This window comes from Arachis stenosperma, chromosome 1 (genome assembly GCF_014773155.1).
Source record: "Arachis stenosperma cultivar V10309 chromosome 1, arast.V10309.gnm1.PFL2, whole genome shotgun sequence".
NCBI lineage: Eukaryota > Viridiplantae > Streptophyta > Magnoliopsida > Fabales > Fabaceae > Arachis > Arachis stenosperma.
Window position 1 is genome coordinate 32,551,717 of NC_080377.1, and position 72,089 is coordinate 32,623,805.

Below are 72,089 nucleotides of genomic sequence, written 5' to 3' on the forward strand. Positions count from 1 at the left end.
CTCCATCCGAACTCTTGGGCGTTTTTAAAGCTTTTGTGTCAGATTTTAGGCGTCTCCCCTTCTGTTTCTCTTTTTTCTTATCTGTTTGTACTGACGAAGCCGGGGTCGGGTGCTGGGAAGGTGTCCTGGGTTTCGTTTAGGGCTAACCAGGGTAGGAAATTTTGCACTTTGTATGATGAGTCGTTTCACGATTTCAAAAACTATTACTTCAAAGTCCGGGCTGTTGGAGATGTCCGACCTTTTTTCTTAGATGAGAGTGGGGAGCCTTCGTTTCCTCTTTGTTGGCAAGAGAGTGTGGTGTCGGTTAAGTACACTTTCGAGAGTCTAGATGAGGTGGAACAGGCTTTCGTTGGTGTGTTGAGCAGTCTATGGGGTCGGGCACCTCACTTGGATACGAAGAAAATGTTGGGAGATCCAAGCCTTCTCCGTTCCGAGTTAGGTAGTTCCCGACCTCTTTTTGAGATTTCATTTTCATATTTTGACTTTGTTTTGATCTTTCTGTTTGATAACCTCTTTGTTTCGTTTCTGCAGAGATGTCTTCTCAGGCTGATTCTATGAAGTTTCTCCGTCGAGCGAAGAAATCTGCGGCATCTCGGAATATCGAGGCTGAAGCTTCTCCCCGACCTTCTCCGCAGAAGACTACAATTGGTGTTCAGACTCGGTCGAAGACCATTCCGGTCCCTCAGTTCCGAGCTATAACTCAGGATCCTCCGACCTCCGGACCCGGTCAGCTTTCCCCGACCTCGACCTCGGGTCCTCCCCCCAAGAAACAGAAGACTTCCCGAGAGCCTGCTGGTTTCAATGACAAGGGTTTCGATGCTCTCGGTTGGGTTGAGCAGCACATTCTTCCTCAGACTTTTATTTCTACTGATGATGCGTCCATGGAGCATCACTTTCAGTATATGGCGCGGAGTTGTGTTCGGATGGCTAGCCTTCATGCCGCCATTGCTCGGGAGTTTAAGAAAGCTCCCCTTGGGCGACCAGCTCCCGACTTGAGAAGGCCCGGTCCGAGCTTGATAAGGTTAGTCAGCTGAAGGATGCTAGGATTGCCGAGCTGGAGGAGTCTTTGGAGGAAGAGAAGACTAGGGCTACCGCGGCTGTGGCGGTGGCGAAGACGTCTGAGGAGATGGCGAGGGTGGCGACGGAGAACTATACCAAGCTGTATGCTGAGCTTGTGGAGACGAAGGAGAAGCTGCAATCTGCTCGGGATGACTTTTATGAGCTGGAAGATAATGTGGCCAAGGGTATGGATGCTATGTTTGTGAATTTGAGGGATCAGGTCCGGGTTCTTGCTCCCGAATTGGATCTCAGTTTGTTCAGTATGGATAACATGGTTGTGGAGGGGAAGATTGTTCCTGCCCCTGTTGAGGATGAGGTTCCGATGTCCGACCCCAAGGCTCCGGTGTCCGACCCCGAGGCTCCGGTCGTGAACCCGACTTCACCTTTGGCCGAGGATAGAGTTGGTATGGAGGTTCCAAGCGATGGTGCTGTTCCTGCAGTCCCGATATCCATGTTTCAGCCAGGTGTTGATGCGGAGTCTGGAAAGGGCCTTGATCCTCTGTAATTTTTTGTACTTTTTGTGCTTTTGCCCGACTGTGGGCTTTTTGTTTTTGGATGTTTTCTGCAAACATTTTGGACACCTGTTCTGCTATTTTAGCTACTCTTGTAGCTTTATTATGCCATGCTTTGTGTTTCGATTGTCTCGTTCCGCTTTTATGCTTTTTAGTTGTTCTCGGGTAACAACTTTTTAGCTAGCGTTTTGACTTCTCGCTTTTTGCTTTTTAGTTGTTTTTGGGTAACAACTTTTTAGCTAGCGCCTTGACTTTCTCGCTTTTTGCTTTTTAGTTGTTTTTGGGTAACAACCTTTTAGCTAGCGCCTTGACTTTCTCGCTTTTTGCTTTTTAGTTGTTTTTGGGTAACAACTTTTTAGCTAGCGCCTTGACTTTCTCGCTTTTTGCTTTTAGTTGTTTTTGGGTAACAACTTTTTAGCTAGCGCCTGGACTTTCTCGCTTTTTGCTTTTTAGTTGTTTTTGGGTAACAACTTTTTAGCTAGCGCCTTGACTTTCTCGCTTTTTGCTTTTTAGTTGTTTTTGGGTAACAACTTTTTAGCTAGCGCCTTGACTTTCTCGCTTTTTGCTTTTTAGTTGTTTTTGGGTAACAACTTTTTAGCTAGCGTTTCTCGAAGTCCTGGTTCTTTGCCAGCTTCTTTCTTGGGTCCGAGTTTACTCTCGGACATCGGGATCCTTGAGTACCCTTTGGTCAGGTCCGACTTCGTGTTTGGTCGGCCTTTTTAAGTTATTTTTGTAACTTCTTTTCTATTTGGCTTTTGAGCCATTTCAGAGTTACTTTTATAACTTCTCACATTAATTTGAACCTCGTCGCTTCATCTTTGCCGACCTCGTATGGCCTTTGGCAAATGATTTTTTGCGTTTTGCCGAGCATAAATTAATGCGCCTTGGTGGGGTACTTTTTAGGATATGCTTTATAACGAGAAAGAGAAAATAAAGAAATTTGATTAGTATTAAAAAGAAGAGTATGTACAAAGTGTTTACCCTTTTGACTAGGTCGGGTGTCCTACTTAACCGGGTGTCTCATTAAAAAACCCTCGTGGGGAAAAAGAGTACACCTCGGGTTAAGTTTTTCTAGCTGTAGTATCGTCTTAGGTTACAGGCGTGCCAGGTTCTGGGCAGCTCATTGCCTTCTAGGTCGGATATCTTGTAGTAGCCTGTCCCTAAGACTTCTGTTACTTTGTAGGGCCCTTCCAATTTGCGGCTAGCTTTCCTTCTCCCGATTTTTGTGTTCCGATGTCGTTTCGGATTAAAATCAGGTCGTGAGTGGAGAAGCTTCGTTTTATCACCTTTCGGTTATATCTGAGGGCCGTTCGTCGTTTTAAGACTTCTTCTCTGATTCGGGCTCTTTCTCGGACCTCGGGTAGGAGGTCGAGTTCTTCCCTTTGTGCCTGAGGGTTGCCTCCTTCGTTGTAGAAGATGGTTCTGGGTGATCCTTCGTCTATTTCGACGGGAATCATTGCCTCCATTCCGTAGGCTAGTCGGAATGGGGATTCTCCTGTTGTAGAGTGCGGGGTTGTCCGATATGCCCATAATACCTGGGGGAGTTCATCGGCCCATGCCCCTTTGGCCTCTTGGAGTCTTCGTTTTAACCCGGCCAAGATGACTTTATTTGCGGCCTCTGCTTGTCCATTGGCTTGCGGGTGTTCGATCGATGTGAACTGCTGTTTGATTTTTAGCTCGGCCACCAAGTTCTGAAAACTTGTGTCTGTGAACTGTGTTCCATTGTCTGTTGTGATGGAGTAGGGGACTCCGAACCTCGTGACAATGTTTTTGTATAGGAATTTACGGCTTTTCTGAGCCGTAATAGTGGCTAAGGGTTCAGCCTCGATCCACTTTGTGAAGTAGTCGACCCCTACTATGAGGTACTTGACTTGCCCCGGTCCTTGTGGGAATGGGCCGAGTAGGTCGAGTCCCCACTTTGCGAAGGGCCATGGTGCGGTGATGCTTATGAGGTCTTCGGGCGGTGCTTTGTGAAAATTGGCGTTTTTTTTTTGGCAGGGGGGCATATTTTCACAAACTCTGCCGCGTCTCTTTGCAAGGTCGGCCAGTAGAACCCGGCTCTGACTATTTTCTTGGACAGGGCCGGGCTCCGAGATGGTTCCCACACATGCCTTGTGGACTTCTTCGAGGACGCTCTTTGTTTCTGTGGTCGGGACGCACCTCAGGAGGGGGTTGAGAATCCTCTTCTGTATAATACGTCGTGGATTAACGTGTAGTTCTGGGCGTCTTTTGTAAGCCTTTAGCTTCTTTTCTTTCGGCGGGGAGAGTTCCCGATTTCAGATAGTTGAGTATGGGGGTTATCCATCCTTGTTGTTGCCCGGATATATTTAGTATTTCTTCCTCCCTTAACACGGAGGGGGATTGTAGAGTTTCTTGGAGGAGACTTCTGTTGTTCCCTCCGGGCTGGTGCTAGCAAGTTTTGAGAGGGCGTCTGCCCGGGCATTTTGCTCCCGGGGTATGTGCTGGATTTGTATTTCCGGGAAGTGTCGTAATTGCGCCTGTGTTTGGTCAGGTATTTTTTCATAGTAGGGTCTTTGGCCTGGTAGCTTCCATTTACTTGTGATGTGACGACCTGGGAGTCGCTGAAGATCGTGATCCTCTTTGCTCTGACCTCTTCGGCTAGTTTTAGTCCCGCTAGTAGGGCTTCGTATTCGGCTTGGTTATTTGAGGCCTGGAACTCGAATTTTAGGGATAGCTCAATCCGTGTTCCTTGATCGCTTTCGAGTATAACACCGGCCCCGCTTCCTGTTTTGTTTGAGGATCCGTCGACATACAGATTCCATGAGAGTGGGGTTCCCGGGGTCTCAGTGTATTCTGCGACGAAGTCGGCTAGGTATTGAGATTTTATGGCAGTCCGGGCTTCATAGTGGAGGTCAAACTCGGACAATTCCACCGCCCATTGTAGGATTCGTCCTGCCATGTCTGTCTTTTGTAGGATGTGTCTCATGGGTTGGTTTGTCCGGACTTTGATGGTGTGGGCTTGAAAGTAGGGGCGGAGTCTCCGAGCTGTGAACACTAGTGCATAGGCGAATTTCTCTATTTTCTGATAGTTTAATTCGGCCCCTTGTAGTGCTTTGCTTACGAAGTATATGGGGTGTTGCCCCTCCTCATTTTCTCGTATTAGTGCCGAGGCGACTGCCCGATGTCCGACCGACAGGTATAGTACGAGCTCTTCCCCTTTAGAGGTCGGGTTAAGATTGGTGGCTGCCCGAGGAATTCCTTGAATTCTTGGAAGGCCTTTTCGCATTCCGGGGTCCAAGAGAAGGGTTTCCCTTTCTTTAGGAGTGAGTAGAGAGGGAGTGATCTTATCGCTGATCCTGCCAAGAATCTTGATAGGGCGGCTAGTCTCCCATTTAGTTGTTGTACTTCTTTGACACACGTCGGGCTTTTCATATTGAGTATTGCTTGGCATTTGTCCGGGTTTGCTTCGATGCCTCTCTGAGTCAGCATGAAGCCTAAGAACTTCCCGGCTTCTGCGGCGAAGGTGCACTTTGTCGGGTTAAGTCTCATGTTGTGTTTCCGGAGGGTGTCGAAGATACTGCTGAGGTCGGCGACCAAGTTTCTGTCTTCTTGTGTCTTTACTAGCATGTCGTCGACGTACACCTCTAGCTGTAGCCCGATGTGTTCTGAGAACACTTTGTTCATTAGCCTCTGGTAGGTTGCCCCTGCGTTCTTCAGCCCGAAGGGCATTACTACGTAGCAGTAGTTTGCCCTTGGGGTTATGAACGAGGTCTTTTCTTGGTCGGGTCCATACATCGGGATTTGATTGTATCCCGAGTATGCATCCATGAAGGAGAGGTATCTGTAGCCCGAAGCGGCATCGACTAAGGCGTCGATGTTCGGTAGTGGATATGGATCTTTGGGGCAGGCTTTGTTGAGATCCGTGTAGTCGACGCACATCCTCCATTTTCCATTGGGCTTCTTCACTAGGACCACGTTTGCGAGCCATAGGGGGTACTTTACTTCCCTAATGAACCCTGCATCTAGTAGTGCTTGCACTTGTTCTTCTATTGCTTGCATGCGTTCGGGCCCGAGCTTCCTGCGTCTTTGTTGGACAGGTCGGGATCCCGGGTATACTGATAGCTTATGGCACATCAGGTCGGGGCTTATGCCTGGTATATCGGAGGCTTTCCAGGCGAAGAGGTCGGAATCTCCCTTAAGAGGGTTGTGAGTTCCTCCTTTAGGCCTGCCTCGAGGTTTGCCCCTATGTTTTTACTTTCTCGGGTGTGTTCCCGATCTGGATCTTTTCGGTCTCTCCTTCTGGTTGTGGCCGAAGATCTTCTCGGGCTTGGACTCGCCCGAGTTCTATTGTGTTGACCTCCCTTTTAGGCTCAGGCTTTCGTTGTAGCATCGTCGTGCTAGTTTTGGTCGCCTTTTAGGGTAGCGATTCCCTTTGCGGTAGGGAACTTCATACAGAGGTGTGGGGTCGAGACTATAGCCGCTAGTCTGTTTAGGGTTGGTCGTCCGATGAGGGCATTGTATGCTGAAGTGACGTCGACTACAATGTAGTCGATGCTTAGTGTTTTGGTTTGCTCGCCTTTTCCAGAGGTAGTGTGTAATGAGATGTATCCCAAGGGGCGGATCGGGGTATCTCCTAGTCCAAACAGGTCAGTGGGATAGGCTTTTAGCTCTTTTTCTTCGAGTCCGAGCTTGTCGAAGGCTGCTTTGAACAGGATATCTGCTGAGCTTCCTTGGTCGATCAGGGTTCGATGTAAGTTGGCGTTGGCTAGGATGATGGTGATCACCATAGGGTCGTCGTGTCGGGTATTATTCCAAGAGCATCTTCTCGGGTAAATGAGATAGTAGGTAACTCGGGTAAGGGGCTGTCTTCTCGGACATGGTAGACTTCTTTGAGGTGTCTCTTCCGTGAGGATTTGGATGTCCCTCCCCCTGCGAAACCTCCGTTTATCATGTGTATGTGCCTTTCAGGAGTTCGCGGGGTTCGTGTTTGCTCGGCCCGATCTTCGTTATCTCCCCGTCTTCTCTTTCTGGTTTCTTCTCCTTTCTCAGCTATGTATCTGTCGAGTTTTCCCTCTGGCTAGCTTTTCTATAACATTCTTTAAGTCGTGGCAGTCGTTAGTAGAGTGGCCGTAGAGTCTGTGATATTCGCAGTACTCGGACCGATCTCTTCCTGCTCTCTTGTGCTTCAGAGGTTTGGGTGGTGGGATCTTCTCGGTGTGGCATACTTCTCTGTAGACGTCTACCAGGGAGACTCGGAGGGGAGTGTAGCTGTGGTATTTTCGTGGCTTGTCCGAGTTGGATTCTTCTTTCTTTTTCTGTTCCCGATCTCGATCTCGGGGCGGGTAGGTTGACTCCTTCCTGGAAGAGTCTCTCAGCTGGGAGGTTTCTTCCATGTTGATATACTTTCCTGCCCGTTCTTGTACTTCGTATAAGGAGGTCGGGTATCTTTTGGATAGGGATTGGCTAAACGGTCCTTCTTTTAGGCCGTTTGCTAGTCCCATGATGGCTGCTTCCGTGGGCAAGTGTTGTATGTCCAGGCAGGCCTTGTTGAATCGCTCCATGTACTCTCTGAGAGTTCTTGGTTGCCTTGTTTGATCCCGAGTAGGCTGGGGGCATGTTTTGCCTTGTCCTTTTGAATAGAGAACCTTGTTAAGAATTTTTTGGTCAGGTCTTCAAAGCTGGAGATTGATCCTGGTGGCAGGTTGTCGAACCACTTCATGGCTGACTTAGTGAGAGTGGTGGGGAAGGCTTTGCATCGAATCGCGTCGGAGGCGTCGACTAAGTACATTCTGCTTCTGAAATTGCTGAGGTGATGACTTGGATCGGTGGTGCCGTCGTAGAGGTCCATATCTGGTGGTTTGAAGTTTCGCGGTACCTTCTCTTCATGATCTCTTGTGTGAAGGGATCATGGTTGCTTTCGGGAGTGGTGCCGTGTTCCGTCCGATCTTTTAGGTTGGCCTCTATCTTCCGCAGTTTTTCTTCCAATTCTCTGCGTTTGCGAGCTTCCCTTCTCAGATCCTGTTCAGTTTCCTTCTGCTTCTTTACGTCCTCTTCGAGTTGTCTCAGCCGGCTTTGTTGTGCCCGAACTGTTTCCAGAATCTCCGAACTTTTTTCTCTTTCGGGATTTTGTGGATCTTTGTCTGGGGGTGATGTCTTTGGGCGATTCTGTTTGTTTCCTCCTGGAGTGCGTGGTGATAGAGGGCTGTCCGGCCGTTCTCCGGTGTCAACTTCCTCTTCTTGTTCTGATGTAGCGTGGTTTTGTTGGGAGGGTCGTCCGCCATGGTAAAGGGATGACTTCCAGGTCCCCGGCAACGGCGCCAATGTTCCGAGGGTTACCTGAAACGTGCAGCTCGGTCTTCCGGCAAGGCCCGAGGTGGTGGGTCTGAGACCCGAGCTGGTTGTGCTGAACGGCGGGGGGTTGTACCTGCAATGACACTCCGATGCTTAAGTTAGCATGGGTCCAAGCAGATATCAAGTAGAATTAGAGTATGAGTTATACCTGGGTGCTCCAGTGTATTTATAGTCGTTGGCTGCGATCATCCCTGGATAAGATATTCTTATCTTATCTTATCTTTTGGGAGATTCATCTCTATCTTTGCGGAACCGCCTTTCCCAGGCCCTTTCGGCCTTTAGGTTTTGGGCTTAGTTCCTTCTGATGGGCCTTTCTTTGGCCTGTTTGTCCGAGGTCCGACCTCGAACGTGGGCCTTGGGTCGAGGTCGGGCCTTCTATCAGCTTTACCGAGTTTGGAGAGCTCGGTCAGGGTATGAACAAGAGTTTCCTTGGAAGGAAGCAGTGGCTAGCCACCACGTGCTCCAGGTTGAGTCTCGAAGCTCTTCTGACCCTATGTCGTAAGTGTGGCCAAGCACTGTGAAAGCCCCGGATGAGCTCGCCCCCGTAAATATTCACCAGTGAAGGTGATGGATATAGATCATGATTATAATCAAGTTTATGATGAGTATAACTCGAGTTGGGGATGCGCGACAGAGGGATAGTCCAATGGTTAGCTACCAGGACTTGTCGGGTTGGCTCTATAACCGACAGATGATATCATCAGCCACTAGGGACAGGCATTCATCATATGCATACTATATGAATTGTTTGAGATTGCCTATTTGTCTGCATATTACTTGCTAATTGTCTAAATGCCTTAATTGTTCCTATTTGTATATTTCTTGTTTGATATAACTGTGTTTGCTACATTATACTCCTGATGGTAGTTGGGAGGTTTGAAGGAATTGGAAAGGGAAGTATTAGTTAGACTGAAGGATCTTTAGTCAGATGCCCTTTATGGTTTAGTTTGTTTATAAGCCATGATATTATCTGGAGGAAGTTCTAGGATTGCCTTTGCCTTTCCTCTATTATTATGTATTATATATGTGGAAGCTGTTACCATGCTGGGGACCTCTGGTTCTCACCCATGCGGATTTTGTGGATTTCAGATGCAGGACGTGAGGTTTCCCACTGAGGCATGCTGGAGACTTCTAGATTTGCGAAGATTCCTTGTTCTCGGGACTCTGTTTTGGTTATATGTTATGCTTAGATACTTTTATCTCCATTAAATAATACAAACTGTGATGACTCCTCTTGTGGGAGATTTTGGAGATTAGGTTTCTGTATTTGTGTCCCTTTGGGTTTCCTTTAGGGTTTTTCTTATTTTATCATATGTATATATTGCTATGCTCGGACCGGTTATCTTCGCAGCCGGACTTTGAGTCTTGATATTTCTGTTTTTGACACTCCTTTATATATATATATATATATATATATATATATATATATATATATATATATATATATATATATATATATATATATATATATATATATATATATATAATCTCGCGTTGGTTTATCCTTGTTCATTACGTTATCGATCGGAGTGTTGTGCTTTCGAGTTGCGATTTTTGTTTACCCCTTTTTCTACAAAGGCTCCTAGTTATAATTAATCATTCATACTACTATACGTACTAAATTTTTATTTTAGAGGTCGTAATACCTTGCCATCTCTGAATTATGACTTAAGTATAAGACTCTGTATGGTAGGGTGTTACAATTGCTTTATGATAATTGGAACCCAAAACACTCAATTTGGTTTGTCTGACTAGCTTAATCATTCAATTATTGTTGCTCAATCCGTTAATTCTCGTGGAATTGACACTCATTCACTAGAGTTATTACTTGGTATGACCCGGTGCACTTGCCAGTTAGTTTGTGGTATTCGAAATCCGCACCAAGTTTTTGGCACTGTTGCCAGGATTAACTGTGATTGACAACTACTTTTTATTTGATTACCTAGATTAGATATTTTCTTACTTTAATTTGCTTTTTTTTCTTTTTAATTTTTGAATTGCTTGCTTGAATTTTTCCTTGTTTTATTTATCTTATTTTCTTATTTTCGAAAAGTTTCCCCTTCTTTATTTAGTTTATTTTATTTTATTTCTTTTACTTATTTTACCTCACTAGGAATTCTCTTCACTCTAACATAGAGCTTCCCACTTTTCCTTGTTTTTTTTTGTTTATGAGTAGGAACAGGGATAAGAAACCCTTTTTTTAGTTTGATCCTGAGATTGAAAAGACCATTAGAATATGCCAACAACAGGCTAAAACTTTTAGAGCTACTGAGAGTCTCAAAGACAATTCTAAGGAGGAAACTGAAGAAATCACCATGGAGCCAAACAACGACAGTAATGTTGCTATTCCTAATGCTCCCAGTGCTCCTGAGTAACCTAGAAGAACTCTTGGTTCTTACAATGCTCCAAATTCCAATTTCTATGACAGTAGCATTGTTGTGCCCCCTATGAATGCTAACAACTTTGAGTTTAAGCATCGGCTCATTACCTTGGTGCGATAAAACTGTTAGTTTCATGGACTCCCGTAGGAAGAGCCAAACTTGTTTATCTCTAATTTTCTACAAATTTATGATATAGTGAAGACCGATGGAGTCCATTCTAATGTTTATCGGTTGTTGCTCTTTTCGTTTGCTGTATGGGACTAAGCTAAGCAGTGGCTTGATACACAACACAAGGAGAATCTGGATACATGGTATAATATGGTCAGTAAATTCTTGACTAAATTCTTTCCACCTCAGAGACTGACCAAGCTTAAGACTGATGTTCAGACATTCAGGCAATAAGAGGGTGAGTCCCTCTATGAGGCTTGGGAGACGTACAAAGTGATACTCAGAAAGTGCCCTCTGATAAATCCCATTTGTAGGGTTTATCTTGTATTGATTTTAGGGGATTTTATAACCTTTTACCCACATTTATCTATTGAAATAGCATGGTTTTATAACTTCTCCTTTAATTGCGCTTAAGAGTGAAAACATGCTTTTTAGGTCTTAAAATAGCTAAATCTAATTCTCCTTGATTCCATTAGATGCCTTGATATGTTTGTTAAGTGATTTAAGGTTTAGGAGGCAAAGATTGGATCAAGGAAATGAAGAAAGAAAGCATGAAAAGTTGGAGAACTCATGAAGAAATGAAAGAACCGGAAAGCTGTCAATCCGACCTCTTCGCACTTAAACGACCATAACTTGAGCTACAGAGGTCCAAATGATGCGGTTCTAGCTGGGTTGGAAAGCTAACATCCGGGGCTTCGAAATGATATAAGATTTGTCATAGTTGCTACACGTATGGTGGCGCGCACGCGCATAGTACGCGCACGCGCCGTTGCTGCTACCTGGTTCACTTAAAGCAAAACGTGGCCCGCGAATTCTAAAGCCTTGTGGGCCCAATCCAACTCATTTCTGATGCTATTTAACCCAAGAAATGAAGAGGGAAACACATGTTAGTTACCATTAGTTTATTTCCACACATTAGGATTAGTTTAGGAGTAGTTTCTAGAGAGAGAAGCTCTCACTTCTCTCTAGGATTAGGATTAGGATTAGTTCTTAGGTCTAGGTTTTAATCTTTGCTTTCTTCTACTTCTACCTTTCAATTCTTTGTTGTTACATTCATCTTCCTCTATTCTTTTGTTGTAACTTCCTTTATGTTGTTCTTATACTTTGTTGTAGATCCACTTTTGTTCCTTCCTTTCTCTTTCAATTCAATTCAAGGTAAATCATAATAATTGTGTTCATTTTGATTTGTGTTGTTAATTCCTTTCAATAATTGTTGTTAGATTTTGTTCTTGTTGTTGATTTACTATGTTTTCCTTTTATGCCTTCCAAGTGTTTGATGAAATGCTTGGTTGGATTTTAGAGTAGGATTTTATACTCTTGGCTTGGAAAGGTAACTTAGGACCTCTTGAGTTACTAATGTCCAAGTGATTGATGATTGGGAGCCATTGACTCTAGTTCTCACTAATTGAATTAGTGGAGAGTTAGGACTTATGGATTAGGATTGATATAGCTTATTTGACTTTCCTTTACTACTAGTTAGAGGATGATTTAATGAGATTAATCCTTGCCAATTCTCATATTGTGATTAGTGATTAGGATAGAGATCCTTGACCACCAACCCTTGCCAAGACCTTTTTAGCCATTAGTTTACTTTCTTGCCATTTATCTTTCATACTTCATATCAAAACCCCAAAATAACTCACAACCAATAATAAGACACTTTATTGTAATTCCTAGGGAGAACGACCCGAGGTTTCAATACTTCGGTTTATAAATTTAGGGGGTTTGTTTTAATGACAAACAACTTTTTGTATGAAAAGATTATTGTTTGGTTTAGGAACTATACTTGCAACGAGAATTCATTTGTGAAATTCTAAACCATCAAAAATCCAATCATCACCCTCCTAACATGCTTTCGAACTAGATATAATTACATATTTTTTATGATTGGATTACTCAGGCCTCTAGGACCTCTTTGGATAATTCTAAAGGAAGATCCCTTCATATGAAGAAAACCACTAAAGAGGCTCTAGAGTTGATTGAGATGGTTGCCAACAACCAGTATTTATACTCTTCTGAGAGGACCTCCATGAGGAAGGGAGTCGTGCATCTTGATGCCTTAGACACTATTCTCGCCAAGAATACGACTATATCCCAACAAATAATGCTATTACTCAACACTTGGGTGGACTACAAGTTTTAGATATTAATACCCAAGATGCTCCCTATGACAAGAGTGGTGTATTTTCTCAATGTGATCCTTTCGATTATGGTTAATTTCTCTCTGAACAGGTTAATTATGTGGGTAATTCCTCCAGACCCCCAATAATGATCTTTTTTCCAAGACTTACAATCCACGGTGGAGGAATCACCCAAATTTTGGATAGAAAAATCAACCACAGAGACACTAGAATTTCAATAACAATCAGGGCTATCAGAATAATTTCAATTAGAGTAATTTCAACAACAACAATCCACCATTCAATTGTTAGAAATCTTCTAACTTGGAAGGTTCAGTTGCTAAAAACTATCCTAGAATAATTGATTAAACCAAAGCTTTAATTAGGAAATTGGAGGTTCAGATGGGTCAACTAGTCACAAAAATTGCTGAAATTGATAAGAGGTCCACCAATACCTTTTCTAGTAACACAATTCCAAATCCAAGAGAGGAGTGCAAGGCTATCACCTTGATAAGTGGACAATTGGCAAGTACGGAAGCACAAGTTACTGAGGTGCCAGTTGGAAAAGAAGCTCTGGAGAAGGCACAAGCCAAGGAGAAACACACCTTACAAAGGCACCCGGACAACCCCTTTTTGGTTGAATACATGCCTAAAATGCCATATCCTTAGAAATTTCAAAAGGAGACAAAGGACAAGAAGATTTCAAAGTTCTTGGAAGTCTCCAGAAAGTTACAAATCAATATTCTTTTTGCTGAGATTTTGGAGTAAATGCCTCTTTATATTAAATTCATGAAGGAGTTACTTTCCATGAAGAAGACTTTAAAGAGAGATGAGACAGTGGTCCTAACCAAGGAATGTAGTACCATAATTTAGAGTAACTTGCCAAGGAAAATTCCAGATCCAGAGAGCTTTCAAATTCCATGTACCATTGGAAGTACAACCTTTGAAAAAGCCTTATGTGATCTAGGTGCAAGCATCAATTTAGTATCCATGTCTGTGATGAATCAACTGTAAATAAAAAAAGAGCAACCAACAAGGATAGCACTACAAACGGCAGATAAATCTTTGAAGCATGCACATGGAATAGTGGAGAATATCCCGGTCAAAGTGAAAAAATTCTTCCTCCTAGCAAATTTTGTAATTCTTGACATGCGGGAGGATGAAAATGCCTCTATAATCCTAGGAAGATCATTCCTAACCATTGGGAGAGCTTTGATTGATGTGGAAGAAGGTAAATTGATGCTGAGGGTGCATAAGGAGCATTTTATCTTCAAAGTTTTTAAACCCATACATCTCTCAGGTGAAGAAGGAAATTGCATGAAGACTGATTCACTAATCCAAGTCTCCAAGAACCCCCTGATGATATAAAATGAAGTTTACAGCTCAAGCCTCCTTGGTGGGAATTAATATAATTTCTCCTGACATCAAACCTAAGTTTAGTGTTGGGTGTGTATTATCCACCAAGGAGGAAGTTCCCAAGAAAAAAGTGCCCAGGGGATGGAGAAACAAAAAGATCTTGACTGAAGATTTCTCCCCAGTGTTGAAAATAGTGTTGACTCGTAATCCAGTATTGCCTTATATAGTAAACAGAGTCCTCTTTCTTGAGCATAATGAGCTACTTCATGGGGACACAGAGAGAAAATTCACAGTGAGAGGGGAGGAGTTGAAGCACTATGATCAACCCCCACCTTAACAAGAAATCAACCGTCAAGCAGGTGACGTTAAAGAAGTGCTTGTTGAGAGGTAACCCAATCATCTGTATCCTTCGATTTTATATTTATTTTTATTTTATTTGATTTCTAGTTCTATATAGTTTTCCTTCTTTTCACATGTGTTTTTGGTCATGCAAAGTGTTTAAAACAGGAACAGGTGCAATCAGACGGGAATTAAGCATACTCTAGAGGAGAATTACATTTAGGTGCCCCAATGCTAAATGCCGGAATCTAACGTTTGGCGCCAGGAGGACCGAAATCTAAAAATTGGCTTACTATGGTGAGAGGGAGGACTCACTATAAGAAAAATACCCATTTAGGTACACTTGAAAAGTGTTTCCAAAAGTGAAAAAAAATGATGCCTTAGGCTATGGCTACGCTTTTTGGGCTACGGCTACGCTTTTTGGGGTGATTCCTATTCGGCCGTTGCCTATTCTCAAAGGCTACGCTTTTCTGCACCAAGGGCTACGCTTTTGACATTTGGGAATAGGCTACGCTTTTCAAGTGATGCTGTCCAGGACCAAAGGCTACGCTTTTCAACTTTCATTTTTCCAGAATAGGCTACACTTTTCAACGCTACTGCATCACTTGTAAAGCGTAGCCACATTGTATACCATAGCTACTTTTTATAAGCGTAGCCTTAGGTGTTTTTTTTTTGTATACTATAGCTACTATATATAAGTGTAGCCTTAGGTCTCTTTTTTTTGTATACTATGGCTACTGTATATAAGTGTAGTCTTAGGTCTTATTTTTTTTGTATATATATATAATTATCTAATAATTATTAATACAACATAAAAGTTAATATGATTACATGTATAATAATTCTGCATTTTTATTTAAATGAGTTGAATATTACAAAATAAAAATAAATACATAATTTATACTAAATAATTTCTTTATATAATAAAAATTATCTCTAACCAAAATATATATCTATAATATTGATCCAAAAATACTAGAATGAAGTTAACTGTAAAAATTCATACATCTCAAATATACTCTTCACTATTATTTAAGCAACAGAAAATTCATACATCTCAAATATATTCTTCACTACTTTAGGACAGCGGCGCTAGAGTTAAGCAACAGAAAATTTAAGAACATTAAAGAATTAATGAACAACCTACAACCAGAGCCACAACATGGCATGCACAACCTGGTAGAGTGTATAGACACCAACACCAACAAAGTTGAGACAATGAAACTTACATCATCAGAGAGCTTCATGTTTTTAGTGTGTATACGAAGAACTTCAAGTCGGCCAACTTCATCAGGAACACCAATATCAATTTCCCTATCAAATCTACTGAACCTTCTCAATGCTGGGTCAATGCTGTTTGGGCGATTGGTAGCTCCAATAACGATAACATGAGCACGAGATTTCAATCCATCCATAAGAGTCAAAAGCTGTGAAACAATCCTCCTTTCAACTTCACCATGTGTCTTCTCCCTCTTGGGTGCAATAGAATCAATTTCATCAATGAAGATGATGGATGGTGCATTCTTTTCAGCCTCTTCAAATGCTTTCCTCAGATTGCTTTCACTCTCTCTTGCCAGTTTGGACATAATCTCCGATGCATTTATACAAAAAAAGAAAGCTCCCGTTTCATTAGCAACAGCTCTTGCTATCAGTTTCATTAGCAACAGCTCTTGCTATCAGTGTCTTCCCAAAACCAGGGGATCCATAAAGTAGAATACCTTTGGGTGGTTTCACACCAATCGACTTAAAGAGTTGTGGATGCCTCAAGGGAAGCTCTACCAACTCACGAATTTGTGCCATTTGTTTCCTGACTCCACCCACATCATCATATCCAACTTCATCCAGCCTCTCTTCATCCTCTTTTTTTAATGACCTTAAACTCCACACTTCTCATCCCTCCATGGACAAGAAATAGATCTCCTTTTCTGACAGGACGATAAGTTTCCAAGAAGTAAGCTGCAAAATTTACATTAAAAAGTTATAATATTTTACAAGCATCAAAATAATCATATTCCACATGTAATATCAATGTCGTCCAAGAAACTGAAGATGGTAGATTCTATATATACTACTAAGTCAGTTTGGCATGCATTCAAATCAATTCAATTCAATCAAATATCAAGAAAGGTGACAATCAATCATACGAAGCTTGACAAGCCAAGACTGAGACAAATAATAATAATAATAATAATAATAATAATAATAATAATAATAATAACTTGCTATAATTATAACACAAGCAATATGAATGTAAGGACTTTTAAGAGAGATAAGAAATTTTGCAAAACACGCTAACAATCAGTAACAAAGTCTTATAACATTAATAGAAATACTCAAATTAAAGTACTCATCACTAAGAGCAAGCTCATAAAGCAAGTCAAATTAAGTAGCTATCATTAAATCTGCAACTTAAGAGAAGCTCAAGGTAGAAACTCACGTTTCAAGAAAGCATCAAACAAATTGCCAGTGACACCTTCAATGGTATCATCAATAGGCAGAATGTGCACACGTTTCCCATACTTCAAGACGAACCCGCAAATTCGACCTCACAACTTTGTTCATCCTGATCTTGGGCTCTTCACAGGTGTCATCAGCAAGAGCTATACAAACAGTATCCCTCATTTTCTTGCCCTGCAAACATATACAAATCAAAAATCCCATCTGACTTAGAAGTTGCAACACAAAGAACAAAATCAACAAATATAAGAGATAAATTAATTAAAACTTTAAGACATTATAATAGTTGTACTCCAAACTCGAAATGCTTTCATTAGATACAAATAAATAACATTTTAAATTTAATCCAACTCTATTTGCAACCATGTCAATCAATCATGATATTCTTCTTAGTATACATGGCCTAGTACTCCACAGTATAAAATTCAAAATCTCACAACACCAACCGTTAAGAAAGAACAAAACAAAAACAGCACCCCAGTAAGAGACTCTGAAAAAGAGTACTTTTTTGTGGGGAATCGAATAAATCAATTAAGAGCTAAGACACAGCAAGAGGAAGGTAAGTAAGAAGATAGAGGAGGGTAAGAAAGTGACTTTGATGAGGATAGTTTCGCCATGGAAGAGCTGGAGCTTCTCCATGGTATCAGGGTGCATGGACACGACGGAGTTGTCGTCGTTGACGGCTTCATCCACCACAAGACGGTTCGGCGACTTCTTTCGCTCCAGAATTGCCGTTGAGTAGTCCTTCTTCCCCGATTTCCTGAAAATTCATCCACCACCTTTCTTAAAAAGCTTTCGAAGAAACAACTTGACAAGAAATATGTTGAAAAGCAGGCTGAAATATACAATACTAATTGATTTTTCCTGTTAACACAAGTGATCTAATAAAAAAACAGACTTAGTTTCAAAAGTTTTAAAAACATCAAGTCATTGTAAAAAGTCAAAAAGGATGTTGAAAGGCTTACCCCAAGAAGTATTCCCATATCTAAATAAATAGTAACACAGTCCATAGTCCTTACTTGATCTAGAAGACCCAGAATTGATTACCCAAATATCTCTCTATCTATATCTCTATTCTTTTGCTATATAAACACCTTTGTGGAAGCAGAGAGTAGTAGTAGTACTACACACAAGAACATAAAATAAATTCACTTCATTTCATTCATGTAATGGTAGTGAAATAATTAACAACATGAAATCAGTAAACTACTCTAGAAAAATGAATAATAGTCCCCATTAGTACTTGATTTTTGTTTATTGGAACATTACCATTTACCACTACAAAGTAAACTGTGTTTATTAAGAAAGCAACAATCATTCACATATCCAAGAATCAAACAGCTGACTGGTCAATAAATACATTATGTAGCCTAACTTATTTGAGCATAAGCATACTCAATGGAAAGGTTATTAGATATAAAACTACTTCTGCCATTTAATCAAAGGATAAACACAATAAGTTGCAGCAACCAAAGTTTAGAGAAATTCAAGAGCATGAGATCTAGAAATATAGCTAAGTACAAGATTTAAAATAATATCATAGTGCAGAAACATATTCTAACAAAAATATACCTTTTTAATCCTAAAACTATGAATTTTAATTTTTTGTGTGTGTGTGTGTGTGTGTGTGTGTGTGTGTGTGTGAGAGAGAGAGAGAGAGAGAGAGAGAGAGAGAGAGATCAATCCTCAAAAGCACCTTCAGAAAGGGAACTACACCTGCCCAATTGTCTTATATAATTTTAGCACCCAGTTCCCTCAAATTGTTATCCAGAATCAGTGGATCCTTACTCCTTAGAAACCCCATGGCATAAGCAGTGAAACTTCTAATGTGGAACACATGTATTACATGTAAAGTTAAAGACTCCCATTCTGAAAAAATGAACCTTTTTATGCCTTCCAAGCCAATAAATTTAAAAATGTCTTCATTTTTACTAAGTGTAATTGAAAGACAAAACAAATATACGCAAAATCAGGAACAAACACAATGTTCTGGTCTTCTTTTAAATCAAATTTCTATTATGATTAGAAGAAAGAGACAAAACACACATACCTGAAAGGCTGTAACTGTCTCCAATGCAACAGTGAGGTTGATTGCCTTACTTCGTTTAACAAACTCTAAGACACGATCAATACTCTCTGTCAAAACCTGCGAGTAACAAAAATTCCAAAGATAAAACAATGAAAACAATAATCTTCTGCATTGGAAAGTTTGATTTCTGTTGATCTAGCGTTTCACAGTTCAAGGTTTATTTTATTTGTTAAAAATGGAAGTCCATACCCTGTCTCTTTACAAGAATTTGTTTCTTTAGAAGATTTTATGAGAATACTTGTTTCAGAATCCTTTAAAATCTTTTTGTTTTTTATATAAAAAGAGTAATCATCTCAAACAATTTCCCTACTTGGTTTTCATAATTTATTAGTAGACAAGACAATTTTAACAGAAGAATGGTTTGTGCATAAAAGCAAAAAATATAATAACACAGCTTCTGCTATGAACACTCTGCACATCCAATTCAATCTTTGTTTTAGCAACTTCAATTTAGACAATAAATATTAACAGCTGTAATTATTTTGCACCAAAAATCATACAGAAGCAAACCTCCGTAAGTGGACCTTCAGGAGCAGACAAACCATAAAATGTTAGCAACAAGTCACAGTAAACCCTGCGGTGCAACACTAACAGAATAAAACCCCCAAATTCACTAGTTCTACTGCACCGCAACATTAGCATGCATGTTCATCAATTCACGAGTTCACAGGATTTTGTACCAAACCCCCAAATTGCAACCTTAAAATCGGAATCATACCCTCTCAGATTTTAGAAACCAAATGAAGGTGAATACATACCTTCTTGACAATGGTGAGCGACTGATGAGAGGCTTTCAGTTGAGGCAGAGTCTTCCTGATGTGAGCACGTAGCGAAGAGAAGCAACAATGAAGATGAGTGACGGTGTGGTGAGTGGTGAGTGATGAAGATGAGTGAGTGGTGGCGACGGTGAGGGTTGTGCGCGACAGGGTTGGCGAAGGTGAGAAGCGCAAAGATGACGATGGTGAGGGAGAACAGGAGTGACTTTCTTCTAGTGAGTGGTGATGAGTACGGGTTTCTTCGTGATGCTGTAGTGAGAGGGTTTTTTTGCGATGGTGCAGTGAGAGGGTTTCTGCACGATGGTGGGTGGTCAGTGGCGATTGTGAGTGTGGTGAGAGGGTTTCTTCACGGGTCAGTGCAAGGATGAAGGGGCTTTGGAGGGGAGTGATGACTTAGGAGGGAATTGACAAAATTTTCGCTAAGTGTAGGTTTCCTTTCGCGTAAAAGAGGAAAAAAAGTTACCAAGTGATAAGTATTTTGCTCTGGATACATTAGGCATCACTTTTTAAATGCATCAAAAACTTAAAAAATAGGCTACCCTTTAAAAGCGTCTCCTTTGATACGAAAAATGAACCTATAGATATCAACCTACGGCTACGCTTTATAAGTGATTTCTATAATATCTAAGGCTACGCTTTTTAAATGATGCCGCATTTGTGTATCCTTTTCTCTAATAAAAAGGCAACACGGGGAAAAGCGTAGCCTATTCATAGAATAGGCTACGCTTTTCAAATGTAGCTTAAAAAAAGTGTGGCTGAATGGGTATTTTTCTTGTAGTGACTATAGCCTTTAATACGAGGAGTGTGAGGGATGTCCTCCAAATAACACAGACTGGGGATGACCCTCATTCCTATACTGAGAAGGTCAACAACGACCGGAGGCCAGACCAGATACTTGTAGATATATGCCTCCTGGGAGCTCAGTGGAGGCTTAATTCTAAGGTGCAGCTTTATCAGTTACGACACGATCTGAGGTCTGTAGCTCGGGGGTGGTTGGAGTTTATTCAGCACTCTATCATTTCGATGAGTAACCGTTCTAAGGTTACTATAGACCGGGCAGCGATGATCCACTGTATCATGCTCCGGAATGAGGTGTAGGTGGAGCAAGTGATTCCATAGGAGATATAAAGCATTGCTTCCATTTCCTCCTCCATCCATGCCAAGCTGGCATTCCTGCATATCATCTACCACCTTTGTGATGCCTCTAAAGTGGCCATAGAGCATGAGACTGATCTCCAAGAAGACCATGGAGTATGGTCGAGAATATGCACGAGCCCGGAGAGAGGAGCCAGTTCTACCACCTCAGCAGGAGCACCCTATGATGCCCCAGGAACACTATGCTCTTCTTCAGAAGGTTCTAGCAGAGCAGCAGAGTCAGCGCCAGGAGCTCTCACAGATGAGACTTGACTTTGGGCGACTGAGAGGATTCTCGAGAGATCAGCCAGATGGAGGGGACAACCACCACGATGACTGAGGTGGTTGAGTTTCTTTTATGCTCTTTCCTTTTTTCTGTTTTTATTTGTCATTTTCTATTTTATGTTGCTTATTTTCTATCCTTTGCATGACTTTTAGCATTTTTTGTTCTTCGAGCTTTATTTAGTTGTTTTAGTGTTCTATTTCTATTTTGAAAAGGATGTCTCATGTACCGCTCCCTAAGCTTGAATTCAAAAAAAAAAAAGAAAAAAGTGTTGTAATGCATGAGAACTTGAGTTTATATTCTGAATTGTTTTATTTATTTAGATGTAGTGGTGTTTATCTGTGACTTTGAATGCATGAAAAGAACAATGCATATTTGATTTTGGAGTAAAGGATGTTTAATCATAAGGTACAGGAATTTAGAGAAGTATTTTGAATTCTCTGAATTGAACAAGAAATTAACCCTTGAAGCAAAAAAGAAACAACAAAACAAAAAGAAAATAAAAATCAAGGGCCAAGACTCTGAACATCAATGGCTAGGAAGGTTAAGAATGATTAAAAGCTCAAAAGATTTGTTTTTCTAGCCATATCCTTGTGGTGCGAATGTGTCAAGGAATTCCTGAGACAGAGCATATAGAGTCAAAGCCAAGTACAAATAAAGAGTATGCCAAAGGCTCTGAGTACCACTGACAGAAGAAATTCAATAGAAAAATCAGAACTCAAAGAGTTCCCCGATTAAGTACTTGTGGTGTTTCTGTGTCAAGTAAAGCTTGAGATAAAACATTTAGAATCACGGCTAGGCTCTAGGTGCAAAACACCAAAGAAAAGAAAAGAAAATGTTGTGTTCAAGAATTAATCAGAAGTAAAAGAGAGAGAATTCATAAAATTATCCGGATTCTAGTTCTGAAGGACATTAACATTCCTAAGCTTCAAAGGATAGTGAGGTGTCCAAATAATTCAGGTCACGATGTCATTTACCCCACTCAGAGAATAAACAGGAGCTTAATTGAAAACTCAATACTTAGGCAAACCTACATCTCATGTTCATATTGTTTTCAGTTGCTTGAGGACGAGCAACAATTCAAATTTGGTATTGTGATGCGTGAACATCTTTTCTATATTTTCTTAATAATTTAGATATAGATTTATTGAGCTTTTATAAGATTTTGGTGTTTTAGATTGTTTGGATGCTACTTTGATTTTCACTATTGTTTTGATGGTTTTGGGTAAAGTTCGGGTGAGTTGACAGAGTTCTTGTAGAAGAAAAAAAAGATAATTTTGATTCTATCACCTGGTGCCAAACGCCACGACCCGGCATTTAGCGCCAGGAGCTTCATAATTGTTCCCAGAATGTGCGCTAGTGGCGCTAAATGCCGCTACTTGGCGTTTAGCACCAGGAGGCCAATAAGTCCAGAAATCATCTCTGTTCAGCGCCGCTAAACACCGAGCCTGGCGTTTAGCGCCAGTAGCACGTCTTCAAGTTACACGAAAAGCTTTGTTTTGTCCTAGTTTTTAATTTTTTTAATTAAAATAAAACAAAATATTTTAGGGTTTGTATTTTTATTTTATTTTTATTTTCAAATCAATTAGAATTAAATATAAAAGGAAAAAAGATTCAACATTTCGGGCTCTCTTCTCTTCTTCTTCCTCATTCCACACATTCATACTTTTTACAACCCTAGGTTTTTCTCTAGGGCATGAGCAACTAAACTTCATCTGTTAAGGTTAGGAGCTATGTTATTTTAATGGATTAATATGATTGTCATTCCACTCTTAATCAATGCACTATTTTATGTTCAAGGATTAATTTCACTCTTCATCCTAGGGATTAGAGTATATTGGAAGATAACTCTTTTTCTAATTGAATTCTTATTGAATCTTGAAAAAGTCAAATCACTTGAATAACAACTTGAAATTAATTCCTCACAACTCTCTGATTATCTGGACTTAACGTGATATGTGACATATAATCATCTTATCTTTGGCTACTTAGGGTTTGCATGGCTCATAAACTAGAACTGGACTTAATCCCCTAGTTTAAATTAAGTGACCAAGAAATTGGCAGTTGATTGGGTTAGAGAAGATTAAATTACTAAGGAATTAGGGTTTAATCAATTAAAGTTTGCCATGAATTGAATCTCTGCATGATTAAAGTGAGTGATAAGAACCATTGATCTAGAAATTTAACATCTCGAAAGCCTTAATTGTTTCTCATACTACTTTCACCAACCATTCATTGCTTGCTTTCTTAATTCTCACCTGAGTTATCACTTGGTACGACCCGGTGCACTTGCCGGTTAGTTTGTGGCATTCAAAATCCGCACCAGCTATAATGCAATTTTACCTTTGGAAATTAATTTTAACACCATAAGAGTAATGAGACAAGATGATTTGCCAATTGAAGATTATTAAAATACAATGTTTGATTAATAGAATAACTTAGACAATGAACGCATTTTAGCACTCGATAATCTTATTCGCCAGAAAGAGAGTATAGCTTGTATCTATAATCAACGAGTTAAGGAAAAAGCTTTTGATAATGGCGAGTTAGTTTTAAAAGTTATTTTGCCAATTGATAAAAAATCTAGAGTTTATGAAAAGTGGTCCCCTAATTGGGAGGGGCCTTTTCAAGTGATCAATTTGTGTTCAGGAAACGCATATCGAATTAAACATATTGATACTAGAATCAAAATAAAATTGATAAATGAAAACTATTTGAAATGTTATCAATGTCACAAAGAAAATTAAAACCAAGTGCAAATTCAAAGTAATTTATTTAAAAGAAACTTTAGTTACAAAAGAAACTTGGCATCCCAGCCTTCAATCTTCATAAAATTGCAAGCGTTGATCCAGTTGTTCTTTTATTTTGGTGCGATCATGTGCAAGAGATTAAAGTTCTTGAAGACACTCGTTTTCTGCAGTTTGATGTTGAAGAGTTCAACTGTCCAGATCATCTTTTTCCTTTGATAAAGAAAGGAGTTCTTAGTCAAGCAAATATTTTATACTTTGAAGTTTTCCAAGTGACTTTTGGATAAGGGCTTTGTTTTATCTTATTTCAGCAAGTTTTCTTTCAAGCTCTTATTCCCTAGTAATTAGCTGATTCATTTCGACAAAAGCATCAGTTAGATGAGCTTCGTAATCTAACACCTTCTTTTTCTTGTCAACCAAGGAAACTTCAACTTTGATACTTTGATCTTTAGCTTCTTTTATTTCTTTTCGATGAAGCTCGAGCTCGTTCTAACAAGAGAAGATGTTTTCGGTATGATTAGGACACGAGTGGTTTAACATAGTCAGAGGAATTATGCAGAGAAATGTTAGAGCTCAAAATCTAGTTGAGTACAGCATCCAGACCATCTTGTGAAAAACATGCTTCAACAAGGTTGACAAGTAGAAGTTTTAGCTTTTGAAGAAGTTCAAAAACATCAAAATCAATGGAATTTTTTGTTATAATTTGATCATGTGTGCCTTCAAGAGGATTAGCAATTTACAGATTTCGATCCAGATAAATTGACTTGTTTTCAGAACTTGATAGCTTATTTTCTTTGCCATTAGAGATTTTTAAGATAACTCCAAGAAGCTCACTCACAATATCATCTCCTTGACTAAGATCGATGATCTCTTCCCTTTGGTAATCTAAAACATCATCACCCTAGTTTGGATCAATAGCATCTTTCCTTTAATGATGAACTTATGTGCACCCAGTTTAAAGAAAATGAAAAATTAGGTCTTGTATAAAGGGTGTGAGTTTTGTCTTTGTTAGAAAAAGTATCCACAATAACGTCAGGTGTAGTTGATGGAGCTTCAATGATAACTCTAGTTTGCAACAGATTGGTTTTCAGCATGTGTTGTTTCTTTTGCTCAACATTGATTGGTGGTGTTGAATTGGTACTAGAAGATGTGAAAGTCAAATTGTGAATGGTGGGACTGGTAATAGCTTTCTTTGGAGGAGAAATCACTTCCTACCTATGAATTTTTTGATAAAGGATTTTGTATTATATTTTTACATATAAAAGATAAAAAGATGCAAATACCTTGGTAGCCTCATAATGCACTAAGTTGTAAGAAATAGACAAAATATCTTCAGGATCAGCATTGTTACCTTCAATGTTTGGTGGAGAATTTCTGGTACTTGGGTTTTCCAAGGGGGATTCAACAAACTTGCTGGTGTGTTGTTTAGCCTAAAAAAATAGGAAAACTCTTCAGATAACTAATATTTGAAATGTAAGTATAGAAATAAATTTATAATATTATTTGTTTCAATACATCTGCCAAACTCGATGCTGCAGAAGAGGCTTTTGAGGCTTTTTAGGATTCTACCTTCCTTTTCAAAGTAGCAATAGTGGCAGGCTTTTCACCCATGGTTAGGCAAACGTTCAACACACACTCGAGAATTTCTTCAAGGTTGTAATTGTATTGAGAATAATATTTTTGCCACCAAACGAGGAAAGATTTGACCACATATCGACTCAAAACAAAATCGATAACTTCATACTCATATCGATGACCTTTATTATGTTTCAGTTCTCGAGTTATAAGTGACATTGAAGTGTAGACTCTTTGACCTAATTGACTTGATAATGTTGAATCAAATGGGGTTAGCAAGTCTTGGGAAAATCCCATTTGTCGAGCCACAAGATGTTGAGCATGCAAAGTGTCTCGATATTGGTCTTTTGTATATAAGGATACCAGTAGGAAAAACTTGAATGGCAATGTAACTATCCCAATTTTTGTCAATTACACATTGCACTTTCTCATTATTCTCTTTGGAAATTCTTGGTACTCAACACTAAGTTGGACCACATTTGCGGTAGACAAAAGGTGCAAAATTATGCTCCTCATTCTGAAAAGTTTTTACATGTTAGAATTTGGTGAAATTTGCCCAAAAAAGGTCTCCGATTCTGGGTCCAGGGAAAAATGGTTTTAAGGATGCAAGGCGGATGCCTTAGATAAGGTTTTTAGCTGAAATCGGAACACCGTAAACTTCTGTGAACTTCTCAAAGAATGCATTTAGCCATAATTGGAGAAGTCAGAGTGGTCCACCTGCATTTAGCCATAATTTTCAAGGATTGTTACCATTTGGCCAAGCTCATCATACAAATTACCAAGAAGGAATTTGGAGAGACATAAAGGTAACTTGCTTTCATGAATCAGGACAGCAAGAGGTTAATAAAGCCTTTGCATAGTGACACTTCGAGAACAAAAAATCATAGCATTTAACCAAAAACATAAAAAGGCTTTACCTTCACTCATGTTATTTTTTATGAATTTCCCATAAGAAGAACTCTCCTAATTGATTTTATATTTCTTTTCTGGTTCCATGTTTGAGGTAATATCGACCCCACACATCGAAAAGAGTTACATCGACCATCCTACATGGCAAGTGAAAATTGTTAGTCGACCGACTCCAAAATTACAAGGTAGCTCCAATAATCCAATGGTGAGTGATACGTTGGTATTGGGATAATCAAAGCAAGTCATATATACCATGCCAGATCCAAAAGTCTTTTTTTTCTGGTTCAATCCTTTTGAACCAGGCTATATAGTTCACACTCTTCGAAAAAGTCCTAGGGTTGTTTCGAAATGGTTTTATATGGTCATCAAAGGGAGCCATGTACATGTCTTTTTTTATTAATAGCTCTTGACCAAGGAGAGAAGGAAAAATAGGGAGGACTCAGTCGATTTTAAGGGAGGAAACAAAAGGCTCAGAAAATAGTGCATTTGATCACAACAGCGAAAGGAAAAAGGATTTTTTTTACATTGGCAGCATCAATAAGATCTTCAATAATAACATCATAATCCTAAGCTATAATCCGAAGATTCATACATGAGGTTTCCTCCATGGTCTTTTTTTCTTTTGCGGAAGGAGAGGGTTTGTTGCTAGTAGCCATGGTAATTCTGGAAAATGAACAGTGTTGAGATGAGTAAAATAAGAATACTCCTTTATAAAACAGATATGAAACATACCTTGAAAAGAGAAGTAGATGGAGATGAGCTTTATGAAGAGTGAAGTGTCTATGAAGAAGTTGCGCTTTGCTTTTAGATGTAGAACTTAAAAGATGAAATAATTCTGCACTTGTAAGAAGAAGATGAATTTAAGTCTCACAACAGTAAAAGAATGTAAAAAAGATGTTTCTTGCCTTCAGGTGCAGAATTTGGAAGGTGAAATAATCTTTTGTGATGAAGAAGTTTTTGAAAAAATTTCTAAAAAGTTAATAGTTATATTTATAAGCGAAATCAAAAAAAATTTAGTTGAGGAGAGTTGAAATGGCCGAAATTAATGGAGAAGTGTGCATGATGGGATGCGCATTTAATGAAAATGACAAAGTAGAACGGTTTCCGAAATTTGGTGCCAGTTGGAGATTCCAAACGTTTTGGGTTTAAATTTTGTTTTCATAAATGTTTTAAATAAAACAGAAAAGAGGTTTTATTTAATCGACACATTCTTTGTTTCAAGAAAACCATCGTCAATTCAAGGGGACAATTTGTTGGCTAAAAAATAATTTAAATTTGATTATGAACAAATTGAAGATATTTGTCTGAATTATGTCAAGAAGGTGCTCAAGGTGATCGAAGAGAAATCATCAATGGACAAGCTAGGTTGATCGAAGATGCATATCGAAAATGAGGATCTATGATTGAAGCAATGGGGAGACCAGTAATCGAGGCAGTTGAAGATGGTTATCACACTATTATTATGGCGGGAACAATTATGTTTGTTTTCTTTGTATGTGGAGCACGTGAAAGAATTTTGATTGGTTGAAAATGGATATAAATAGACATAGCTTGGAAGGAATAAAGGTGAGAATTCGTTTTCAAAAAATACTCTTGCATACTTACATCCCATTGACTTTTTGAGTCTGCAAAGAACTTTCTTTTCTATAGGATTCCTTCCATATCTTTTACATTTCTTTTAAACTTCTTGTAATCTTCTCCTTTCCCCAAATTTACTTCTTAGCAAAGTTTGTTTCTGTTTTCTTTTAAGATTTTAGTATTTGTATTTGAATTCAAAGTCCTTTGATATTGTCAAAAGCAGTTTATTGTTTTCTTTAAATTTGAGGTTATTTTCTTTATTTCAGCAATTTCATTTTTTTAAAGTCATTTTCTTTTATATTTCAAATTTTTTCTTTGTCATTCTGATCAAGTGATAGAATCTTTAGTGCACATTTAAAAACTGATACTCATAATAGGAGTAAGTTTCACTCCCAAATCATTAGATATCGAATTAATTTCAAATTTACTAAAAATTGACATAACACCCTTAAATTGAACTAATCCAAAATTTTTGAAAACTACACCAGTAATTAAACTGGTAGAGCTAGACGTTTAATGATTTAAATATTTAATTAATATTTTAAAAGATATAACAAAATAATATATTTATATATAAAATATATTTTTTTGAATATTTTTTATATTTGATTATTTTAAATCGATTAACTGTTCAAAAAAAATAAATTCGATCAATTTTTTTTAATTTTTAATTGGTTTATAAACAATTAATTTTATTCTGAACTGCATTAATTAATAGCGGTTTCTGAAATGCAGGGAAACTGGTCGGTTTGTTCTAGTTCTAAGAATCATGGTTTAATCCCATTGTATTAAGCGCTTATTGTGTTTTCAATTTTTCCATTTAACAAAATAGTCAACCATACCCAAACCTTTCATTGTTAAATCAGTCTTAAAAATAATATAAGTCATTTTCATTTTATTATTACATATTTGCAAACTAATGTTGACATGTTTAGTTAAAGCAAATTGAGTTTAGACCGAGGATTAATAGTTTCTTGTCAACTATGACAGGCTTCTAAATCTCTCTCTCTTAATTATTTTAAAACTAGAAAAGGCTTTGTTCTATGTATTTTATTTATTTTTCTCCATTCTTATCCACTTTGTTCTTTCCTAAAAAATCAAAAGCATTGAAAACTACACATGCTTATAGCAGTTCTCACCAAGTGAGTTGTTTTGTTTACAACTTCGGATGTAAAAAGAATCTACCGAATAACACAACACAAGAAAATGACAAACAGAGCAACTTAGCCAAGAGGGCAATGTAAAATAACTAAGAGTAATTAACACCATGGCACCACAGTAACTTTGATTTCATTTACAAATGAAAACATTAGAATAAATAAAATTATTTTAACGATTTAACTCATTTATACCCTAAAAACACAAATTAAAATTATTATTAGTAAAATATTTTAAATATTTTATTTCAATAAATACATAAAATTTACGTTGAAAACTATAAAACATTTTTCTATAATAACTTTTTTAATTTGTAACTTTAATATTTGTCCTCTAAACCATTTTAAACAATACATTCGCTTTTTTTCTTTTTTCAAATGCACTAAGAAACACATCTTTCGTGAGTCTCGCACCTTATTTGTTATGGCCTGGCCCAAACATCATGCGGGCCGACTCGACCCATAGGCCACCCGACCCAAACGGTCGGGTGCAAGGTGCTCAACCACTGACTCGGACACGCATCCTTGATAGCTCTCTACTACAGCAGTATGAGGAAGCTTCGAGGAAGGTGGGTCTGCTCTTGCGGGACCCACTTCTGACACGATATATAAGGGAAGGATCCTACCCCTTCCCCCAAGGTACGTCACACATATAATTTCTCCCTTTTTCTTGCCTACGCCATGACTGACTAGAGCGTCGGAGTGTCTTTGCAGGTGACACCCCCTCCTCGCGAAGAGCTCGGGACGTCGGCTACTCCATATCCAGCTCGCAACCCGGAACCAGATCGTGCCCCTTCTTATCAATCCGAAGATCCCTCCGAACCGTCTGGGGTGCTACAGTCACCACATCGGGGGCAAAGCGCTAGCAAGAAAGCTCATTAGAGCTGGTTATTACTGGCCATCGATGATGAGAAACTCCTAAGAATTCGTAAGGAAATACGTCAAGTGCCAGGAGAACGCCAATTTCCACAAGGCCCCGGCAACTGAGCTCAGTATATTGACGTCTTCCCGACCCTTCTCGCATTGGGGAGTCGACCTCATGGGACCTTTCCCAGTATAGGTCCATGGCAGGTCAAATATCTCATAGTTGCTGTCGACTACTATACCAAGTGGATAGAGGTCGAGCCACTAGCCAGCATATCCTCATCCCTGAGGTTGTCATCTCTGATAATGGGACGCAGTTCACTGATAAAAAGTTCGTAGAGTTCCTTGCTGGTTTGGGCATAAAGCAAAAATTCTGATCTGTGGAACACTCCCAAACAAATGGCCAAGTCGAGGCTGCAAATAAGGTCATATTGCTAGGCCTCAAAAAGCGGCTTGATAAGAAAAAGGGAGCTTGGGCTGACGAACTCGCCTCCGTCCTCTGGTCCTACCGCACAACCGTACAATCGTCCACACGGGAAACCCATTCCGTCTGACATACGGGGTGGATGCTATGATACCCGTGGAAGTCGACGAGCCGAGTCCACAGTTGCTTCTGGGCGGAGTAGAGGAAGCTGTAGAGAAAAACCTAGTAGATGAGGCTAGAGAAATGGCCCATTTTTCGGAAGCAGCACTGAAGCAAAGAATGGCCCTGCGCTACAATGCCAAAGTACTCAGAAGAGAATTCGAACAAAATGACATGGTCTTGCGATGCAACGACATCGGGGTGCCGACTTATGGGGAAGGTAAGCTGGCGGCTAACTGGGAGGGACTATACAGGGTCAAAGAGGTGATTGGTAAGAGCACCTACAAGTTGGAAAAGCTCGATGTCAAAGAAGTCCCAAGAACATGGAATGCGGGTAACCTGAGAAGGTTTTACTCCTAAGTCCAAACATGCCGAGCAGGCGACCCGGCAAGCTTAGTAAGACAATCTGTGTTAAATACTTACCATTGCCACAGATTTGCCCAACTACCGATTAATATTCTCTTGTTCAAAATTAATATTCTCTTTTCCAAGTTTATTTTTACCCGTTTATACATCCAACGACAACAAATTTCTTATAATATATACTAAACGAGGCAACAACACGGTGCCCTGGGACTGATCACCCCGGGAACCAGTTAAGTCAACGCCATAACAAACGGCCGCAGCGACAATGAAGCCACGACTTGGCTTTGCCAAATTACCAACGCAACGGTAAACAAACGCAAGCAACTAGCCAATACCAACAAAACGGTAATAAAATAGAATGAAAATGCATTACCAAGTTAGTGGGGAAAAACAGTAACCATAAGCCGACCAGGCGGCTACTAAAGCAGTTCAAAGTCACGTGATCCAACATGCCCAACAACAAAGTTCATTGAACTACACAACGAGACCCACAAAAACAAAATTACAAAATCCACTAGTACAGAGATCACTTCTTCGGCATATTGACAATCTTGCCGTCCTTGATGGTTTTAAAGAACCCGATTGCCGACGTGTCGAAATCAGGGGCCACGATCTTCACTTGGGCTTTAAGGGCCTCTTCAGTCATCAAGATGGAGCTCTTCCCGTGTTTCATGGTCTCTTTGTACTTTTTCTTATATTCCTTAGCTTCGGTTTGAGTAGCCTTAGCCAACGAGACGACCCCATTACGTTCCTTCTCCAAGGCAGCCACTCAACCCTGCGCCGCGTTAAGTTGACTCTCAAGGGCCAATTCCCGCTTGGTCAGCTAGAAAACGGCCGCATCAGAAGTCTTCAACTTTTCCTCAGCAGTTTTGGCATTCTCCTCGGCAGCTTTGAGCTTCCCCCCTGCCTTGGACACCTGCCCCCGAAGTGTTTCAACTTGCGCTTTAAATTGATTGTTGGCTTTAACAGAGGACTCGAGCTTTCTCTGCACCGACTGCATCCCCGACAGCTCAAACTTGGCCTTCTTGGCTATGGCGGCACCGCAAAGGAGAGAACAGTACATCCACCTCACCTGTCCAGGAAGATCCGAACCATGGAAATAATCCTTCGTACCGAAAAGCAACTGAGAGTCTATAAAGTTTCCAGCGTCAAAATTCCTCTCCATCACAGTGAGAGCCCCCCCCCCCCTCAGGACTGGAGGATGACTTTTTCCTCTTTGGGTTGTGGATAACCTTCACGTCATCCTCACCGGCTCGTGGATTGGAGGTCGATCCCCAAGTACCGACCACTTCCTCGTGAACAGGAGAGACGTGCGCCTCGTCAGGATTGCGGTCCGGCATCTCGACATCATGGGGAGGAGGCACCGCCTGGTTGTCTTTATTCTCGGATGGGGCCACCTGCTTCCCATCAACTGTCTCCTCATCGCTGTCGCCAGCCAAAAAGGTGTTGTACAAATTCTCAAGGCCTGTCAATTCGGCACACATTCCCACTACAACAAACCAGAAAGACAGGTTAGTCGTGAAATCGGCATGACAAATCTAAGCAACAATAACACAAGAAATACAAGTTAAAGCTACTCACAAACATAATTTCTAGCGACCTCCCGATCACCCATAAGGAGATGGGGGTTCACATGGTTCTTCCCGAAAACAGCCAACAACAAATCGACAATCTTTTTGTCCACAGAGGACATTCCTTTGTATGTTACTTTTATAAAAGTATTGGACCCCGCCCCGAAACTCCAATACGTCGGGATGAGGCGTTGCCCCTCCAGCGATAGCCAAAAGGGATGGCGACCTTTGACTGGGCGCACTTTGAAGTACTTCTCCTTGAACCCATGGTAAGAGTTCTCAAACAAGCCAAAAATCCTCCGACCCTGGGCAGATCGGAAGGACATGAACCCTTTCCTCGCTTTCCCTTCTTTGGAAGGGTTCGTAAGGTTGAAGAGATAAAGAAAAACGTCGATAGACACCGGCAGATCTAAGTATTCACACACCATCTCCAAATAGCGGATGGAAGCCCAATTGTTCGGATGCAGCTGAGACAACGCCACAGAGACTCGGTTAAGAAGCACCATTTGGAAAGAGGAGAAAGGGATTCAAACTCCCAATTGGGTAAACATTGCCTTGTAGAACCAAATCCAGTCGGCAACTCGAGGGGCGTGGAGGTTGAGTTCGTATAACCGTTCGTGGAGGGCAGGAACAAAAACATCGTAGTTGGCCTCCTCGTCGGTCCCACCGACAAGTACTCGGCTTGACGAAACTCTGTAAGCTCCTCCTCACCCATCTGGTTCGGGGAGTCCTTCACGTCAGAGGTCACCCAATCATACTGGTCGTAACCCGCGCTTGAGGAGGAAGCTCGTGAGACGATACGAGGCATACATACAGTGGGGGCACCACTCGGTTAGTTTACGAGATCGGGAGTTCGAAAAAGGCCCCAGAAACTACATTTAGCCTATTCACAATTGAAACCAAGCATGGCCGAAGCAAATCCTAAGTAAAACCTAAATCTAACGCCCTAGAATGGTAACCTCCCTAATGTGCCTATCTAACACTAACGACAGCCAGCATGCAAGTCAAATCAGGAGAGCAGCATGCATGCAGGAGCATAGATAATGAAGATAAAATGAACATGAAATAAAAGGCGAGGGATGAACGCTTACCAGGATTGATTGTGATGACTCGAAAGGGAGTGAGAAGGAGTGAATGCACAAGGATGCAAGAACCGCAACAGGAAATTCAGAGGAGAAGATGAAAGTAGGAAAGAGCTAGGCACTGAGGAGAAAATAGAATGTAAAACTGGGGATGAGGGAGTTAGAAAACCAACTCAAGAAGCGCAAAAGGCAAGGGCAAAAGAGTCTTTACTTGCAGGGTTTGAAACAACCCATTATGAGCGTTAAATGCCCAATGCGAAGAACGAGGCGACGAATGGTTATTCCCAGCAACGAACAGACACGCGCGCAAGAGGCACGTCCTCTCCACGAGCGGCCGACCTAGCGACAACACACAAGAGAGGATATGACACGCAACCAATGGCCCTCACGATCATTACTGACGCGTTGGGGGCACTGTTACGGCCTAGCCCAAACATAATGCAGGCCGACCCGACCCATAGGCCACCCGACCCGAACGGTCGGATGCGAGGCACTCAACCACGGACCCGGACACGCGTCCTTGACAACTCTCTATTACAGCTGTATGGGGAAGCTTCGAGGAAGGTGGGTCTGCTCTTGCGAGACCCACTTCTGACACGATATATAAAGGGAGGGTCCTACCCCTCCCCCAAGGTACGTCACACATATTACTTTTCCCCTTTTTCTCTCCTACCGCACGACTGACTAGAGCGTCGGAGTGTCTTTGCAGGTGACACCCCCTTCTTGCGAAGAGCTCGGGACGTCGGCTACTCCATATCCAGCCCCGCAACCCGGAACCAGGTCGTGCCCCTTCTTATCAATCCGAAGATCCCTCCGAACCGTTCGGTATCCGACCAACCGATCATTATTCAAAGGTGAAAAAGTGTGCATTGACATAATATATGAGATAAAATGAATACAAAATACCGGTATTTATCATAAAATTATTTACAAGGCTAGCCAAATATTATTGCATTACAATAAAACAATTAATTAATTAATTAATTAGAAGATGTAGGACATAACACAACTTGAGGCAACATAACAATCAACATGGTTCATTTAACGACATCACTCCTCAAATCAGAATCCGAAGCAAAGCCAGAATCGAATACTCTTCCTTCTATTCTTATTTTTTGATGACACAAATTTTGAATCCCTCTCAGCGACAAAATTAGCCATGTACTGCACAACTTCCTGGTGAGAAAGAAAAAAACAATGAACAAATTTTAAGTAAAATGCAGCAAGCAAATGAGACTAGAAATCAAAGCTAGAGTTAAAAATCAAAATGTCTCTTTTTTATACCTGAGCACCCAACTTAATCACTTCTCTTGGGGGAACCACAAGAGGAGTCTCATCAGCACGGAAAACTCTCAAATTAGACAAGAGCCTGAAAGATTCGGGCAAAGCTCTTATTTGATCGTTACTTATCTCCAACTCCTCGAGCTTCTCGAGATTTCCAATTGTTTCCGGCAAGGCTCTTAGGTCCGCGAAGTTCTTTCCAACATTTAGTTTCCTCAAATTTACGGCCAAACACAGGTTTTCAGGTATGAATTCAAGTTCATTGAAGCTAACATCAAGTTCCTTCAAGTTCATTAGATTACCTATTGTAGAAGGCAACCTTTTAACTCTGTTATAGTGCAAAGTGAGAATCTCCAAGCTCTCAAGCTTCCCTATTGCCTCAGGAAGGGCCTTTAGCTGATTGAAATCTAAGTTCAAAATAGATAGCATTGAACAGTTTCCAAATGTGTATGGCAGCTCCTCAAGTTCATTTGTCTCGACATTCAGCCTCCTAAGGCTGCTTAAACCCCCGATCGTCTCTGGCAAAACTGTGAACTCATTCAAACTCAAGTCGAGATCAGCGAGATTTTTCAAGTTACCAAACGAAGCTGGGAGGGTCTTCATTTTGTTGCAGCGGAGGTTGAGCTCGACAAGGTTAATCAATTCGCCAAATGATTGGGGAAGGTTTATGAGCTGGTTGGAGGAAAGATTTAGGTTTGTTAAGGCCTTGAGACCCACAATTGTTGTTGGAAGAGCCATGATTCTGTTTTCGGATAGGTCTATTTCAGTGACATGAGATAGTTTCCCAATTGAAAGGGGTAACCATTCCATTTGTTCCTCCAATTTCCCTTTAAGCTCAAGCTTTGTGTCTCCATTTTTAGCACAAGTTTCAATAACAGTAGCGACTTTCATGATACTTAATTTCTCAGAGCTTCCAGTGCCTATTATTACCAAAACAAAGGATGAAAAATGATAGCAAACCGGCCTTCAGAACTCAGAAAGATGGAACACAAATTCCCAAACATGTAATCAACCTATCATATCATTAATTCCTAAAAATCAAAGTCAAACCATAGCCTTCAAGTTCTTAAGCGACCTAATAACAACTTAAAGCACCAATCAAATTCAAGGTTATCACTTGTTTCTCTATTGATACCAAAAATCGTCGATATACTGTTAGATTACAATTTTACAACATTACCCAATCATACACGCAACTAAGTTCGTGACACAAATCAAGCACTTTTATCATCGACATGGGAATATTGAATAACCATATACAGAATTTACCAAAAAAGACGTTAAACGATCATGCTTAGATGTATAACAAAATCAACCCGTGTGTAAAATACATGTTAGAAATATACATTAAAAATAACATAAATTATACATTTATTTATACAGATATATATATGAATTTTTGGTATGCATATAGCATTTTTGTACGCCAAATAGTTCAGTTAAAGAAGTAAAATGGAACTAACCTTGAGAGAACAACTTCTTCGCCGATGAACTCTTCTTCAAAACATTCTTTCGTGCCCCTTCATCCTCCTCTTCCTCTTCCTCTTTCTCTTCCGCTTCCTCTATCTTCTTCATCACCACCAACCTCTCACCAGCAACCTCATCAATCTCAGTGCCAACACCGTCGCCGCCGCCGCCACCGCCGGAGACCAACTCAGACGCTCTCTGAATAAGGTCACCGAAGTTTTGAAACATCTTCTCCATGTCAATAACATGAAGCGCCTCTTTCCTCTGCTGGTGGCTCTGGAAAACCACCACGCTCTTCTTGAGATCCTTCAGAACAGAGAACAGGTCATCAGGGATGCCACGTGGCGGCTGTTGCTCCGAGATTTCGTTGAGCTTCGATTGCTCCTCGCTGTTCACGGTTTCCAAGGCTGACGTGGCAGCTTCAAGTTCCTCTATGGAAGGTCGAGGTGGCAGTGACCGGTAGATTCGGGTGATCTCTTCAACTGTTTCAAGAAACTCACGAGAACGTGGTGGTTGTGAAGGATTTTTATCACTGACACGTTCCATGGTTAAGGGGCAAAGGCAGAAGAAGTTGAACAAGAAGAATAAGAATGCGAGAGTGCCAAATTGCCTATGCTTCACTGTTTTGTGGTGTTTACAATTTTTTTTTTTTTTTTTTTACTCTTTGCTGTTTTTTAAGATTTAGTGACACTCGGCAACAGTTTGCAAACTCAACGAGGAATGGCTTGGGGCGAAAGAAACAAAGGCTAAAATAAATAAATAAATAAGCGAAGAAAACAAATGAATTTTTTTTTTTTTAAATTAGAATTGAGGTTTAAATTTAAAATTTTTGAATGAAAATGTTAAGATTATGCAATTTGAATTATAATTTATTAGCACAAATAAAAAATTTCTTGTCAATTAATGAGTAAATATTTTTATGCAAAAACCAATTCTTTCGGTATCTTTTAAAAATTAGGAAATAATTTTATCATAAATTATTATATGATAAATTTAATTATCTTATAAAACAGGAAGAATATAGAATGGAAAGGAATTAGAGATTAGAGAGAATTAAGAAAATGATTCATTAGGTTAAAGAAAAATAAAAAAAATTATAAGAGTGGAATTTTAAATAAAAAAATTATACAAATTATTAATTTTTATTTTTTGTTTTTCTATTATTTTTATTTATAGTAAATCGTACTGACTAATAAAATGATTTTAATTAGGCTTTGGACTCATCTTTAGAATACTTTTTTATATCGAGTTATTAAGGATAAATTTCTCAAAAATAACTCAAACTATTTGTTATACATTATTATTATTAAGTTTTTTTATAGGATATAGTAATATTTTATCTTTATATAATTAAAAAATATTTTTTTACGAAAGGTTAATAATAGTATGTCTTATTGTAATAAAAAAATATTTTTATTACGTTTTATATCATTATCATGATAGTATAAAATACTAAAATATTCAAATAGTTGTGTGTTTCACATTAAAATCATCTATATGTAACAAAAATTAGCCTCCACTTTTATTCGTTGTATTATTTTTTTAACAAAAACTTTGCCTTTAAAGTTGTGAAAAAACTGAAAATTCTAATTACAATTAATAAGAATAACAATTAATCAAAAAATAAATATTTTTTTATTATTTTTTAGTTTTTCACGACATCTACCAACTCGATAAGTTAAAGACTAATCGTCGTAGTACTGTGTTTCATTTAAGAGTTTGTGTTTGGTCAATAAATTATTACATGCAGAAAGTAACATTTAAATTTCTAACACTTGCTTAAACAAATTAGTTAACTAACCGACAAATAACCTTCAATCAAAGTTTAATTTTTGGTTGTCACAAGTTCGACCCAATAAAAATAACCGAGAGTATTAGTCCCGGGTCATTCTCACTATGAATAATAATCGAGTGCTCAATTATTGGTTATGAGTTTCACGGAGTTGGGTTGATAAAACAAGAAATTAAATGACAAGAAAGTAAAGCAAACAACTCAGGATAACAAATACTAAAGAGACATTCATGGCAAGGATTGAGAATCAAGGCTTTCTATCCTAGTCATTAATCATAACACAATAATTACCAAGAGCTAGAACCTATTACGTTATCTTCACATCGGAAGAAAGTCAAATATGCCTAGTTAATCCTCGTCCATAAGTAATGTTAATGGATATAAGATCAACTAACAACTCTAGATCACCAACATAAGTTGGGTATTAATGACTCAAGATTGCCTAATTTCTCCTTTCAAGCCAAGAATGCTCAAAATCTACTCTAAAGTCCAATCAAACATTTTGTCAAACACTTAGAAGGTATAAAATGAAAGCATGATAAATTGCAAAAATAATAAAATCTACTACTACCAAATATAAGAAAATAATAATGATGACTCAAGCAAGCAAGAAAAGAACATAAAACATCAAATTGCATTAAATGAAATTCAAAGTAACAAGAGTGTTCATGAACTAAAAAGTGGCTCAAATGAGAAATTAACAAGAAGAAATAAGAGAATAAAGATGTAATAACAAGAAATTACAAGGAAAACAAAAAAAACAAGAAATAAAACCTAAATCTAAGAAAGTTTGACCTAATTCTACCTTAATTCTAGAGAAAAGATGGAGCTTCTCTCTCTAAAAAACTACCCTAAAATATGGTCCTAAACTACACTAATTGCTCCCCCCTTGTTTCCTCTTGAATTCTGCATCAAATAGCCTCAAAAATGAGTTGGATTTAGGCTTGGATGGCTCAGAAATCGCCCCCAGTATATTCACTTTAATGAGGTCACGTGACTAGTGTGATGCGTATGTGTGGGTGACGCGTGCGCGTCGTTAGCAAAATTCTCTCTCACGCGTATGCAGTACGCATGGATGATGCGCGTGCGTGCCCTTGAATGCAGCAAATCCTCATTTCTTCATGAATTCTCCACTTTGCATGCTTTCCTCTTCATTTCTTCAATCCAATCTTTGCCTTCTAAACCTGAGATCACTTAACAAACATATCAAGGCATCGAGTGGAATTAACGTGAATTAGATTTAGCTATTTTAAGGCCTAAAAAGCATGTTTTCACTCTTAAACACAAATTTAGGGAGGATTACAAAACATGATATTTCATTGAATAAATGTGAGATAAGTTGATAAAATCCACCAAATTCAATACAAGATAAACCACAAAATTGGGGTTTATCAAACCTCTCCACACTTAAACCAAGCATGTCTTCATGCTAAACTCAAGAAAGAGACAAGGTGTATCAATATTTATTCAATGCAAACTACTCATATGCACTCTATCTAAATGCAATCTATCTAAATGCATGCAACTACTTAGTCAAAATAAATCATTCCCAAGAAAGCATGTATGAACATAAGGGCAAAAGCAATAGCGATCAATCAAACCCACAATTGAATTGAGTTATTGAAATGAATTTACAAACTTGTAAGAAAAGAGATGATAACCTGTGGAGACATAGAATTTGAGTAATCGAACCCTCACCGGATGTGTATCCGATCTTGTCGCTCAAGTGTATAGGGTTGATTCACTCAATTCTCCTTTAATCATGCTTTCTAAGATTTGTTTTTCATCTAACAATCAAAAATTATTTAATGTATGCATACATGTATCATGAGGACTTATTCATAGGTTGTAATGGGGTTAGGGTCAAGGTAAGGATGCATATGATCAAGTGAGCTTGAAATTTGAATCTTTGATTAACCTAAACTCTCACCTAACACATATAACAACCAATAAAATTCAAATGCAAACCTAACTACCCATAATTCTCACTTTTTCACACACTCATGTATTCTCTTTTTTATCACAACACATATGCATTGTTTATTATTGAACTTTCCTTTAGGGCATTTTGTCCCCTTTTTATTGCTTTTTTTTCTTTTTCTATATTTTTTTCTTTTTATTTTTCTTTTGTTTTTCTCTTTTTCTTTTGATGAATTATATACAAAGGTACCAATGCATATGGTTTAAACATTTAATGCATGAGTATGTACCCAATTCCCAAAATCTTCCACAAAATAAAAAAATTTACACTTTTATCTCACCCAATGTTCCCCAAATTTTCCACACTTGAATGGTAAATACACTCACAAGCCTTAGCTAATCAAAGATCTAAATTAAGGACATTTATTATTTTTCACTTTATGGCTAGTAATGTGCTAAAATTAAGAACAAAAGGGGATTAACATAGGCTCAAAGTTGGCTAACAATGGTTGATAAAAGGGTGTAACACCCTACCATACAGAGTCTTATGCTTAAGTCATAATTCAGAGATGGCAAGGTATTACGACCTCTAAAATAAAAATTTAGTACGTATAGTAGTATGAATGATTGATTATAACTAGGAGCCTTTGTAGAAAAAGGGTAAACAAAAAAAATCGCAACTCGAAAGCGCAACACTCCGATCGATAACGTAACGAACAAGGATAAACCAACGCGAGATTATATGTATACAAAGGAGTGTCAAAAACAGGAATATCAAGACTCAAGATCCGGCTGCGAAGATAACCGGTCTGAGCATAACAATATATACATATGATAAAATAAGAAAAACCCCAAAGGAAACCCAAAGGGACACAAATACATAAGACCTAATCTCCAAAATCTCCCATAAGAGGAGTCATTACAGTTTGTATTATTTAATGGAGATAAAAGTATCTAAGCAAAACATATAAACCGAAACATAGTCCCCAAGAACAAGGAATCTTCGCAAATCTAGAAGTCTCCAGCATGCCTCAGCGGGACACCTCACGTCCTGCATCTGAAAACCACAAAATCCGCATGGGTGAGAACCAGAGGTCCCCAGCATGGTAACAGCTTCCACATATATAATACATAATAATAGAGGAAAGCCAAAGGCAAATCCTAGAACTTCCTCCAGATAATATCAAAGCTTATAAACAAGCTAAACCATATAAGGGCATCTGACTAAAGATTCTTCAGTCTAACTAATACTTCCCTTTCCAATTCCTTCAAACCTCCCAACCACCAACAGGAGTATATTATAGCAAACACAGTTATATCAGACAAAGAATATACAAATAGGAGCAGTTAAGACATTTAGACAATTAGCAAGTAATATGCAGTCAAATAGGCAATCTCAAACAATTCACATAGTATGCATATGATGAATGCCTGTCCCTAATGGCCGATGATATCATCTTGTCGGTTATAGAGCCAACCCGACAAGTCCTGGTCGCTAACCATTGGACTGTCCCTCTGTCACGCATCCCCAAACTCGAGTTATACTCGTTATAAACTTGATCATAAACATGATCCATATCCATCACCCTCACTGGTGAATATTTATGGGGGATCGAGCTCATCCGGGTCTTTCATAGTGCCCGGCCACACTTACAACATAGGGTCAACAGAGTCTCGAGCCTCCACCTGGAGCACGTGGTGGCTAGCCACTGCTACTACCCAGGGAAACTCGTATCTCTGATAGTGGAAGTGCAAAATCACAATTATCAATAATTCAGCATAAACATGCATGAATTCTCATCCATGGATCAACATCCATATCAGCCATTCCGGCTCACGGTTAAATCCATAACCAGCCAATATTCATAGCATACACAGCTATTCCGGCTCATGGTTCAATCCAGAACCAGCCAATATTCATAGCATACACAGCTATTCCGGCTCACGGTTAAATCCATAACCAGCCATTTCATTAACAATTACAGCCTTTCGGCCCATGGCATAACAAGCACTTCCACCACCATCCTCCGCATCTCACATAATCATCTTGATCCTCATTGATCATTCATCTTTCCCTTGCTTCACTCGCAAGTTACCTCATTCACTAGCCCCTTTCTAATAGCTAGGCATGTCATAATGATTTAAGACATAAATGGTGAGATCGGAGGCTTAGAAGTATGAGATTTGGCTTTTAAAACTCAAAAATCAACTTTGGGATGAAAACAGGTCCGCGCGTACGCGCACTCCACGCGCACGCGTGGATGGCCTCAAAAACTCATCGACGCGTAAGCGTCATGCACGCTAACGCGTGGATTCCAAACTTGCCCATCGACGCGCACGCGTCAACCACGCGTACGCGCGGGTGTTCTCGTGCCCCAGGCACAACACCGGCACAGTTCTGGCATAACTCTCTGGAAAATGGCTGGACATTGGGTGCAGCACAATCGGCGCGCCCGCGCACATCACGCGCACGCGTGGATGGCACTTCTTGGAAGATCAACGCGTACGCGCCAGGTGCGCCCACGCGCAAGGGGTTATTCTGCTAAAAATTTTCTAAGTTAAAAGCTGCAGAATTTACAGATTTTTACCCCAATCTTCCAACGGACATAACTTCCTCATTTTAAATCGTTTTTCACCCGTTCTTCGAACGGCATGGACATCCCGGATCCAATTTCATTTCTAAATAGATTTGGTACAAAACGGAGATCCGTAGTCCAAGTTATGTCCCGTCAAAGTATGCCCAAAAACCATATTTTTATACAAAACCACAATATGCCATTTTCAAAACAAACCATTTTCATCTCTTTCCAAAATCAATCAAAACATGCCAATTTCATCCCTTTTCTTTGAAATCAATTCAAAATGTATCAAATTCAACATCAAGCCTCCTCAACTCACACATTGACACTTTACCACAATATACAAAATCACTATCTCATCATTTTAGCCCACTTCACCCAAGTGGCTCAAACTCAAACATATTGACATATCATATACTATTCCTCATGCCAATTCTCAACAACATCAATTCCAATAAATCATCATTGTTCATAATCAACATCATACTCACCATCAACATGGTTCAACCCACAATTCAACCATAACCAATCATCAAGCATATATCACAACATGCATATTTCTCATACATCATACCACCAAGGCATCAATAATCATCATCACATATATGACCACATCATATATCTCAATCATTTAACAACATCAACCATTCAATGCCTATCTTAGGGCCTCTAGCCTAAGTATTTCCTACCACATTACATATTATATACGGGAAACCGAAACCATACCTTAGCCGAATTTCCCAAGCTCCACCGGAGCACTTCTATACCACTTATCCACAAGTTCTCAAGGCCTCAACACCTCCAAGAACAGATTTTTCACCACCAAACCCTTTCCAAGCTTTTCAAAGTCACCAATCAAGCTCCAATATTCACATATACACAACCTAAGCCACAACCATCATACCCATACACAACATCTCAAAACCCAAACATCATAAAATCACAAATCACACTAGGGTTGAGAATCTTACCACACCCAAGGTCCATGGAGACAAGATTAACCTTCTCCTTCAAGAGAGTTGGGTCCTATAACATCAAAGAACCCAAAATCTCAACATTTTACCCAAGAAACTCGAAAATAAGGGCTGAGATTTCGAACAGCAACACGTGGCTTACCTCAAGATTGATTGTGTGGGTTTTGTAGAGCTCTCCGCGGTGAACGCGTGGCCGCAAACGGGGCGGCAATCGGAGCTCTAGATCAAAAGTTATGGTAGTTTGAAGATCAACCAAGGGAGAGAACTTGAGAGAGTGTTCTTCCTCCCTTTCTTTCTAATTTCAGCTTGTGTGTAACAAATGAGGAGAGAGTGCTGAAAACTAGGGTTTTGGTTAAGTTATGTTGGGCCAAGGGCCCACTTTGGGTCCAATTGGCCCGGTTTGGCCCGTTCGGTCCAATCTTGGTCCGAATTCTATAAAATTGGTACCAAAATTCTCGTCTCAATCTCCTCTATCACATTTAGCCATAAAAATCACATTTTAGGCTTTCTAGAATAAATTCTCATTTATGGGTTGATTAACCATTAATTAACCGGGTTTTACATTCTACCCACCTAATTGGGAATTTTGCCCACAAAATTCAAATGCAATTACCTGAGAATAAATGCGGATAATCCGTTCGCATCTCCGACTCAAGTTCCCAAGTGTGTTCCTCAACACCGCCTCGACTCCATGCCACTTTGACTAGTGAAACATCTTTTCCACGCAACCGTTTAATACTAGTATCATCAATTCTGACTGGAGCCACTGGAAGCGTCAAATCTTCCCTTAACTGAACCGATTCAGGTTCCAACACATGGCTAGCATTAGGAGTGTACTTCCGAAGCTGCGACACGTGAAACACGTCGTGCAGGTTCGAAAGATGAGGTGGTAGAGCCATCCGATATGCCACCGGTCCAATCCTCTCTAGGATCTGAAATGGATCAATGTATCGAGGATTCAACTTCTTTGCCTTAATCACCCTACCTACTCCCGTGGTCGGAGTAACCTTAAGAAAAACATGGTCCCCTTCCTCAAATTCTAAGGGCTTTCGCCTCTGATCGGCGTAACTCTTTTGACGACTCTGCGCCGTAAGCATCCTATCTCGGATTTTCTTGACTTGTTCAGTAGTCTCAGCTATCATTTCCGGCCCCAACAAGCCTTTCTCTCCAGCTTCATACCAACATAGCGGAGATTGACATTTTCTCCCATACAAGGCCTCATACGGAGCCATTCCGATGCTCGCATGATAACTATTATTGTATGCAAACTCCACTAATGGCATATACCGATCCCAACTCGCCGGTTGGTCCAAAACACAAGCTCTCAACATATCCTCTAGTGTTTGGATCGTCCTCTCAGATTGACCATCTGTTTGAGGACGGTAAGCCGTGCTCAAGCTCAATCGGGTTCCAAAAGCCTTCTGAAAAGCACCCCAAAACCTTGAAGTGAAACGAGGATCTCTATCAGAGATTATAGTAGCAGGTACACCATGAAGTCTCACAATCTCCTTTATGTATAACCGTGCTAGCTCCTCAAGGGTGTAAGTCATACGAATGGGCAAAAAGTGAGCTGACTTCGTCAGTCGGTCCACAATCACCCAAACAGCATCAAAACCAGCCCTAGTCCTTGGCAATCCTGACACAAAGTCCATTGCAATACTTTCCCACTTCCATTGTGGAATCTCTAAAGGTTGCAACATACCGGCGGGCTTTTGATGTTCAATCTTTACCTTTTGACAAGTTAAGCACTTTGAAACATATTCCGCCACATCATTCTTCATACCCGGCCACCAAAACATCGCCTTCAAATCATGGTACATCTTAGTACTTCCCGGGTGAATGGAGAATCCGCTTTTGTGTGCCTCCTTTAAAATATCTTGCCTCAAAGTGCCAACATCCGGCACAATGATTCTACCCTTGAATCTCCATAACCCATCTTTTTCTTCCGACACTCTCCACTGTTTTCCTTGCTCAATAGTCGGTAACACCTTCCATAAGGCTTCATCATTTTGATGAGCCTTTAGGAGTTCGGACTTAAAATCACTTGAGATTTCTAATCGGCTCAAACATAAGGTTCCGGATACCTCTCGAGCACCAATTTTAAGACTCTCGAATCCCTTGAGCAACTTCTCCTCTTGGAGCATCATCCAAGCCGCATATAACGACTTCCGACTTAATGCATCCGCCACTACATTCGCCTTTTCCGGATGGTAATGCAACTCAAAGTCGTAATCCTTCAACAATTCCATCCACCTTCTCTGCCTCATATTAAGCTCTTTCTGATCAAAGAGGTACTTCAAGCTCTTATGATCAGAGAAAACTTGGAACTTGACCCCATAGAGATAATGCCTCCACACCTTCAAGGCAAACACAACCGCAGCGAGTTCCAAATCGTGCGTAGGGTAACTAACTTCATGAGGTCTCAACTGTCGTGAGGCATACGCCACCACATTATGATGTTGCATCAGCACGCACCCTAGACCCTTCAATGAGGCATCACAATACACCTCAAATGGCTCATTCGGCTCGGGTAACACTAACACAGGTGCAGTAGTCAACTTTTTCTTCAATGTTTGAAAGCTCTCCTCGCACTCAGGAGTCCAAACAAACGGAGTGTCTTTGCGGGTTAACTTTGTCATTGGCAAAGCTATCTGTGAAAAGCCCTTGATAAACCTTCTGTAATAGCCAGCTAAACCCAGAAAACTCCTTATCTCTGTTACGGTGGTTGGTTGTTTCCAATCCATCACTGCCTCCACCTTAGTTGGATCTACTGCTATTCCCTTCTTACTCACCACATGGCCCAAAAACTTCACCTCACTCTTCCAAAACTCACACTTAGACAGTTTTGCATAAAGTTTCTTCTCCCTTAGAATCTGCAACACGGTCCTCAAGTGTTCCGCATGCTCTTCTTCAGTCATGGAATAAATCAGTATGTCATCAATGAAGACAACAACGAATTTATCCAGAAACGGACGGAAAACTCTGTTCATGTAATCCATGAATACTGCTGGAGCGTTCGTCAACCCAAAAGACATTACAGTGTACTCGTAATGTCCATAACGAGTCCTAAAAGCGGTCTTAGGGATATCCTCACCCCTCACCCTTATCTGGTGATAACCGGATCGCAAATCAATCTTGGAGAAAACTCCAGCTCCTTGTAACTGATCCATGAGATCATCAATTCTCGGTAGTGGGTACTTATTCTTTATTGTAACCTTGTTCAACTGCCTGTAATCCACACAGAGCCGCATACTTCCATCTTTCTTCTTCACCAATAACACTGGAGCACCCCATGGAGAGACACTTGGTCGTATAAAATTGTTTCCCAACAAATCCTCTAACTGAGACTTTAGCTCGTTCATCTCTAACGGTGACATCCTATAAGGAGCACTTGAGATTGGTCCCGCCCCGGGCACAAACTCAATAGCAAACTCAACCTCTCGGTTAGGTGGAAACTCATCAATATCATCGGGAAACACTTCCGGAAACTCACACACAATCGGAATCTGTTCCAACCTTTGATCATCACCCGAAACGCCCGCGGTTAACAACATGATACCCTGACATTCGATCCCAGAACAGTTCACCATCATCGAGTTCAAGTAATAATTATTCACCACGACCGGCCCTTCTGTATCTTCCGGCATAAAGTACACCGACTTTGTAGAACAATCAAGCAGAACATGGTTCTTAGATAACCAATCCAATCCCAAGATAAGATCAAGACCGATCATCGGCAAGCAGACTAAATCATGAATAAAATCACGCTGCTTGAACCTAAAGGAAACTTCCAGGCATCCTAGCCTAGTTACCGTGGCTTCATGGGTAGCATTGTACACTCTTAGATCATAACCTAAAGTTACAATCTTCAACCTTAACTCATGGGCTTTCTCAAATGCAATGAATGAATGTGATGCTCCCGAATCAAATAAAGCATTTAAAGTTTGACCAGCTAATTCACAGTTACCTCGAATGAGTGTCTCAGATCCCTCAGCACCTATAGCTGAAGTGGTGAACACCCGACCAGTCTGTTGTGCCTTCCCAGCACCTTGTTTCTGCCTCTCCGGACAACTTGCGGCTTTATGCCCCGCTTTTCCACAATTGTAGCACAAACCCCATCCGGCCTTGCATGGTGCTCCCGGATGGTGACTCCCACACCTAGTGCAAGCTTGATCATTCTGAGGCTGCTTCCCAAACTTCTTTCTTTGGGAGTTGTTGTTGTTGGGCCTCCTGAAAGAGCCTCCCCTCTTGAAAGACGGACCTCTAGGTGCAAAGCTCTTCCCTCGGTTCTGTGGAAATGAACCTTTGTGACTCCCTTTCTCAGCGGTTGCCCTTTTCACACACTCTTCAGTAACCCTACACTTGTTCACCAACTCGGAGAAAGTCCTAATCTCCATTGGCCCTACTGAACTGAAGATATCACTCCGGAGTCCTCCTTCATACTTAACACACTTCCATTCCTCATATTCCACCGGGGTCCCTTGGCACATACGAGAGAACCTGAACAGCTCCTCAAACTTGCCAGTATACTCTGATATGGACATAGTACCCTGCTTCAGCTGTAACAATTCAAGTTCCTTAGCCGTCCTAGCAGAAGTCGGAAAGTACTTCTTATAGAACTCTTCTTGGAAGACATTCCAGGTGATATAGTCATCACCCTGCTGCAGAAGACGTCGGATGCCTTGCCACCAATGCGACGCTTCACCGGTGAGCATATAGGTGGCAAACTCGACACGCTGTCCTTCAGGTACCACTTGTGCTTGCAGTGCTCGCTCTATAGCCTGAAACCATGTATCAGCCTCAGTCGGGCTAGTAGTCCCCTTGAACTTAGGCGGATTAACCTTCAAAAAGTTTGCCAAGGTCATCGGGCCTTGAACTCCACCTCCATCATTACCATGGTTGTTCATCTGTTGGCCAAGAGCCTCAGCAGTGGCTTGCATAGCAGCAGCCATGTTCTCCAACGCAGCCATAAAGTTCACCGGGTCATTAGGGTTATTCTCCGGTGCACGAGCATTCGTACGACCTCTCGCACTACCTCTACCGCGTCCACGAGGCACCATCTGGTTCCTATACACACCCAACAATCGATATTAAGTTGATCAGTCTCAATATCGGAAGTCTAGTGCTTCAAAGTCCCAAATGCATGCTCATGAACGTTTATGCCAATTATATCAAGTAGATATACTAATAGCACATAACACACACATACAGAGAATGCACAGAAGCATAGTCAGTCCATCCCTCAGGCTCTACAGGAACGAACTGCTCTGATACCATAATGTAACACCCTACCATACAGAGTCTTATGCTTAAGTCATAATTCAGAGATGGCAAGGTATTACGACCTCTAAAATAAAAATTTAGTACGTATAGTAGTATGAATGATTGATTATAACTAGGAGCCTTTGTAGAAAAAGGGTAAACAAAAAAAATCGCAACTCGAAAGCGCAACACTCCGATCGATAACGTAACGAACAAGGATAAACCAACGCGAGATTATATGTATACAAAGGAGTGTCAAAAACAGGAATATCAAGACTCAAGATCCGGCTGCGAAGATAACCGGTCCGAGCATAACAATATATACATATGATAAAATAAGGAAAACCCCAAAGGAAACCCAAAGGGACACAAATACATAAGACCTAATCTCCAAAATCTCCCATAAGAGGAGTCATCACAGTTTGTATTATTTAATGGAGATAAAAGTATCTAAGCAAAACATATAAACCGAAACATAGTCCCCAAGAACAAGGAATCTTCGCAAATCTAGAAGTCTCCAGCATGCCTCAGCGGGACACCTCACGTCCTGCATCTGAAAACCACAAAATCCGCATGGGTGAGAACCAGAGGTCCCCAGCATGGTAACAGCTTCCACATATATAATACATAATAATAGAGGAAAGCCAAAGGCAAATCCTAGAACTTCCTCCAGATAATATCAAAGCTTATAAACAAGCTAAACCATATAAGGGCATCTGACTAAAGATTCTTCAGTCTAACTAATACTTCCCTTTCCAATTCCTTCAAACCTCCCAACCACCAACAGGAGTATATTATAGCAAACACAGTTATATCAGACAAAGAATATACAAATAGGAGCAGTTAAGACATTTAGACAATTAGCAAGTAATATGCAGTCAAATAGGCAATCTCAAACAATTCACATAGTATGCATATGATGAATGCCTGTCCCTAATGGCCGATGATATCATCTTGTCGGTTATAGAGCCAACCCGACAAGTCCTGGTCGCTAACCATTGGACTGTCCCTCTGTCACGCATCCCCAAACTCGAGTTATACTCGTTATAAACTTGATCATAAACATGATCCATATCCATCACCCTCACTGGTGAATATTTATGGGGGATCGAGCTCATCCGGGTCTTTCACAGTGCCCGGCCACACTTATGACATAGGGTCAACAGAGTCTCGAGCTTCCACCTGGAGCACGTGGTGGCTAGCCACTGCTACTACCCAGGGAAACTCGTATCTCTGATAGTGGAAGTGCAAAATCACAATTATCAATAATTCAGCATAAACATGCATGAATTCTCATCCATGGATCAACATCCATATCAGCCATTCCGGCTCACGGTTAAATCCATAACCAGCCAATATTCATAGCATACACAGCTATTCCGGCTCATGGTTCAATCCAGAACCAGCCAATATTCATAGCATACACAGCTATTCCGGCTCACGGTTAAATCCATAACCAGCCATTTCATTAACAATTACAGCCTTTCGGCCCATGGCATAACAAGCACTTCCACCACCATCCTCCGCATCTCACATAATCATCTTGATCCTCATTGATCATTCATCTTTCCCTTGTTTCACTCGCAAGTTACCTCATTCACTAGCCCCTTTCTAATAGCTAGGCATGTCATAATGATTTAAGACATAAATGGTGAGATCGGAGGCTTAGAAGTATGAGATTTGGCTTTTAAAACTAAAAAATCAACTTTGGGATGAAAACAGGTCCGCGCGTACGCGCACTCCACGCGCACGCGTGGATGGCCTCAAAAACTCATCGACGCGTAAGCGTCATGCACGCTAACGCGTGGATTCCAAACTTGCCCATCGACGCGCACGCGTCAACCACGCGTACGCGCGGGTGTTCTCGTGCCCCAGGCACAACACCGGCACAGTTCTGGCATAACTCTCTGGAAAATGGCTGGGCATTGGGTGCAGCACAATCGGCGCGCCCGCGCACATCACGCGAACGTGTGGATGGCACTTCTTGGAAGATCGACACGTACGCGCCAGGTGCGCCCACGCGCAAGGGGTTATTCTGCTAAAAATTTTCTAAGTTAAAAGCTGCAGAATTTACAGATTTTTACCCCAATCTTCCAACGGACATAACTTCCTCATTTTAAATCATTTTTCACCCGTTCTTCGAACGGCATGGACATCCCGGATCCAATTTCATTTCTAAATAGATTTGGTACAAAACGGAGATCCGTAGTCCAAGTTATGTCCCGTCAAAGTATGCCCAAAAACCATATTTTTATACAAAACCACAATATGCCATTTTCAAAACAAACCATTTTCATCTCTTTCCAAAATCAATCAAAACATGCCAATTTCATCCCTTTTCTTTGAAATCAATTCAAAATGTATCAAATTCAACATCAAGCCTCCTCAACTCACACATTGACACTTTACCACAATATACAAAATCACTATCTCATCATTTTAGCCCACTTCACCCAAGTGGCTCAAACTCAAACATATTGACATATCATATACTATTCCTCATGCCAATTCTCAACAACATCAATTCCAATAAATCATCATTGTTCATAATCAACATCATACTCACCATCAACATGGTTCAACCCACAATTCAACCATAACCAATCATCAAGCATATATCACAACATGCATATTTCTCATACATCATACCACCAAGGCATCAATAATCATCATCACATATATGACCACATCATATATCTCAATCATTTAACAACATCAACCATTCAATGCCTATCTTAGGGCCTCTAGCCTAAGTATTTCCTACCACATTACATATTATATACGGGAAACCGAAACCATACCTTAGCCGAATTTCCCAAGCTCCACCGGAGCACTTCCATACCACTTATCCACAAGTTCTCAAGGCCTCAACACCTCCAAGAACAGATTTTTCACCACCAAACCCTTTCCAAGCTTTTCAAAGTCACCAATCAAGCTCCAATATTCACATATACACAACCTAAGCCACAACCATCATACCCATACACAACATCTCAAAACCCAAACATCATAAAATCACAAATCACACTAGGGTTGAGAATCTTACCACACCCAAGGTCCATGGAGACAAGATTAACCTTCTCCTTCAAGAGAGTTGGGTCCTATAACATCAAAGAACCCAAAATCTCAACATTTTACCCAAGAAACTCGAAAATAAGGGCTGAGATTTCGAACAGAAACACGTGGCTTACCTCAAGATTGATTGTGTGGGTTTTGTAGAGCTCTCCGCGGTGAACGTGTGGCCGCAAACGGGGCGGCAATCAGAGCTCTAGATCAAAAGTTATGGTAGTTTGAAGATCAACCAAGGGAGAGAACTTGAGAGAGTGTTCTTCCTCCCTTTCTTTCTAATTTCAGCTTGTGTGTGTAACAAATGAGGAGAGAGAGTGCTGAAAACTAGGGTTTTAGTTAAGTTATGTTGGGCCAAGGGCCCACTTTGGGTCCAATTGGCCCGGTTTGGCCCGTTCGGTCCAATCTTGGTCCGAATTCTATAAAATTGGTACCAAAATTCTCGTCTCAATCTCCTCTATCACATTTAGCCATAAAAATCACATTTTAGGCTTTCTAGAATAAATTCTCATTTATGGGTTGATTAACCGTTAATTAACCGGGTTTTACAAAGGGTAAGGCCATTTGGGTAAGTGAGCTAATGAAATAAAGGCCTCAATCATATAAATACATTCATACACAAAATAATGGACATAAAGAATCAAACAAATCAAAGATTACAATCATAGAAAGAGAATAATACACACAAGAATGAAAATAGTGGTTATATGATGTAACCACACAATTAGGCTAAAAACTCACATACTTATGCGTTCTTAGCTCAAAAACATGTTCCACACTATATAATTCAAGAAAGTTCAATGAAAATTTTTTACTCAAATCAATTGGGGTGCCCTATAAATAAATTCCTTAGAAAATTTCATTATTTTTACTAAGCTTATTATATATATGCAAAGGAATGCAACTAAAAATTCTAAAAGACCTAGATAATAAAAGAAAAATAAAATGTGAAAGTGTTAGGATTAGAAATTTGTCACCCAAAAACGGCCAATCGGTCGGACGACCTCCCTGATGAACCACTATTTTATGACTTATTTTGGATCAAATCGAGTGGATTCTATCAAATTTACTCACACTTATCCGTATAATTTGCATATTTTAAGTTTCCTTCCAAATTTTTGCTATGATTGAAAACATGCTTCCTAGGCATTAAAATTGCAAATTTTTAATCCTCTGTCATTATCATTTGATGCCATGATATGTGTGTTAAGTGATTACAAGATTTATAGAGCAGGAATGACACAGAGGATGAAGAGGAAGCATGCTAAAGTGGAAGGAACACAAGAATTTAAAGATTTGAGAAGGTAGAACCGACGCGCGCGCATGGCTGAAGTGTATGCGTGATCAAGCCATCTTCCAAGCGACGTGGTGCATGAATTTGCAATCCGTACAACTAACCAGCAAGTACACTGGGTCGTCCAAGTAATACCTTACGTGAGTAAGGGTCGATCCCACGGAGATTATTGGTTTGAAGCAAGCTATGTTTATTTTATTAATCTTAGTCAGGATACCAATAGAGTTCTTTAGCCTCGTATAAAGTAAAAAGGGCAATAAATAAATAGTTGTTACTTTAATAATGGAGAATATGTTGGAGTTTTGGAGATGCTTTGTCCTCTGAATTTCAACTTTTCCTTGAAATCCTTTTCCCACACGCAAGGTTCCTTCCATGGAAAGCTCTATGTAGGGTGTCACCGTTGTCAATGGCTACTTCCCATCATCTCAGTGAAAATGGTCCAAATGCTCTGTCACAGCACGGCTAATCATCTGTCGGTTCTCAATCAGGTTGGAATAGAATCCATTGATTCTTTTGCGTCTGTCACTAACGCCTAGCCTTCAGGAGTTTGAAGCTCGTCACAGTCATTCAATCCCAGAATCCTACTCGGAATACCACAGACAAGGCTTAGACTTTCCGGATTCTCATGAATGCCGCCATCAATCCGGCTTATACCACGAAGATTCTGATTAAGGAATCTAAGAGATACTCATTCAATCTGATGTAGAACGGAGGTGGTTGTCAGGCACACGTTCATGGATTGAGGAAGGTGATGATTGTCACGGATCATCACCTTCTTCATGTTTAAGCGCGAATGAACATCTTAGATAAGAACAAGCATGTTTAAATGGAAAACAAAGGTAATTGTATTAATTCATCGAGACGCTGCAGAGCTCCTCACCCCCAACAATGGAGTTTAGAGACTCATGCCGTCAAAGTGTATAAAATTCAGATCTGAAAATGTCATGAGGTGCAAAGTAAATCTCTAAAAGTTGTTTAAATAGTAAACTAGTAACCTAGGTTTACAGAAAATGAGTAAACTATGATAGATAGTGCAGAAATCCACTTCTGGGGCCCACTTGGTGTGTGCTAGGGCTGAGACTTAAGCTTCTCACGTGCCTGGGGCTGTTTTGGGCGTTCAACGCCAAGTTGTAACCTATTTCTGGCGTTGAACTCCAGCTTGTAACCTGTTTCTGGCGCTGGACGCCAGACAGCAGCATGATACTGGCGTTAAACGCCAGTTTACGTCATCTATCTTCGCGCAAAGTATGGACTATTATATATTGCTGGAAAGCCCTGGATGTCTACTTTCCAACACCATTGAGAGCGCGCCAATTGAACTCCTGTAGCTCCAGAAAATCCATTTCGAGTGCTGGGAGGTCAGAATCCAGCAGCATCAGCAGTCCTTTTTCAGCCTAACTCAGATTTTTGCTCAGCTCCCTCAATTTCAGCCAGAAAATACCTGAAATCACAGAAAAACACAAAAACTCATAGTAAAGTCCAGAAATGTGATTTTTGCCTAAAAACTAATAATATTCTACAAAAAACTTATTAAAACATGCTAAAATCTACATGAAATTACCCCCCAAAAAGCGTATAAAATATCCGCTCATCACAACACCAAACTTAAACTGTTGCTTGTCCCCAAGCAACTAGATGAATAAAATAGGATAAAAATAATTTAAGGAGTAATAAAATCTCCGAGTTTTAAGTGAAGCTCAGATTCTAATTTAGATGAGCGGGGCTGGTAGCTTTTTGTTTCTGAACAGTTTTGGCATCTCCCTTTATCCTTTGAAATTCAGAATGATTGGCATCCATAGGAACTTAGAATTCAGATAGTATTATTGATTCTCCTATTGTAGTATGTTGATTCTTGAACACAGTTACTTTATGAGTCTTGGCCGTGGCCCTAAGCACTTTGTTTTCCAGTATTACCACCGGATACATAAATGCCACAGACACATGAATGGGTGAACCTTTTCAGATTGTGACTCAGCTTTGCTAAAGTCCCCAGTTAGAGGTGTCCAGAGCTCTTAAGCACACTCTTTTTGCTTTGGATCACGACTTTAACCACTTAGTCTCAAGCTTTTTCCTTGGACCTGCATGCCACAAGCACATGGTTAGGGACAGCTTGATAGCCGCTTAGGCCTGGATTTACTTCCTTGGGCCCTCCTATCCATTAATGCTCAAAGCCTTGGATCCTTTTTACCCTTGCCTTTTGGTTTTAAGGGCTATTGGCTTTTTCTGCTTACTTTTTCTTTCTCTCTGTTTTTCTCTTTTTTTTTACTGCTTTTTCTTGCTTCAAGAATCAATTTCATGATTTTTCAGATCATCAATAACATTTCTCTTGTTCATCATTCTTTCAAGAGCCAACAATTTTAATATTCATAAAATTCAATATAAAAAATATGCACTGTTCAAGCATTCATTCAGAAGACAAAAAGTATTGCCACCACATATGAATAATTAGAATTTTCCTTATTAAGAACTCGAAAAAATTAAATTGCCTCTTTATACTAAAAATCTACTATTTTATTCATGTTTGATGATGATGAGAAAAATAAATTATAGCTTAATTGGAGATAAAATCAAAATAGAGATACTAATTACTACTACTAATATATAACTTCTAAGGTAGATTCATAATAAGAACAGTTATCACAGAGTCAAGGTAAAGATTAGGACTCAACAACCTTTATTTTGGGAAGTGGGGGTTCCTCTAGTCTGTGGGATGCTTGATCCTTCAAGAGATAATTTCTGACGCTTCAGTTCCTTCAAGTCACATCCTTGCTCTTCCTGTTCCCTTAGGTGCCATGATCTTGATGAGTTTTAGCTCAGTGATCATGGCAAATCACACCAAACTTAGAGGTTTGCTTGTCCTCAAGCAAAAGAAAGGAAATGAGAGGAATAGAGGGAGAGGCAATTTCGAAATCCAAAAGATATGATGAGTTGAAAAAGATTTGAAAAAGATTTGGATTGGAAAAAGATTTGTGTTTATGAATTAAGATACATTTGACATTTTTGAAAAAGGGATTTTAGAAATTAGTGTTTTTAGAAATTAGGATTAAAATTTTTGGAATTGAAGGATGATATTTTAAAACATGTTTATGCAAGAAATTATGAATTGAAACATAAAAATTAGAAAATTTGTGAAGAAAAACGAATTTTACCTTCTCCCCACCATTCTGGCGTTAAACGCCCAAATGCTGCTTGTTTTGGGCGTTTAACGCCCAATTGCTGCTTCTCCTGGGCGTTCAACGCCCATCTGTTGCTTCTTTCTAGCGTTGAACGCCAGGAAGTCCTTTGTCACTGGGCGTTTTTCTGAACGCCCAGGACGCTGTCAATCTGGCGTTAAACGCCCAGAAGGTGCTTCTTTCTGGCGTTCAACGCCCAGAAGATGCTCCTTTTTGGCGTTTAACGCCCAGATGGCTACCCTTACTGGCGTTGAACGCCCAGTGGGTGCTTCTTTTGGGCGTTCAACGCCCAAAATATTTCTTACTGGCTTTTTCACGCCAGTGAGCTTCCAAATTCCCTTGTAACTCTGTGAATCCAATCAATTGCTATTTTACCTTTTGAAGATACTTTGACATATACCTGTAAAAATTAGCAAAAATAAATAAAATTAAATTTTGTTAATGGCTGGGTTGCCTCCCAGCAAGCGCTTCTTTATTGTCCTTAGCTGGACCGTGAGCTCTCATGGAGTCTCACAGATAATCAGAGCAAGGTTGGGACCTCCCAACATCAAACTTAGAGTTTGAATGTGGGGGTTCAACACCAAACTTAGAGTTTGGTTGTGGCCTCCCAACACCAAACTTAGAGTTGGACTGTGGGGGCTTTGGTTGACTCTGCAGTGAGAGAAGCTTTTCATGCTTCCTCTCCATGGTTATAAAAGGAGAACCTTGTGTCTTATAGTTTGCAATGTCTGCAAACCACAGAGCTTTCTGAACAGCAAACAATTGCTCATCTAGAAAGGTTTCAGAGATCTCAATAGGAGGGAGGGATGCTCCTGCTACTGGTTCTATCCAGGACAGGTGATCAGCTACTTGATTCTCTGTTCCTTTTCTGTCTCTTATTTCTATATCAAACTCTTGCAGAAGCAACACCCATCTTATGAGCGTGGGCTTTGAATCCTGCTTTGTGAGTAGATATTTAAGAGCAGCATGGTCAGTGTACACAATCACTTTTGATCCTACTAAGTAGGATCTAAACTTGTCAATGGCATAAACCACTGCAAGTAATTCTTTTTCTGTGGTTGTGTAATTTTTCTGGGCATCATTTAAAACACTGCTAGCATAATAAATGACATGCAGAAGCTTGTTATGCCTCTGTCCCAATACTGTACCAATGGTATGGTCACTGGCATCACACATTAGTTCAAAGGGTAATGTCCAGTCTGGTGCAGAAATAACTGGTGCTGTGATCAGCTTAGCTTTCAGGGTCTCAAACGCCTGCAGACACTTTGTGTCAAACACAAATGGCGTGTCAGCAGCTAGCAGATTGCTCAGAGGTTTTGCAATTTTTGAAAAATCATTTATAAACCTCCTATAGAATCCTGCATGCCCCAGAAAGCTTCTAATTGCCTTAACATTAGCAGGTGGTGGTAATTTTTCAATTACTTCAACTTTAGCTTGATCCACCTCTATTCCCTTGTTTGAAATTTTATGCCCAAGGACAATCCCTTCAGTCATCATAAAGTGACATTTTTCCCAGTTTAAAACTAGGTTGGTCTCTTGGCATCTTTTCAGAATAAGTGCTAAATGGTTAAGGCAGAAGCTGAATGAGTCTCCAAATACTGAAAAGTCATCCATGAAGACTTCCAGAAACTTCTCTACCATATCAGAGAAGATAGAGAGCATGCACCTTTGAAAGGTTGCAGGTGCATTGCACAAGCCAAATGGCATCCTTCTGTATGCAAATACTCCAGATGGGCATGTGAATGCCGTTTTCTCTTGATCCTGGGGATCTACTGCAATTTGATTATAACCTGAATATCCATCCAGGAAGCAGTAGTATTCATGACCTGCTAGTCTTTCTAGCATCTGGTCTATGAATGGTAAAGGAAAATGATCCTTTCTGGTGGCTGTATTGAGCCTTCTATAATCAATACACATACGCCACCCTGTAACTGTTCTTGTAGGAACCTGTTCATTTTTTTCATTATGAACCACTGTCATGCCTCCCTTCTTAGGGACGACTTGGACAGGGCTTACCCAGGGGCTGTCAGAAATAGGATAAATAATCCCAGCCTCTAGTAATTTAGTGACCTCCTTCTGCACAACTTCCTTCATGGCTGGATTCAGCCGTCTTTGTGGTTGGACCACTGGCTTGGCGTCACTGATGAGCGGATAATTTATACGCTTTTTGGCATTATTTTTAGTATGTTTTTAGTATGATTTAGTTAGTTTTTAGTATATTTTTATTAGTTTTTAGTTAAAATTCACTTTTCTGGACTTTACTATGAGTTGTGTGTTTTTTTGTGATTTCAGGTATTTTCTGGCTGAAATTGAGGGATCTGAGCAAAAATCTGATTCAGAGGCTGAAAAGGACTGCAGATGCTGTTGGATTCTGACCTCCCTGCACTCGAAGTGGATTTTCTGGAGCTACAGAAGCCCAATTGGCGCGCTCTCAACGGCGTTGGAAAGTAGATATCCTGGGCTTTCCAGCAATATATGATAGTCCATACTTTGCCCGAGATTTGATAGCCCAAACCGGCGTTGCAAAGCAGCCTCAGAATTTCCAGCGTTTAACGCTGGAACTGGCATGAAAATTGGAGTTAAACGCCCAAACTGGCATGAAAGCTGGCGTTTAACTCCAGAAAAGGTCTCTACACATGAAAGCTTCAATGCTCAGCCCAAGCACACACTAAGTGGACCCAGACGTGGATTTTTCTGTCATTTACTCATTTCTGTAAACCTTAGGTTACTAGTTCACTATTAATAGGATCTTTTGACATTGTATCCGTACCTCATGACACTTTACACGTTTTCTTTGTGTACCTTCCACGGCATGAGTCTTTAAACCCCATGGTTGGGGGTGAGGAGCTCTGCTGTGTCTTGATGGATTAATGCAATTACTACTGTTTCTTATTCAATCATGCTTGCTTCCATTCTAAGATATCACTTGTTCTTAACCCGGATGAATGTGATGACCCGTGACACTCATCATATTCTCAACTATGAACGCGTGCCTGACAACCACCTCCGTTCTACTTTAGATTAAGTAGATGTCTCTTGGATTCTTTAATCAGAATCTTCGTGGTATAAGCTAGAACTGATGGCGGCATTCAAGAGAATCCGGAAGGTCTAAACCTTGTCTGTGGTATTCTGAGTAGGATTCAATGATTGAATGACTGTGACGAGCTTCAAACTTCTGAGGGCGGGGCGTTAGTGACAGACGCAAAATAATCACTGGATTCTATTCCGGCCTGATTGAGAACCGACAGATGGATAGCCGTGCCGTGACAGGGTGCGTTGAACATTTCCAATGAGAGGATGGGAGGTAGCCATTGACAACGGTGAAACCCTACATACAGCTTGCCATGGAAGGAGTCTTGCGTGTTTGATGAAGAAGACAGTAGGAAAGCAGAGATTCAGAAGATGGAGCATCTCCAAAACCTCAACCTGTTCCTCATTACTGCAAAACAAGTACTTATTTCATGTTCTTTTACTTTTCACAATCAACCCTGATAATCTTTGATATCCTGACTAAGATTTACAAGATAACCATAGCTTGCTTCAAGCCGACAATCTCCGTGGGATCGACCCTTACTCACGTAAGGTATTACTTGGACGACCCAGTGCACTTGCTGGTTAGTTGTGCGGGGTTGCAAAGTGTGATTGCAATTTCGTGCACCAAGTTTTTGGCGCCGTTGCCGGGGATTGTTCGAGTTTGGACAACTAACGGCTTATCTTGTTGCTTAGATTAGGACTGTTTTATTTTTGTTGGTTTAGAGTCTTTTAGTTGAGTCTAGTTTCATATTTTAAGTTTGGTGTCAATTGCATGCTTTTGTTTTTCTTTTAATTTTCGATTTTGCATGTCTTCAGTCCCTTTTTGATCCGTAAAAATTCTAAGTTTGGTGTCCTCTTTGTGTTTTTCCCTTAAAATTTTCGAAAAATTGTGTTTAATTTTCTAAAAATTTTAAGTTTGGTGTCATTTTGTTGTTTTTCTCTTTCCTCTTTTCAAAAATCAAATCTTTTTCATAAAAATTTTTCAATCATATCTTTCTAATTGCTAATCTCAAAATCTTTTTAATTAACTAATTGATTCAGTTTTCGATTTGCTTTGATCTTATTTTCTTTTAATTTTCGAATTTTTATTTTATTTTACTTTTGTTTTATTTTATTTTATTTTACTTTTGTTTTATTTTATTTTATTTTTTTTCGGTTAATTCAAAAAAAAAAAACAAAATTTATCTATTTGCAATCCATATCATTTCCCTTTATCCATTATGGACCTAAGTGGGATTGATCAGTCCAGAAGGACTCTGGGGTCATATGCTAACCCCATTACAGCTGCATATGGGAGTAGCATCTGTACACCTCCCATCAAAGCAAGCAGCTTTGAGCTAAATCCTCAACTCATTATCATAGTGCAGCAAAATTGCCAGTATTCCGGTCTTCCACAGGAAGAACCTACTGAGTTTCTGGCACAGTTCTTACAAATTGCTGACACAGTACATGATAAAGAGGTGGATCAGGATGTCTACAGACTATTACTGTTTCTATTTGCTGTAAAAGATCAAGCTAAAAGGTGGTTGAATAACCAACCTACAGCAAGCATAAAGACATGGAAACAGTTATCAGACAAATTCCTGAATCATTTTTACCCTCCAAAGAGGATGACACAGCTAAGGCTGGACATCCAAGGCTTTAAACAAGAGGATAATGAATCCCTTTATAATGCCTGGGAGAGGTATAGAGGTATGCTAAGAAAATGCCCCTCTGAAATGTTTTCAGAGTGGGTACAGTTAGACATCTTCTACTATGGGCTTACAGAAAAAGCTCAGATGTCTTTAGACCACTCAGCTGGTGGATCTATACATATGAGGAAGACAATTGCAGAGGCTCAAGAGCTTATAGACACTATTGCTAGAAACTAATATTTATACTCTAGCAATGAGTTCTCTCCAGAAGAGGAAGTCATGACAGTAGTCACTGACCCTAATCCTCAAAAACAGATGATTGAGCTTAATCAACAATTGCTCCTGATGACAGAACAGTTAGCAGAATTTAAAGAGATGATCCATGAAACTAAAGTTGCTAACAAGAACATAGAACTGCAGTTGAATCAAGCAAAACAGCAAATATCTAAACAGATAACAGAGGAATGTCAAGCAGTTCAACTGAGGAGTGGGAAGACACTGGATAACACTGCCCAAAAGAGCAAAAGACCAAATAAGGAACAATTGACAGAGGATAACCAACCCACTGTTCAAAATCCCTCTGAGGACAGTAAGAGCCTAGAGAGGAATGCTAGTGGCGTTCAAACGCCAGAAAGGGAGGGAAAGCTGGCGTTAAACGCCCATTCCCTGCCCAGTTCTGGCGTTCAAACGCCAGAAAAGGGGGAAAAGTTGGCGTTAAACGCCCATTTTCCACCCAATCCTGGCGTTCAGATGCCAAGGGGAGATCAGACACCTGAGAGTGCTGACAGTAATCCCTCTGTTCATACCCTGGGTCAAGATGTCCGACCTGGGATGTTTAGCAACAAGCCAACCGACCTCTTCAGGTCAGGCTATCCGACCTCTTCTTAAAGAGCTCGGCCAATATCCGACCTCTTCTTAAAGAGCTCGGCCAATATCCGACCTCTTCTTAAAGAGCTCGGCCAATATCCGACCTCTTCTCAAAGAGCTCGGCCAATATCCGACCTCTTCTCAAAGAGCTTGGCCAAAACGCCACAGAGGCCCAAGAAGGCCCAAACGAAGGAACACAGCCCAATCCAAAGGCAGCCGAAAGATAAAGGCGGTTCCGTTGAAGATAAGCTGACCTCACCCAAAGATAAGATAAGATAAGATAAGATAACTAACTTATCTTATCTAAGAAGGTCACTTCTCACCATTATAAATACACTGGAGCACCCAGGTATAACTCATACTCTGATTCTACATAAAACCTGTTTAATACCCATGCTAACTTAAGCATCGGAGTCTCTTGCAGGTACCCCCCACCCTCCGGTGACGAAGGATCAGCAGTGCAACCAGTCCAACAAGTCGGACGCGGCAGCTCTGGCCACCATCTACAAGTCGGACGCGGCGGCTCCGACCACCATCAACAAGTCGGACACAACAGCTCTGACCAGCACAGAAGATCTCATCCGAGATCGACCTACAGTTTCAGGTTACCCTCGGAACATTGGCACCGTTGCCGGGGAACCTGGAAGTCATCCCATCACCATGGCGGACAACCATGACAACGACCATGATTCAGATCTAGAGGATAGAACACCGCACAAAGACGCGGATACTACACCAAAAGATACTCTTCAACCCACCAAAGGCGAGAATTCGCCAAAAGAGGAGGCTATTGAGGCACTTCAAGATCGCTTAAAGCAACTCGAAAAAAAGGTGAAACATCAACAAGAAGCTGAGAGAGACCTACGAAGGAAAGTTAGGTGATGCCACGAGTTAAAGGACAAGCTCCTAAAAGTCGAAGCAGATCTCAAGGCCAAAACAACTCGATCCGGTCACGAAGACAGCCCCTACAAAGATCAAGACCCATTCACCAAAGATATCATGAAAGCTAAAGTCCCAAAGGACTTCAAGGCTCCCGACATGATCCCGTACGGCGGCACATTGGATCCAAGCCATCATCTCAGTAATTTCAGAAGAATGTACCTCACCGACACATCGGACGCCATTCGATGCAAAGTCTTCCCGACTACTCTAACGAAGACAGCAATATGGTGCTTCGACAGTTTGTCTCCAAGATCCATCACAAGTTTGACGACCTTGTTAAGAAGATTCCTCGCCAGGTTCTCCATCCAGAAGGATAAAGCCAAACACACTTCAAGCTTGCTGGGAATTAAACAAGGAGATCAGAAAAGCCTTCACAGCTACATGGAAAGATTCAACAACGCATGCCTTGACATACAAAGTCTTCCAACAAAAGCGGCCATCATGGGACTCATCAATGGCCTAAGAGAAGGACCTCTCAGCCACTCAATATCCAAGAAGCACCCAACATCTCTGAACGAGGTACAGGAACGGGAACAGAAATACATCAACATGGAAGAGAACTCTCGACTAGGAGAAAGCTAAAAAACCGAATTCTCCTAACCCACCACGGGACAAGGATAAAGAGTCCAAGAAAAGAGAAGATCAATCGAAGAAGATCCCACCACCTCGCCCAATCAAAAGCAAAAAGGAGAAAGAGGTCGGACGAGTTGAAGGCCCACCTCATAACAAAGAATTGGGCAAGTTGAAGGTCCACCTCACACCGAAGAGGTCGGACGAGTTGAAGGCCCACCTCATAACAAAGAATTGGGCAAGTTGAAGGTCCACCTCACACCGAAGAGGTCGGGCGAGTTGAAGGTCCACCTCACACCAAAGAGGTCGGACGAGTTGAAGGTCCACCTCACACGGAAGAGGTCGGGCGAGTTAAGGTCCACCTCACAACAAAGAGGTCGGACAAGTTGAAGGTCCATCTCACAACAAAGAGGTCGGACAAGTTGAAGGTCCACCTCACACTGAAGATGTCGGGCGAGTTTAAGCTCCACCTCACACCAAAGAGGTCGGACAAGTTGAAGGTCCACCTCACACCGAAGATGTCGGGCGAATTGAAGGTCCATGATGAGCGGATAATTTGTATGCTTTTTGGCATTGTTTTTAGTATGTTTTTAGTATCTTTTAGTTAGTTTTTAGTATATTTTTATTAGTTTTTAATTAAAATTCACTTTTCTGGACTTTACTATGAGTTTGTGTGTTTTTCTGTGATTTCAGGTATTTTCTGACTGAAATTGAGGGTCCTGAGCAAAAATCTGATCCAGAGACTGAAAAGGACTGCAGATGCTGTTGGATTCTGACCTCCCTGTACTCGAAGTGGATTTTCTGGAGCTACAGAAGCCCAATTGGCGTGCCCTCAACGGCATTGGAAAGTAGACATCCTGGGCTTTCCAGCAATATATAATAGTCCATACTTTGCCCAAGATTTGATGGCCCAAACCGGTGCTCAAAGTCACCTACAAAAATTCCAGCGTTAAACGCCGGAACTGGCATAAAATTTGGAGTTAAACGCCCAAACTGGCATGAAAGCTGGCGTTTAACTCCAGAAAAGGTCTCTACACGAAATTCCTTCATTGCTCGGCCCAAGCACACACCAAGTGGGCCCGGAAGTGGATTTTTATGTCATTTACTCATTTCTGTAAACCTTAGGACACTAGTTTACTATTAATAGGATCTTTTGACATTGTATCCGTACCTTATGACCTCATGACATTTTTTACACATTTCTTGGTGTACTTCCACAGCATGAGTCTCTAAACCCCATGGTTGGGGGTGAGGAGCTCTGCTGTGTCTTGATGGATTAATGCAATTACTACTGTTTCTTATTCAATCATGCTTGCTTCCATTCTAAGATAATACTTGTTCTTAATCCGGATGAATGTGATGATCAGTGACAATCATCATCATTCTCAACTATGAACATGTGCCTGACAACCACCTCTGTTCTACCTTAGATTAAGTAGTTATCTCTTGGATTCTTTTATCGGAATCTTCGTGGTATAAGCTAGACTGATGGCGGCATTCAAGAGAATCCGGAAGGTCTAAACCTTGTCTGTGGTATTCTGAGTAGGATTCAATGACTGAATGACTGTGACGTGCTTCAATCTCCTGAAGGCGGGGCGTTAGTGACAGACGCCAAAAGAATCACTGGATTCTACTCCGGTCTGATTGAGAACCGACATATGGAATGCCGTGCCGTGACAGGGCATTAGGAATCGTTCCAATGAGAGGATGGGAGGTAGCCACTGACAACGGTGAAACCCTACACACAGCTTGCCATGGAAGGAGACTTGCGTGTTTGATGAAGAAGACAGTAGGAAAGCAGAGAATCAGAAGATGGAGCATCTCCAAAACCTCAACCTATTCTCCATTACTGCAAAACAAGTAACCATTTCATGTTCTTTTGCTTTTCACAATCAATCCTGATAATTTCTGATATCCTGACTAAGATTTACAAGATAACCATAGCTTGATTCAAGCCGACAATCTCCGTGGGATCGACCCTTGCTCACGCAAGGTATTGCTTGGACGACCCAGTGCACTTGCTGGTTAGTTGTGCGGGATTGCAAAAGTGTTATTGCAATTTCGTGCACCAAGTTTTTGGCGCCGTTGCCGGGGACTGTTCGAGTTTGGACAACTGACGACTTGTCTTGTTGCTTAGATTAGGATTGTTTTATTTTTGCTGGTTTAGAGTCTTTTAGTTGAGTCTAGTTTCATATTCTAAGTTTGGTGTCAATTGCATGTTCATTAGTCCCTTTTTGATTCATAAAAGTTCTAAGTTTGGTGTCCTCTTTGTGTTTTTCCTTTAAAATTTTCGAAAAAATTAGTGTTTGATTTTCTAAAATTTTAAGTTTGGTGTCTTTTTGTGTTTTTCTCTTTCCTCTTTTTAAGAATCAAATCTTTTTCATAAAAATTTTTTCAATCATATCTTCTTAATTGCTGTTTTCAAAATCTTTCTCTTTACTAATTGATTCAGTTCTCAATTTGCTTTGATCTTATTTTATTTTTAATTTTCGAATTTTATTTTATTTTTCTTTTATCTTATTTTATTTTATTTTAATTTTCTCTTTTTTCGGTTATTTCCAAAAAAAAAAATTTAAAAATAAACAAAATTTATCTCTTTGCAATTATTCTCATTTCCCTTCTGTCCATTATGGACTTAAGTGGAATTAATCAGTCCAAGAGGACTCTGGGGTCTTATGCTAACCCCATTACAGCTGCATATGGGAGTAGCATCTGTATACCTCCCATCAAAGCAAGCAGCTTTGAGCTAAACCCTCAACTCATTATCATAGTGCAGCAAAATTGTCAGTATTCCGGTCTTCCACAGGAAGAACCTACTGAGTTTCTGGCACAATTTTTACAAATTGCTGACACAGTACATGATAAAGAGGTAGATCAGGATGTCTACAGACTATTACTGTTTCCATTTGCTGTAAAAGATCAAGCCAAAAGGTGGTTAAATAACCAACCTATAGCAAGCATAAAGACATGGAAACAGTTATCAGACAAATTCCTGAATCATTTTTACCCTCCAAAGAGGATGACACAGCTAAGGCTGGACATCCAAGGCTTTAAACTAGAGGATAATGAATCCCTTTATAATGCCTGGGAGAGGTATAGAGGTATGCTAAGGAAATGTCCCTCTGAAATGTTTTCAGAGTGGGTCCAGTTAGACATTTTCTACTATGGGCTTACAGAAAAAGCTCAGATGTCTTTAGACCACTCAGCTGGTGGATCTATACACATGAGGAAGACAATTGAAGAAGCTCAAGAGCTCATAGACACTGTTGCTAGAAACCAATACTTGTATTCTAGTAATGAGTTCGTTCCAAAGGAGGAGGTCATGGCATTAGTCACTGATCCTAATCCTCAGGAACAGATGAATGAGCTTAATCAACAACTGCTCTTGATGACAGAACAGTTAGCAGAATTTAAAGAAATACTCCATGATACTAAGGTTGCTAACAAGAGCATAGAACTGCAGTTGAATCAAGCAAAACAGCAAATATCTAAACAAATAACAGAAGAATGTCAAGCAGTTCAACTGAGGAGTGGGAAAACACTGAATGCCACTGCTCAAAAGAGCAAGAAGTTAATTAAGGAACAGTTGACAGAGGATGACCAAGCCACTGTTCAAAATCCCTCTGAGGACAGTAAGAGCCCAGAGAGGAATATTATTGGCGTTCAAACGCCAGAAAGGGAAGGAAAGTTGGCGTTAAACGCCCATTCCTTGCCCAATACTGGCGTTCAAACGCCAGAACAGGGAGGAAAGCTGGCGTTAAACGCCCATTCCCTGCCCAGTTCTGGCGTTCAAACGCCAGAAAAGGGGGAGAAGTTGGCGTTTAACGCCCAAACTTCATCCACTCCTGGCGTTCAAACGCCCAAGGAGAATCAGGCACCTGAGAGTTCTGATGATTATCCCCTAACAAGGCCTCTTCAACCATTTCTGTAAGGAATAAACCTGCAGCATCTAAGGTTGAAGAATATCAAGCCAAGATGCCTTATCCTCAGAAACTCCGCAAAGCGGAACAGGATAAGCAATTTGCCCGCTTTGCAGACTATCTAAGGACTCTTGAAATAAAGATTCCGTTTGCAGAGGCACTTGAGCAAATACCCTCTTATGCTAAGTTCATGAAAGAGATCTTGAGCCATAAGAAGAATTGGAGAGAAACTGAAAAAGTGTTTCTCACTGAAGAATGCAGTGCAGTCATTTTGAAAAGCTTACCAGAAAAGCTTCAAGATCCTGGAAGCTTTATGATACCCTGCACATTAGAAGGCGCCTGCACCAAGATAGCCCTATGTGATCTTGGAGCAAGCATCAATCTAATACCTGCATCCACTATCAGAAAGCTTGGGTTGACTGGAGAAGTCAAACCAACCAGGATATGCCTCCAACTTGCTGATGGTTCCATTAAACACCCATCAGGCATAATAGAGGACATGATTGTCAAGGTTGGGCCATTTGCCTTTCCAACTGACTTTGTGGTGCTGGAAATGGAGGAGCACAAAAGTGCAACTCTCATTCTAGGAAGACCTTTCCTAGCAACTGGACGAACTCTCATTGATGTACATAAAGGGGAAGTAACCCTGAGAGTCAATGAGGATGAGTTCAAATTGAATGCTGTGAAAGCTATGCAGCATCCAGACACACCAGAGGACTGCATGGACGCTGACATTATTGACTCTCTGGTAGAAGAGATCAATATGGCTGAAAGCCTAGAATCAGAGCTTGAGGACATCTTCAAAGATGCTCAAACTGATCAGGAAGAGCCAGAGGAGGCAAAGGAATTTTCGAAAATTCCTCAGGAGGAGGATAAGCCTCCTAAGCCTGAACTCAAACCACTACCATCATCCCTGAAATATGCATTTCTGGGAGAGGGTGACACTTTTCCAGTGATTATAAGCTCAGCTTTAAATCCACAGGAAGAGGAAGCACTGATTAAAGTGCTAAGGACACACAAGACAGCTCTTGGGTGGTCCATCAGTGATCTCAAAGGCATTAGCCCAGCTAGATGCATGCACAAGATCCTGTTGGAGGATAATGCCAAACCAGTGGTTCAACCACAGAGGAGGCTAAATCCTGCCATGAAGGAGGTGGTGCAGAAAGAGGTCACTAAATTACTAGAGGCTGGGATCATTTATCCTATTTCTGATAGCCCCTGGGTGAGCCCTGTCCAAGTTGTTCCCAAAAAGGGAGGCATGACAGTGGTTCATAATGAAAAAAATGAACTGGTTCCCACAAGGACAGTCACAGGGTGGCGCATGTGTATTGACTACAGAAGGCTCAATACAGCCACCAGAAAGGATCATTTTCCTTTACCATTCATAGACCAAATGCTAGAAAGACTAGCTGGCCATGATTATTACTGCTTTTTGGATGGCTATTCAGGCTACAACCAAATTGCAGTAGACCCTCAGGACCAAGAGAAAACAGCATTCACCTGCCCTTCAGGCGTGTTTGCCTATAGGAGAATGCCTTTTGGTCTGTGCAATGCACCTGCAACCTTCCAAAGGTGCATGCTCTCTATCTTCTCAGATATGGTAGAGAAATTTCTGGAAGTCTTCATGGATGACTTCTCAGTATATGGAGACTCATTTAGCTCCTGTCTTAACCACCTATCACTTGTCCTGAAAAGATGCCAAGAGACTAACCTGGTTTTAAACTGGGAGAAATGTCACTTTATGGTGACTGAAGGAATTGTCCTTGGGCACAAAATTTCAAGCAGGGGGATAGAGGTGGATAAGGCAAAGGTAGAGGTAATTGAAAAATTACCACCACCTGCCAATGTTAAGGCAATCAGAAGCTTTCTGGGACATGCAGGATTTTACAGAAGGTTTATCAAGGATTTTTCGAAAATTGCCAAACCTCTGAGTAATCTGCTAGCTGCTGACACTCCATTTATCTTTGATAATGAGTGTCTGCAGGCATTTGAGACCCTGAAACCTAAGCTGGTCACAGCACCAGTTATCTCTGCACCAGATTGGGCATTACCATTTGAATTAATGTGTGATGCCAGTGATCATGCCATTGGTGCAGTGTTGGGACAGAGGCATAATAAACTTCTGCATGTCATTTATTATGCCAGCCGTGTTCTAAATGATGCACAGAAGAATTACACAACCACAGAAAAAGAATTACTTGCAGTGGTTTATGCCATTGACAAGTTTAGATCCTACCTAGTAGGATCCAAAGTGATTGTGTACACTGACCATGCTGCTCTTAAATACTTACTCACAAAGCAGGATTCAAAACCCAGGCTTATCAGATGGGTGTTGCTTCTGCAAGAGTTTGATATAGAAATAAGAGACAGAAAAGGGACAGAGAATCAGGTAGCTGATCATCTGTCCAGAATAGAGCCAGTGGTTGGGGCGTCCCTCCCTTCTACTGAGATTTCTGAGACTTTCCCAGATGAGCAATTATTTGCCATTCAGGAAGCTCCATGGTTTGCAGACATTGCAAACTATAAAGCTGTGAGGTTCATACCCAAGGAGTACAGTTACATGCAGAGAAAGAAATTAATTTCAGATGCCAAGTACTACCTTTGGGATGAACCATATCTCTTTAAGAGATGTGCTGACGGAGTGATCCGCAGGTGTGTACCCAGAGAAGAAGCACAGAGGATCCTATGGCACTGCCATGGATCACAGTATGGAGGACATTTTGGAAGTGAGCGAACAGCCACTAAAGTCCTCCAATGTGGCTTCTACTGGCCTACTCTCTATAAAGATTCCCGAGAGTTTGTGCGTAACTGTGACAGTTGCCAAAGAGCTGGTAACCTGCCTCATGGATATGCCATGCCTCAACAAGGGATATTAGAGATAGAGTTGTTTGATGTATGGGGAATTGACTTCATGGGGCCATTCCCACCATCATACTCAAACACTTACATTCTGGTGGCAGTGGACTATGTATCTAAGTGGGTAGAAGCAATTGCTACACCCACTAATGATACTAAGACCGTACTGAAATTCCTCCAGAAAAACATTTTCAGCAGATTTGGTGTCCCTAGAGTGCTAATCAGTGATGGGGGCACTCATTTCTGCAATAAACAGCTATACTCTGCTATGGTTAGATATGGAATCAGCCATAAAGTGGCAACTCCGTATCATCCACAGACTAATGGGCAAGCTGAAGTCTCTAACAGAGAACTAAAAAGAATCCTAGAACGGACTGTAATGGCCCGAAGAAAGGATTGGGCAAAGAGCTTGGATGATGCTCTGTGGGCATACAGAACAGCATTCAAGACTCCTATAGGCACCTCTCCATACCAATTGGTGTATGGGAAGGCCTGCCATTTGCCTGTGGAACTGGAACACAAAGCCTACTGGGCAACCAGATTCCTAAACATGGATGCACAGTTAGCTGGTGAGAAAAGACTGCTCCAGCTAAATGAGCTAGAGGAGTTCAGACTCAATGCCTTTGAGAATGCAAAAATTTATAAGGAAAAGGCAAAGAAATGGCATGACAGGAAATTGTCAACCAGAGTCTTTGAGCCAGGACAAAAAGTTCTGCTCTTCAACTCTAGGCTCAAACTGTTTCCAGGAAAACTCAAATCCCGTTGGGGGGGTCCATATGTGATTACAGGAGTGTCACCATATGGACATGTTGAGCTTCAGGATATTGATTCTGATAAGAAGTTCATTGTTAATGGACAGAGAATCAAACACTATCTTGAAGGAAATTTTGAGCAGGAATGCTCAAAACTGAGACTTGAGTGATTCTCAGTGAAAGTCCAGCTAAAGACAGTAAAGAAGCGCTTGCTGGGAGGCAACCCAGTCATTAGAAGGTTGTATGAATTGTTCTTACAAAGGCAAGTGTCAAAAATGAAGGAATTCACAGAGTTACAGAAGGATTCAGCTCAAAAAGCAGAGAAAATGAGCTTACTGGCGAAAAAACGCCAGTAAGGTGCATTTTGGGCGTTAAACGCCAGAATGGGTACCATTCTGGGCGTTTAACGCCAGTAATGGTACCATTTTGGGCGTTAAACGCCAGAATGGGTACCATTCTGGGCGTTTAACGCCAGGTGTGCAGCATCACTGGGCGTTCAGAAAAACGCCCAGTGAGGAAGGTTTTCTGGCGTTTAACGCCCAAAAAGGGTGCCAAGTGGGCGTTAAACGCCAGAATGGGTGCCATTCTGGGCGTTTAACGCCAGAAAGGTGGGGGGACCACATTTTTGTTTGCAACTCAAATTTTTTCAAACTTTCCTCTTTTTACCCATAATCTTCTACATAAATGCACTTCAACCTTTCATCATTCACTTTCAAATCTTCACAAATCAAAACCATTCTTCAAATCTATTTCAAAATAATCTCAAATCTTCTTCAAAAACTCACCCTTTTCTCAAATTTTCTCAAAATCTTTTCAAATTTCCTTTCAAATCTCTCTTTTGTTTTCGAAAATTCTCCTCCCCCCACTCTATAAATGAACGTTCCTCACCCCTCCTTCCTCACACCATTCGAATTTCCTCTCTCTCTCTCTCTCTCTCTTCTCTTCTTTCTTTTTGCTTGAGGACAAGCAAAACCTCTAAGTTTGGTGTGCTTTTCCGTGATCACTAAGCTAAGATCTATCAAGATCATGGCTCCCAAGGGAAAACAAACCAACTCAAGAGGAAAGAAAGAGACTAATCCAAAGAATCTTTGGAATGAAGAGAAGTTCTTAACCAAAGAACATGAAGACCATTATCACAAAATAATGGGTCTGAGGTCAGTGATCCCGGAAGTTAAATTTGATCTGAAAGAAGATGAATATCCGGAGATCCAAGAGCAAATTCGAAACAGAGGTTGGGAAGTTCTGACCAATCCTGAAACAAAGGTTGGAAGGAACATGGTTCAGGAATT

General features: G+C 40.5%; 1 protein-coding gene and 1 pseudogene across 1 annotated transcript; both read right to left on the minus strand.

The window, feature by feature from the left end:
• Positions 1-15,378: 15,378 nt before the first annotated feature.
• On the minus strand, positions 15,379-19,435 carry LOC130977208 (cell division cycle protein 48 homolog; annotated as a pseudogene).
• Positions 19,436-34,256: 14,821 nt separating this feature from the next.
• Positions 34,257-36,836, minus strand: LOC130943563 (plant intracellular Ras-group-related LRR protein 5-like). The gene is made up of 3 exons (XM_057871874.1): positions 36,163-36,836; positions 34,703-35,619; positions 34,257-34,594 (listed from the first exon to the last, which is right to left on the minus strand). Exons 1-3 carry the CDS (start codon positions 36,710-36,712, stop codon positions 34,481-34,483), a joined length of 1,581 nt encoding a protein of 526 aa, XP_057727857.1. The 5' UTR covers positions 36,713-36,836; the 3' UTR covers positions 34,257-34,480.
• Positions 36,837-72,089: the final 35,253 nt, after the last annotated feature.

What these genes read in the sequence shown, in the direction of transcription:
- LOC130943563 (XM_057871874.1), bottom strand. Translation starts at nt 36,712, where the DNA reads ATGGAACGTGTCAGTGATAAAAATCCTTCACAACCACCACGTTCTCGT. An exon ending in GAAGAAGTTGTTCTCTCAAG is followed by an intron (nt 35,620 to 36,162) that starts GTTAGTTCCATT and finishes TGGTAATAATAG; the next exon opens with GCACTGGAAGCTCTGAGAAA. An exon ending in TGATTAAGTTGGGTGCTCAG is followed by an intron (nt 34,595 to 34,702) that starts GTATAAAAAAGA and finishes CTTTCTCACCAG; the next exon opens with GAAGTTGTGCAGTACATGGC.